General features: G+C 38.1%; 1 long non-coding RNA gene across 1 annotated transcript; it reads right to left on the bottom strand.

Annotated features, from left to right (window-relative positions):
• Positions 1 to 17,509: 17,509 nt before the first annotated feature.
• On the bottom strand, positions 17,510 to 43,839 carry LOC117662164 (uncharacterized). The gene is made up of 3 exons (XR_004590302.3): positions 43,678 to 43,839; positions 19,272 to 19,338; positions 17,510 to 18,977 (listed from the first exon to the last, which is right to left on the bottom strand). It is a non-coding gene; the product is annotated as an uncharacterized LOC117662164 (long non-coding RNA).
• Positions 43,840 to 72,089: the final 28,250 nt, after the last annotated feature.

Raw genomic sequence — 72,089 nt, 5'->3', positions numbered from 1 at the left:
ATTAGTATGCTAATTCAAAGCCTTTACTGAAAATGCAGTTCTGCTATTTAGTATAAAGAAGTAAAATTTAAAAGTCAGTTGGGCCAATCTCCATCCCTATTCTAGGAACAACAAGGACCAAATGGGCAAGATTTAGCTGTGTGTAAATATGAGGCATTGGAGTGTTGGTCCAAATCTATCCTAGCTTGATAGTCTTCCAATAGAGCCATCTGTGAATTGGGCAATTGGATTGGTAGCTTCAACAGCATCTCATGCTGTGCAGCCAAATGTCATTTTGCAAAGGTTGGCATTGATGCTATTAGATGCCATAGTTTCTCAATTAAAGGGAGGGCAACTATGTGACTTTCATTCAAATATGTTTCTGCATACTTTGATGAAAAAACTTGGGTCATGCTCATGGATGAATAAAGAACTCATTGGAATGATGATATCTGGTTTCTGTGTTAAATCAGCTTTAATATTTATATCAACGGGTTCTATACCAGTGGTCAGCAACCTGCGGCTCTGGAGTCGCATGTGGCTCTTTCACCTTTCTGCTGCGGCTCCCTGTCACTCAAAATATGCGTCACAACGACCAACGTGCAACATCCACCGGCACACAATTTTTTGAGCTTTTCAATCCCCAGTAGGCAAACCATGGATAAATCCAAGAAAAGAAAAGTTTCAGAAGAAAACAGAACATTTAATTCAACTACATATGCTAGTTTTGTGGCCGCTCAAGAAATAGTCAGGCATGGGAAGGTTTTTGTGGCTCCCGGTGTTTTCTTTTCTGTGGGAAACGGTCCAAATGGCTCTTTGAGTGTTTAAGGTTGCAGACCCCTGTTCTATACCTTTCTCTTCTTGACCACGTTAAAGGGTGGCAGAGTTTCTGTTTCTGCCATACATGAAGTTTTTGAGGTAGCAGCTGGGATGGGAGAAAAAGTTGAGAAGAAACTGGCATGAATTGTTTGCTGAGATCAGTGGGGCCCAATACTTCTCTGACAAACACTGGGAAAAAAAGGCTTCTCTGTTATCGATACTATATGCTAGTGTTTCATTACCCAAATAAACATTGAGATGTATGTGGGAGATTACTTGCTTTATGTCTCCTTCGAGTATTTTCAGGATAGTAGCCTTTTCCTTTTGAGGAAAATTGAGCAAAAGCATTTATCACCAGATTTGGGTTTGTTTTGTTTGTGAAATTGTTACAGCTGAGAATGTTAAGTGTTCTGTGACTGGAACTCATCTGTTACTGTTCAAAGCTATCTTATTGAATGGAGATTAGTTATCAGGAATTGTCTTTATTTATGGCTGCAATTTTGGGCATAATAAAGGTGTGACATTCAAGTCAAGAAAAGTATGACTGGGATAGATGGGAAAAAGAGTAAGATAGTTCTTCCATTTAAATAGCACAAGTGGGATGGTTAAAGCACAGTTCTACAGCTGCCAGGAGAGGCAGTGAGCCAACCTATTCTTTCAAGATTGGAATGGGCAGGATTTGGCTCAGACCAACAGTAGTTGCTTTGTGGGAAATCCATCTGTGCATGTTAATTCAGTTGTTTCTCATAATAGGAGAAATTTGCTTCATTTGAAAGAATTTAGGCGGATGTACCACCTAAGGTAGAAGTATTCCACTTGCTGACTGAAAGAAGCATTTCAGCTTCTCCATGTTGTTGAAAGAAACATCCTTCTAGGTTCTGCTCCAAGTGGGGAAACAGGCACTGGAAACATGGAGACTGCTTGGAAAGATGGTTTAATGGCTCGTTTCCGATCCATGCCATTTAAAATGGGCATCCGCCTGGCGTCCCAGGCCTCGAGCACTTCTTCCAATTGGGGTTCCTGCCACCCGCGAACTACCACTACCCATGACCCTGTCTTTTCGCCTGAAGGATCACTTCGGCTTAGCTGGGTGGCCCGCCTCAAGTTTGCAGAGAAAAAGCTCTGGGAAGGACTTCGATTCCCTTACGAAGTACAGGCCCCTTCCGTAGGGAACTCGCCAAAGTTTTCAGATCCAAAAAGGGGATCCGGGAGGACCTGCTGACCCCAGCAGTGAGTACTGGCCCCTCCTCACACTATCTCCGTGTCTGGGCTGGACACACCGGGATTCCCTTTTACAATTTATTCCCCCCCTTCACACGCTTGGCTTTCGCTCGGCTTCCATTCCTTTTAAACACAAAGTTCCACATTTGGTGACCCCCCCTTGCTTTCTCTATCCTACCGGTCATGGCTCAGTGGAGCTAGCAGTAGGCAGAGGTGTGGCTAGAGGTCACTCAAAGAGGTGAAATCAGACTGTTTTCCAGATGGAATCCCACACACACACTTCCTCCTTCCCTAACAGAAGGTTCTGTGCTCTGGCAAAACCCCCATGCTCTCCAGACTGTTAGTCTTTCTGTGGTTAGGAAATGCACAGAGGAAGCAAGATCCAGCTGTACTTGGGAGAAGGGCCTTCACTCACACACATGCAGGCATACACACATTTCCCATGTTTTTCCCCATGCTTTAAAAAATATGCACAGAAATATATTGGAACACTATGTAACAGATTAATAGAGTTGAGAGGGACCTTATAGGTCATCTAGTCAACTTCCCGCTCAAGCAGGAGACCCTACACCATTTCTGACAAATGGCAGTCCAATCTTTTCTTGAAAGTCTCAAGTGCTAAAGTTCCCACAATTTCCGAAGGCAAGCTGTTCCATTGGATGATTATTCTCACTGTCAGAAAGTTCCTCCTCATTTCTAGGTTGAATCTCTCCTTGATCAGTTCCCATCTATTATTCCTTGTCTGGCCTTCAGGTGCTTTAGACAACAGCTTGATCCCCTCCTCTCTGTGGCATCCCCTCAAGTATTGGATAACAGCTATCATGTCTCCCCTGTCCTTCTCTTCACTAGACTAGCCATGCCCAGTTCATGTAACCATTCTTCATATGTTTTAGTCTCCAGTCCCCTAATCATCCTGGTTGCTCTCCTTTACACTTTTTCTAGAATCTCAACATCTTTTTTTATAGTGTGGTGACCAAAACTGGATGCAGTACTCTGGGTGTGGTCTTAGTAGGGCTTTATAGAGTGGTATTAGTACCTCACTTGATCTTGATTGTATCCCTATGTTAATGCAATTTAGGATTGTGTTGGCTTTTTTAGCTGCCGCTGCACACTGCTGGCTCATATTTAGCTGATTGTCCACTAAGACTCCAAGATCCCTCTCACAAGCACTGCTATTAAGCCTGGTTTCCCCCAGTTTATATGTGTGCTTTTGGTTTTTCTTACCTAAGTGTAAGATATTACTTTGTTCAAGTCTGTCAAGATCCATCTGGATCTTGACCTATTTTCTAGGGTGTAGGCTATTCCTGCCAGCTTAGTATCATCTGCAAATTTGGTGAGTTCCCCTTCTATTCCCTCAACTAAGTCATTTATGAAGATATTGAAGAGTACTGGGCCTAAGACGGAACCTTGTGGCATCCCACTTCTTACTTCTCTCCATGTAGACTTAGACCCACTAAGGACTACTCATTGAGTACGGTTTGTCAACCAGTTGCGAATCCATCTGGTGGTGAAGCTATCTATCTCACTTTTTTCTAGCTTACAAAGAAGTAGGTTGTGGTCTACTTTGTCGAATGCCTTGCTTAAGTCTAAGTATATTATGTCCACAGTATTTTGCTGGTCTACTAATTTAGTCACTATGTTGAAGAATGAAATAAGAATGAATGGTTTGGCATGATCTGTTTTTAACAAACCTATGCTGACTGCTAGTTATTACTTTACTCGTTTCTAGGTGTTGGCAGATCTGTTTTTTAATTAATGTAGTTAACTGCCTAAATTCTGGGTGTCGTGGAAAAGAAGGATGCTAGACATTTCCATTCTTTATATAAAAGAAGGAAAAATAACTGCTTGTTATTTCATAGAATGTTGAAAACTGGGTCAGGATGAGGGAATGAATTTATAAACTGGCAAATTTGAAGCTGGGCTGTTGCATTTTCTATAACCAGTTAATGTCTAGCTCTGGATGAGCAATTATTGGTTGGAGGTCCAGACCCTTAAATAGATACTGAAAATGTTTTTCTACTCTTCAGATGATGAGGACAAAATGGGGAAAATGTGGTTTAGATTTAAAGTGCTGGAAATAATTTGAGATGGAACAGAGAATGCAGTGTAAGAACTGTGAATTCTACCATGAATGTGGGCCATTTCTGGCAGGTGCTCACTAAATATTTCCTGAAGAATCTTTAAGAACTTAGGCTCCCCCCAGCCGTTTTTCTTATATTTTTAAAAATACTTCCAGTTAGGAAACTCACCCAGAAACATAATTACCTTCCTTTGGTTCTGCTATCTAAATCCATGATATCTTTAACCTTTATATCCTTCTTTGAATGTCCTCCTCTATTTATGGCAACGTTTTACATACCCATTATTCTCTTGAGTGTGTTTTTATTTAAGATGTAGTTTTCCAAAAGATGCTCAGGAAGGAAAAAAGAGTCAAGGTCATTGTTCTTTCCTTTTTTAAAATTTACTTTTATACTGTCTCATAAGGATTGTAGTGATAGTAAATAACATCTATGTCTGTGGATGGGTGGATGAAACATGTTACCTAATAGAGCTATGCAACTTAAAAAATTATTCAAAACAATGTTTTACAGTTCATGTAAATGCAGCTCCTCCCTGATATTTATTATAAAAAGTCCATATTTTTTCAGGGTTTATGCATGAGCCTGAAAAAGGTTGATACTGCTTTAGGAGCTGACTCATTAAAGCTAATGTGACTTTTTAAGGATCTGCAACTTTTTTCAGATACTTCTAAAAATAATTTCAAAATTCCATTTACCAAGAACCTAGCAAGATCCCAATACCTCTTTTCTAGAATCTTGTACTACTTGCAGATTTTGTTTAGAAGTTGGGGACAACTCAACCTCAAGGTTTTAAACCAGTTGTAGAATATTAGCAGTTCTATTCTGAAGTTTCTTGTTCCTTTTTTCTCCAATCACTCTAATTGTGACTGGTGGACAAAACAGGTTTCACTTTTTTTTTTTCCAAAGAGAAGAAAAAAGTTTGATAGATATGGTGAGGGATGCTTACTCTTACTTTAGTTAAGAGATAAGGATCTCATTTTGCAATAATCTCTTTAGCAATCTTCAGCCTTTTTGGCTTCCCATAAAGAAGAACCAGAGGTGGATTTCAGCAGATTCTGACCAGTTCTGGAGAACCAGTAGTGGAAATTTTGAGTAGTTCGGAGAACTGGTAATACCACCTCTGACTGGCCCCACCCTATCTATTCTCTGTCTCCTGAGTCCTAGCTGATCGGGAGGAAATGAGGATCTTGCAGTAACCTGGAGTGGGGAGGGAATGGAGATTTTAAAGTATACTTCCCATGGAATGCCAACCAAGCCATGCCCACCAAGCCATGCCATGCCCACCAAGCCATGCCCAAAATTTGAATCCCACCACTGAGAAGAACCTACTATTATGGGTGTCTTTATCATTTCTAAAGACAAAAAACAAAACCCCAAACCCTGAAGATCTGAACTTACATAATTTCAACAAGTTATATCCCCATGCATATCTGCTGAATTTTATTCTATATATAGTTCACCTGTGAGACTACAACGGTCCATGTATATTACCTGTTTCTATGACTATATAGTTCAAACTTGCCAAGAATCAATTACCTGGACATTTAAATTTCAACCTTTGTGGCCAATGGTAAACTACTGAATCCAAATATTTGGAGCAAGGGCATCAGACTTCATTCCTTTGGTTTGTACTGTTCTTCTCCACTTTGGATTTAACATCATAATTTGCACCTTTATTTATTTGTTTAGATGGCCTTTGCTGAGTAGCTTATAATGTTGAGCTTCCTACATTGTTTCTTTATATTGTTGGTACTCTCTGCCTAGCAAAATCTTTATTTATTTGCATAATCAATATGATATACTGTATGGAAATACTCCTGTGTTTGATCAACATATCAGAATGAGATTTGTTTTCTTGTTTTTGTTGCTTGTTTTTCCAAATGGTTTGAATTAGCCTTTGTGACTCTTCAGGTGAGGCTGGAATCAATTTGCTACCTGAAAAGAAGACCTCACTGATGTGTTTATTTCTAACTCTTCTCTGCACAAAATTATACGGTATAAAATATGCTTTCGAATCCCCCAAATGGCTTATTGTATCTTGTGTACACAAATGCGTACACTCATGATAAACAGATTATTGCTTTGAAGGACAGGCGATTTCCATGAACCACTAAAAAGGAGTCATTATTGGTTTGTAATATTGCTGTGGATATGCTGAGACTACAGTAGTATGCTGTATTATCTTTTGTTGTTGCTAGTTTTAAAAATATGTTTCTTCTGGAAATGCATATACTCAAACTTTCTTAAGTCAACATAGTACTAGAACTAAATAGCTCACAGTATGGCCAGATTGCTCTAAATCGGATTACCGGATGGATTTTTGAGTAGCATTTGTTTGGCATTGTTTGTGAAAACTTGTATTCAGACCCATAAAAGTTGGTTAGGAATATTTGTCAGTTACTTATGAGGTAGCTGTTATTCTCTATTCTGCTCCTCCAATAGTGTGCAGAATAAAGCAGTGAAAGCATTGAGAATGAACCACTTCTGTAATTGCATAGGGATACTTTCCTTCCCAGAAATAGACTACGCATTGTTGTCTGGGAAATGGTTGCCAACTTTACCAACTAAACTTAAGTTTAGTTATCACAGCTATTAAGAAAAAGAAAGGAAATAAAAAAGGGGAAAAAGAAAAAGCATTAAATTCAACAATAATGTAACTCTGGCATAATTATTATTTTTGCCACGATATCAAATGGGATTCATAAAAATCTTTATTATTCCTAATGATAGTTTAAAGATACTCATTTTAAAATAACAATAATATAAACTAATGCCTTTGAGAAATATTATGTCCTCTGCTGTAACGCATTACATACTCAGGTGTGCATGTGTGTGTTATTGAACTAATGACCCTGAATATAATATTAGTCGGCACACATTACATATCTCATTTTATTTCAGACAGCCTTTCAATAGCAATCATAACTGCAAATACCCCTACAATAACCAGTTTGACTTAAATATCATTACTAGTACAAAGAAGGATGGATATATTTAATAAAAACTTTTCTGGCATCATGGTCTATATAACAAAATATCACTGAGACCGACTTCTGCCACCAATAGCCTCCCACCAGCCAGTTCGCTCCCATAGAGAGGGTCTCCTCAGGGTGCCATCGGCCAAGTTATGTCGGCTGGCGACACCCAGGGGAAGGGCCTTCTCTGTGGGAGCCCCAGCCCTGTGGAATGAACTGCCCCCAGAAATATGTAAGATCTCCGACCTCCGGGTATTTCTCTGTGCACTGAAGACCCTGTTGTTCCGCCAGGCCGGGCTATCAACATAATAATTTTAAATTGGGGTATTTTAAATTTCTGGGGTTTTAAATTAAGTTGAATTTATTTAATAATTTTAATTTTTTAATTGATGTTTGTCTTGTGTTTTTAAATAGGCTGTACACCGCCCTGAGTCCTTCGGGAGAAGGGCGGTATAGAAATAAAATTATACTTACACTTATACTATTCTCAAACAAAATAACATACTTGTTTTCAAACAAAAAACATATTTCAGGGAGAATTCTATTTCATATCACCCCAAAAGATGGTGCACTTATTTTTATCCTCTTTTGCATTTACATTATGTGGAGAATGAGCTATTATTGTTGTTGCTATTTTAATAGATATACACAATTATATTTTTCATACTGGCCTGATGACAGTTCGCTTATTTCATCATCTTTACTACCTGTACATTAGTTTTCCCAAAGGAATCAGGATTTCCTGCTCTGTTGCTTTTCATAAAAATCATAGGGTCGTAAAGAAAAGAACCATGTTGCCCAGTTTGTTCCTATTCCTCCAGCAAGCTTATTTTCTCTTTTTATACGTAAATTTTATTAAGAGTTTTAAAGAGAACATAAAAACTAACACGAGCTAATACAGAATAAAGAAAGCAAAAAAGAAAGAAAGGAAAAATAGAAAGACATTTCCAATTTCTTCTGCAGCAAATACAAATATGGTTACAAATTTATCTCTATGATTCAATAAACATTATTTTTTTCTATTAACCATTTTTTTAAAATCATCCAAGCCATAAGTCATAAGTACATTTTTTCTGTATCATGCAAAAAGTATAAAACGGATTTCTAGTCTGTCATAAATCTACATATTTCTTTTCTCTAATCAACTTAATTTAGCCATGTCTGCAAATTCCAACATCTTCACCAACCATTCTTCCAATGTGGGTAATGTCTAACCCATGGGTGTCAAACTCACCAGGTCACATTGCTGTCACGTGACATTTCATGATGTTTCTCCCATTCGCAGAGCTGGGGTGGGCGTGGCCTGTGCATGATGCATCCAGCCCATGGGCCACCAGTTTGACACCCTTGGTAACCTTTTTACATACCTTTGGACATACCTTACTGCAGTTATCATATATAAAAACAAAATTCCATGCCTTTTTTCCAGTAGCTTAGACATTAGTTTAAAACAGAAAACTCTGGTTTTAATTGTACTTTAATTTTTAAAATCTTCTAAATTAATGCATGCATTTGTATCTAAATTTTTTTAAAACAATTACCCATCCACCAAAAATGGTAGAATGTCTCTTCATGTTTTCACATTTGTGACAGAGATTCAAAGTACCTTTATGCATTCTAGTTTCTCTAGTAACAAATATGAATCATTTTGTAAAAATTCTCTTTAATATTAGAGAATATTAATGTAATATATATTTTAGTCTTTTCAGTCACATACTGTATATTCCCATTGTTCCATTTGTATATTGTATAAACACAATTTTAGACCACTTTATCATACATTCTTTCATTTGTTTTTATTATCTAATATTTTAACAACATTTTTAAGCATAACTTGCTAAACTTGATAGTTCTATTTCAACTCATTTTTATTTTGTTCAAAACCATATAATATTTTAATCAGTTTAAATCTTTCTGATATTGTACATAAGAAAACCATTGACCTTTCTGTTGTCAAATCTTTCCTTGAGAAGATTTCATTTTCACTGTGAGAAAATTCATCTTCACTTTGAGAAAATTCTAGTATACTATAGTATAACACCATTTATGTTGGCCTCCCTTGCACTGAAAGTATGGAATAAATATCATTTAGGTTGTACCCCAAAACAACAATATTTATTCCATACTTTAAGAATGCCTTGTCTACATAATGTTTCTTAAAATGTACATTAACCCTAAATTTTGTCATATCATAAATATCCATACTGTCCAAATCTCAGATCATGTCCTTTTAACTCCAATAACCTTCTATTTTTTAACAACATCCACTCTTTCATTGAAACTAGACAGAAGGCATCAAAATATAATTTTAAATCTGGTAGACCCAATTCCCCTCTATTCTTTGCATCTATATTAAATTTGTGTTTTTTCCCCCAGCATACAAATTTAGATATAGCCTTCTGCCACACTTTAAATGATGGTTTAGTTGTCAGAACACATATTGTCTGAAATAAAAATAATATTGTACCCAACAGTGACAATTCTAACTTACCTCATATTGACATACCTATTTCAAAATTTATAAAATTTTCTCCAAAATTAAAATTACTATTTGCATTGCCAGTTTCTGAATAGATTTAAAATACACAATTACAGAATTGTTTAAGAGGCATAATACCGTTTCATTTGCTGGGAATCCTGCTAATTTCATTCAACAGAACGATCCTCATGTTGAAACTGAGCCGTCTACTGATGATGAGGTTCAAAGCAACCCAACAGGACAATTTTATAAAGTACAACATGCTTTTCTGTATGCATATCAATGAAAGAGATTAGCTGAGTAGCTGCATTATTTTAGCCTAAATGTCACTAGGATTTACCAGATAAGAAATTCCTGGCTTGGTAGAGAAAAACATGTTTACACTAGATTGCTAATAAAAAAAAAAAATCTGTCTACATTTCCCAGAACCATATTAACCTTAAGAATTGGAAGAGGTCAGCTAACAATTAACATATAATGTTAACTGTCCTCAAGATGGAAAGATCTTCTAAAGGTTCTGTCATTACTGTAAATAGTTGTCATGCCTTCCATTTAGCTATTTTTCATATTTCTCTGTACACTAATAATACTGAACATAAAGGCTCATGAAGTGCTGTTTCTCATAGTAAAATGAATAGCGCCAATGCCATACCGAATGTTTAATAAATCAAGAGGAAAGTAAATCCTGAATTTACTAATCCTGAACAAGCTCCAACTTACCTGCCTAAGGCAAAGGGAATAGCATTTCTTATCTATAACTACATTTCTAGATGTCCTTAACACAACTCTACTAGTTTGATCCAGAATTTGTTTTGCAGGATCAAATAGCATTGGTCAGTGAACACAAACTGAATGAGAAGAGGAGAACCACCAGAAAACAGTGTCCTTTTGTGTTTAGGAGCTGTGGTGGTGCAGTAGTTAGAGGGCAGTACTGCAGGCTACTTCTGCTGATTACCGGCAGCCAGCAATTTGGCAGTTCGGGTCTCACCAGCTGAAGGTTGGCTCAGCCCTCCATCCTTCCAAGGTTGGTAAAATGAGGACTCAGTGGTGAAATCCTATTTTTTTTTACTACTGGTTCTGTGGGTGTGGCTTGGTGGGCATGGCAGGGGAAGGATACTGTAAAATCCCCATTCCCTCCCCACTCCTGGGGCAAGGATATTGCAAAATCTCCATTCCCACCCCACTCTGGGGCCAGCCAGAGGTGGTATTTGCCGGTTCTCTGAACTACTCAAAATTTCCACTACTGGTTCTCCAGAACCTGTCAGAACCTGCTGGATTTCACCCATGACCCAACTAGACAAATCAAGCTGAGATGCCCAAGACAAGATCTTGTGAGGTTGACTCAGCCTTCCATCCTTCTGAGGTCAGTAAAATGAGGTCCAGATTGTTGGGAAAAATATGCTCTGAAATCAACTGAAAAAGCTCTAAGCATATGCTTCCTCCAGAATGTCCTGGAAGATCAACCCAGCTACTCTCTCTATCACATTTTCTAATAAGAAAAGTTTGGAGACTGGATGTTTAATGGTCCAGGACCTTCGGTCTCCTTCTTAAGGGAAAGGGCTCCTTCAAGGCTGAGGCACCATCCCCTCACTAAAGTAGCCACTATCGCTACATGGACCCAGTCACATGTCATTTCCCAGGCAGCTTTACCATATCAAGTTTTCCCCAAAATCAGACCCAACTGGAAAATAAGCCCTAAGCATGATTTTTCAGGATGCTCATAATATAAGCCCTACCCCAAAATTAAGCCCCAGGTATGATGGTCAGCCATATGGACACATTTTAGTATTGTATTTCCCCCCCAAAATAACAGCTAACCAGAAAATAAGCCCTAATGTGTCTTATTTTCAGGAAAACATGGGTAGTAGGGACCTGGATATAATAAGCAGATGGCTAAGCTTACAAAATGGAGAACTCTGCTCATGTTCTAAGAAATCACATAATCAAAAACATTCCAAATAACAAGAGCAATAGCACTTAGACTTATATATCACTTCACAGTGCTTTACAGCCCTCTCTAAGCAGTTTACAGAGTCAGCATATTTTCCCCAACAATCTGGGTCCTCATTTTACCAACCTTGGAAGGATGGAAGGCTGAGTCAACCTCACAAGGTCTTGTCTTGGGCATCTCAGCTTGATTTGTGTAGTTGGAATCCAACTCTAAGTGAATTTGTGACTTTATTCTCAAGATTGTTCCTCAAATTGGCCCTGTGAATAGTCCTATAACCTATCTCTTCCCACAGGATCTTTGAATGGGTATCAGCAGCACTATAAAGTGGTGAAATGATATTTTGCCACCCTTATTACCACGATGTAATCCCTAATATAGGTTTTTATTTTTGCTCAGTCAGATTCACTCTTTCTGTTCCTGAAATATGCACCATGCCTCTCTTCCTATGCTTCATCTCCCAGAGTTCCTCAGAGAACCAAGATGTACCCTGGGATTGGCATAGGGTTAGAGACCACATGGGACAATTCGATCTAAGATCCATACTGCATGCCTATTCCAGGCTACAACTAGGATCTCAGACAAACTGCATTACCCCCTTGGGGAAAATCCCAAGTACTGTCTGGGATCCAATCAAGTCCACCAGTGTAGGCTTCATTGGGTTGGGCTAGGCTGATCTAACAGCTTTATCTTACTGTAGAGGGAGTGGTGGTGGCACCAGACAGCCAAAAAGCAGTCAGAAAATTATCTAACTATGGTAATGGACTGATGACAGTGGCCTCCAAAATCAGATCATGTCTCAATTATCCCAAGATACAAATCAAGTCTAATATGTGACTCCACAATATGGATTGGGACCACAATAATTTGGACAGGTGCATAGAGTTGTGTATGCTTTCGGCATTAATATAGTACTTTATTTAAAGAATGATGTGTTCATTTCTTCATACTGGAAACCATAGTCCCTTATTCTATACAATGCTTTCTTGGGATTTTGCAAATATATCTCCTCAATTACACCAAATGCATTTATGTCACCTAAATAACACTATGTGCCCAGATTATCTCATAGCACTTAGTGTCTATTTGACTGTCTGCCAAAGCACTTTGTTGAATCTATTCCAAAGTCTATTATCATATTATAACTTTTTGTGTGCATTTATTATGAGAAATACCATAAAAATCTGTTCCATTTACATAAGTAAATAGGCCTATTTTATTAAAATGTCTCTTGGTAAGGTTACCAAAAAAATGACAGTTCCAGGCAGGGATATTATTTATCCTGTAATAGTGGATTAATGGCAGCTTTTAAATATACAAAAACCCTGGCTATTCCTTTTTAACAGCTACTGGAATCACATATATAGCCCATGGAATTAATCATCAATTCAATATCCATCTGGTCCAATTCAACTTTCTAACTTTTTGTGTATGTCATATAACCCTGGGTTTGTTCAAGTTGGGTATCATATTCTAATATAAAATAGTTTTACTTTTAATGTGCTTGGATGTGCTGATACCATTTTTCAAAACATGTATGGCATAATCCAAAGTCTCTCAGTTTACCAAAGATTTTGGTGATCTTTGCTGATTTTTGTGATAAACCGTGTAGCTTCATGTAGTTCTTCATGTAACTTCAAATGAGTGGCAGCCTCCTCAGCCAATCATGACCCCAGAGTTTTGATCCATCCATTTTCACAATTTATAACTCAGTCATGCCTTGTATCTGAGGTGGCATCAGTCCAATGGAAAGAATCTCCTCTACCTATAACCTTAATGTTTAACAAATGGTTTGTTCTAGTCTCAAATGACAGGATCTCTTGATCTGGATCACTGACCCACACATTTCTGCAGATTTTTCCTTTAAATATGCATTGAGTTGTGCACCTGATCAGTGGTGCGATGCTGCCGGTTTTTAACAACCAGTTCGGTGATTGTGCTTGGTGGGCACAGTGTGGCTTGGTGGGCATGGCAGGGGAGGATACTGTAAAATCCCCATTCCCTCCCCACTCCTGGGGCAAGGATATTGCAAAATCTCCATTCCCACCCCACTCTGGGGCCAGCCAGAGGTGGTATTTGCCGGTTCTCTGAACTACTCAAAATTTCCACTACTGGTTCTCCAGAACCTGTCAGAACCTGCTGGATTTCACCCATGACCCAACTAGACAAATCAAGCTGAGATGCCCAAGACAAGATCTTGTGAGGTTGACTCAGCCTTCCATCCTTCTGAGGTCAGTAAAATGAGGTCCAGATTGTTGGGAAAAATATGCTCTGTAAACTCTGTAAACCGCTTAGAGAGGGCTGTGAAGCACTGTGAAGCGGTATATAAGTCTAAGTGCTAGTGTTAGTGCTATTAATCCCCAAAGGCAGTCCAAAAGGACACATGAGCAACATTATTAAAAGCCACCAGGAGTTCAAAGAGCACTAGGATGGACCAGAACCAGACCAGGGCTGACTACCAGCCCTGCCACAGGTAGTCAACAGATTTGACCAATGCTCTCTCTGTAGTAAATTCCAAGCTGAAATCAACTGAAAAAGCTCTAAGCATATGCTTCCTCCAGAATGTCCTGGAAGATCAACCCAGCTACTCTCTCTATCACATTTTCTAATAAGAAAAGTTTGGAGACTGGATGTTTAATGGTCCAGGACCTTCGGTCTCCTTCTTAAGGGAAAGGGCTCCTTCAAGGCTGAGGCACCATCCCCTCACTAAAGTAGCCACTATCGCTACATGGACCCAGTCACATGTCATTTCCCAGGCAGCTTTACCATATCATGTTTCCCCCAAAATCAGACCCAACTGGAAAATAAGCCCTAAGCATGATTTTTCAGGATGCTCATAATATAAGCCCTACCCCAAAATTAAGCCCCAGGTAAGATGGTCAGACATATGGACACATTTTAGTATTGTATTTCCCCCCCCAAAATAACAGCTAACCAGAAAATAAGCCCTAATGTGTCTTATTTTCAGGAAAACATGGGTAGTAGGGACCTGGATATAATAAGCAGATGGCTAAGCTTACAAAATGGAGAACTCTGCTCATGTTCTAAGAAATCACATAATCAAAAACACTCCAAATAACAAGAGCAATAGCACTTAGACTTATATATCACTTCACAGTGCTTTACAGCCCTCTCTAAGCAGTTTACAGAGTCAGCATATTTTCCCCAACAATCTGGGTCCTCATTTTACCAACCCCGGAAGGATGGAAGGCTGAGTCAACCTAACAAGGTCTTGTCTTGGGCATCTCAGCTTGATTTGTCTAGTTGGAATCTCCTCTACCTATAACCTTAATGTTTAACAAATGGTTTGTTCTAGTCTCAAATGACAGGATCTCTTGATCTGGATCACTGACCCACACATTTCTGCAGATTTTTCCTTTAAATATGCATTGAGTTGTGCACCTGATCAGTGGTGGGATGCTGCCGGTTTAATAACCAGTTCGGTGATTGTGCGCTTTGTGTGCACAGTTTTACAAATACTAACCTTCTTTGTTACCACTTGGGAGTAACACAGCTGAGGCACGGCAAGATAAAGGTAAATAAAATGCAAGGGCAGGTGGGTGGTCCAACCTGATCATTGGAGCCAATCGGTTCGCTCCCAGCTGATTGTCAGAGCTACCGGTTTGCCCGAACTGGTCTGAACTGGTAGAATCCCACCCCTGCACCTGATCCTCTGTCCATACACAGAGGCAAGAAGGGTGTGAAGTGAGTCATGGAGGATGTCTGTGGATGTTAAAAAAGAGCATGGATTGGAGAAGGCATGGGTGGGGCGGTGGAAGTCAGGATGGCTTGCAACCAGGAAAGGCGCATGGGATTCCTTCCCATTCTGTTCCTTGCTCATTCCTTGCTCTTCCCTTCCTTTCTCTTCCTTTCTCTTCCCAGCAGTGGCTGCTGCTGGGTGGGAGACGGAACAAGGGGAAACTGATTGGGAAATCATAAATGGAATATTGAAAACGAAGATTGTGTGACTGCAGCTGCAGCCCAGCAAGCCAGCAGTCACAATTTCCCCAAATTTCATTCTCTCAGGAGTTCTGAGTTCTGGATCTTGTACACATTGTATATGTTAGTCCATTTGGGATACCTTGCATCAGAAATTGTTTCTGCATGATACCCGATGTTTTACCCGATGTTTTACCCAATGAAAGGTCATGACAAGAATTTTTTTTTGTAAAAAGTTTTTTATTTTTTAAATGATAAGAATTTTAATAGTGTGTAGATTCAGAACAGTAATAACAATTGAAAACATTGTTATTTTTATCCTAAATAGTATAAGCATTGTCTTTGGCATTCTTGAATTGACTTTTTTCTGATTAATCCTTTGATATTAATATCTACAGACAATGTTAATATCTATTGTGTGAACAAAGCAGGTTTAGGGATCAAAGTGCTTGTGTGTTTGTGTGTTTGTGTTTGTGTTTGTGTGTGCATGTGTCCATTGTTATTGTATTGGCATAGAATTCTCAAATGTGGTTGACCATGAATATAGGATGGTGAATGCTGCTTGGAGGTAAATCATACTTGGTTCACTGTTATATTTTTGTGAACCATTTGAAGCATAAAATTTCTTAGATTGACTATGAAGATTGCTATTACAGTAGTGCATAAAGTAATAATTGCACCTACTTTATTCTGTGTCAGAAGTTCAACCTGTCCATTCTGGAAAGATTATTTATGTTTATCTGGCTTTTTGCTGTGTCAAATTAGGGACATTAGAGATTAAGTGTAGCAAGCAGGAACGCCTTGCTCTTCTCTCCTGTCTTCCTTCGTATAGCTTGCATTCCAAAACACCCAGCAATCTTCTCCATTTTCTTCTCTTCTCTTTCTTCTCCTGCTCTTTGTTGCTGCTGTGCTTTAGTTCAAGTGCAGGATAGCTACCCAACCCAACAAGGACTACCTGATCTTCACTGTGTCTTCCTACCTTGCCACTGCACCTTAGCCTACTTCCTGCCTTGCTACTAATGCCTAATGCCTCTGCCTACTAATGTGCTACCTACCCATTCTATATTTCCTTCTGAGATTTCTTTCCTTGCCATTGCTAATGCCAACTAGCTGCATCTGTCCTAACTCTGTCATCCTAGGGTGCTACTTCTTTTATACTATTCCCCCATTGCAAAGCACTTCTACTAGAATAAATGTGTTCCTGATCCATTTGTGAACAAATCACATGTTTCAGTCCAGTTATGGACTCTCCTGGACCAACAAGTATGGATAATTTCCTGATTTGTGCATGGAATGCTGACACATCCCTTATTCCTACAGTTAAGACGGCCCTATTTTCCTTGAGATGTTTTCAGGAAAGGTACGGTAGTTTAGCAATGAAATAAATAATTGAATTAATGTAATTTAGTTTAAGTCCAATCCACAGAAATACAATTTCTACCATCTCATACTGGTCAGACTAAGTATCAGGATCAGGTAAACTCTGACTAGGAAGGTTTATCAACTTTGCATAGCATCTGCTATGGAGAGATATCATTAGCAGTTGAGAAATCTGTTTACAAAAGCATGTGCTTTATCGATAGTTTTTAATAGTGGACCAGTTCTACATTTTCTATTTATTGAATATGCATGTTCTGCATATAAGGAGAATTTGTATAAGATGTTTTACAGGTGGCATTTACCCCGGCGAGAATAGCCAGAATGTTCAAGAATAAATCGGAGAAGTGTTGGAAGTGTCATCAGACTCTGGGTTCATATTACCATTTGTGGTGGACATGTGCAGAAGCTAAAAGATATTGGACTAAAATCCACACAAGGTTGGAAAAAATGACAAAGAAACACACTGATTTTAAACCAGAGATATTTTTATGGGGATTTTACCAGAAACATATAATAGAGAACTGAGATATTTAATTGTGAATGTTTTAATGGTGGCTAGAATTGTATTTGCTAAAAATTGGAAAGGAGAGAAGATACCTACTGATGAAGAAGTTATAAAGAAAATTTTGGAGTGTGCTGAAATGAGTAAATTGACATTTGAAATTAGAGAACAGGAAGACAAACAGTATTATTTGATATGGGATTTATTTTATCAATGGCTAGATAATAAAGCATGGAAATGAAATGAATGTAATAATAAAATGTATGAAGTGGGTTTTTATGGAAGATAAGCCACTGTTAAATGATTGGTAAATGAGAATAACAATACAAAGGGATATAATAAATTGTCAAATAAGAGTGTTTTGGATATGGGATTAAGCACAAAAGATCTGTAACTAATCAACACACTTTCTGTAATTGTAATGGATGATGGTTGTTTTATGTTTTGTTTAAAAATAAAAAAAAATTCAAAAGAAAAACATGCATGTCCTGAAAAGAACACTGTTACCCATAACTCAAAATTTCCCAAATATTGAATCATGTTTTCATTAGACAAATGAATGTGTTTGTTGGACAATTATCATCTTTATTAAGTAGGCTATGAAACTTCATGAAATTGATTTGGCAGAGATTCTAAATGTGAGCTATCTTTTCTAATTATGATCTGCAGCAAATTGGCACAGTATAATTCTTTGCCCTTATTCAAATCCCAGCTCTAAATAGGAATTATATTCATATGATATATGATGACTATAGATAGGAATGAGCCCAATGCAAATTGCTTTGGTTACAAAATGGTCTCATTTAAATAGAATATGTCTCTGTGAATGTAGAAATTTATGATGATTTTTAAAATAAGATTTGTCACAATTTTGCTATTGTCATCATGGACACCCATCACATAATGCACCTGCCAGTTAACTCCTTTGATACCAAAGGAAAAATAATTGGAGATTTACTAATTTTCTGTAGAATTCCTATGATTGTTAGCCTCATATAACATTATGCTATAAGTCAGGCAAGCAAACATGAATTGAATGCTGTCAGTACAGATTATGGAAATGTAAGTGAAAAGGGTAGAAGTTTGACATTTCCATTGGTCTTATTTCTTATTGCTTATTCATTCCCTGAAGAATACTTTTTCTTTTTCTTTTTTAATCAGAAAATATTCCCTATATCCCATAGCTTATGGTTTCTCTGAATGGAAGAAACACTAAAGTGTCTAACAATGAGTCCCATCTTGGCAATGTTACTTCTGTTTGCATTGTATTAGGTCTTCTGATTATGAAATGAACTGTTTTTGAATAAGTCATATTTAAAAATCACCCTTAGCAAAATTTCCCCAGAGCTTGACTCACAATACAAACCGTCTGCTCCAAATATTGCAAATGGGCTAAAGCCATATGGTTTGTTATGTGCCTTTGTTAGTAAAACATGGTTGATGGCATACCATGTAGATATCAGTTAAGTAGTTATTTAATTTAAGCATAGAGATAGACAAGAAAGATGTATAGAGTTTTTGATGCTAGAAAGAGCAGAGTCAGAGTATTTCTTCTGCAAAGAGGTTATATTCAAGATTTGAAAATGGTCCAAAATGTTGCCTTTGAGGAGAGTTCATGAAGCTCTACAACCTACATTCTGGTCCACCAAAAATCCTGGAAAAGAAGAAAGGCACAAGTGTACCATTAGAACTCCTGAAAGAAGACTGCATGTTTGATTTCCTTATGCTGATAAAAACAGCCCAGAACATTTTGTACGTTATAGCATGGCATAGATATTAGTCTCTTGTCACTTCCCTATTGCTTTTACAATAGACTGCAATACAATACAATAAAGAGCCAGTATGGTCTAGTATTTAAGACACCAGGCTAGAAAGTTCAAGTCCCGCCTTAGCCATGAAAGCCAATTGGCTGAACTTGGATCACACAATCTTTCTCAGCCCAACTCACCTCACAGGGTTGTTTGGGAAAATAGGTGGAAGAAGATGTTTTGGATATGCTTGCCACTTTGAGTTATCTGTAAAAATAATAAAGGTGAGATATAAATAAATAAATCCATAACCTAAGTAGCTAACTAACTAAACTAATTAACTAATTATTAAGATATTAGTTAAACTAATATCTTCAGTACAGATCTATCTAGGTGCTTCTTTGTGTGTAAAATCTACACTATAAGAACAGAGTGCTGTATGCAGATCTTTAAGATTTCCTCACCAAAACTCAGAGAAATATTTTGTTTTGCTTTTCAAAAAACAAATTAAGTCTTATAACATGTATTGTATGCTAAAACTTATAGAAAGTTTAATATGCCAATGTTGAGTAAGAAACCCCCATTACTTAAGCAGCAGGCTCAACATTTCAGCTTCCTTTCCCCATCTTGTGAGGTTTTCATCACTGCCAGACTCCCTGCGTTCTTGGAATAAAGGAAGTTAACAGTTAACAGTAACAGAGTTGGAAGGGACCTTGGAAGTTATCTAGTCCAATCCCCTGCTCACACAAGATACTAGTTTGAATCTACTAGGGATTCGAACCACCAAACTTTCTGATCAACAAGCTCAGTGTCTTAGCCAGTGAGCCACCATATCTCCTGATTACAAGAAAGCTGCTCAAAATTGAAGAATGGCAGTGTGGAGAAGCATGCTTTCTCTGCCATCTTTATTAATATTATTAATATTGTCAACTCCTTTTAAGATGATCGTTTTTGCAGAGGAGACAACTCTACCTGTGAAAAGTCTATTTCAAAACCCTGGAAATTGAATACTTTAAAATAAAAACTGAAGAAGGTAACAAGTACATGAAGGATAAAGATGAATCAGTATATCCTGTATAGTCAGTATATTCACAAGGAGTGAATATTGTAATACTGGACTGACTTTTGATGGAGCTGACATCATTGAGACATCACCAAGGCAACATCCCTTCATTTAACTCATCATCTTCTCACATCATCTTTCACTTGAATCTTGATCCAGCCTTTTCTTTAAACATGAATAAGCTAATTTACTGCTGCCTCTGTAATTAGTGCTTCCAAAGTGCAAGGGATATTAATATATCTATATAACAAGTAGCAAAAAAACTGTCAAACTTCAAAGCAACCTGGCAAAAGCCAGGCGAACAACAAAATATTATAGAGGCTTTGCAAAAAGTATTTTGTTAGTCTGTGTGGGAAGCAAAATGCTGAACAGATAATCCTTTGGTATTATCAGAACCTCTCAGTTTTTTTTTTATGAGTAACAACTAGAAGCAGATGGACTTATATTCATAATGTTATAGTTCTAGAATTGATGTATCAAAGAAAGAGGGAATGGGCACCTGTTCAGGGCATTGTATGTGTTTGTTATGTGGGTAATAAATTAGGATTCACGACACTTGCATCCAATTACCATCAGAATTAGTTTCTCAGCACAGATTTGCCACTCACTAGTCTACAGCCTGGTTGATTTTACAGCAAGGTTAATTTGCAGCAGGGAAGGGATTAGTGAGCATAAACAGTATTTAGCACTTTTCTCCACATACATAACACAACAAATGAAATGCAGCAAATATTAGAGGGATAAGACTAATAAAATGCTTCACCTTTTACTTAGTGGCACTAAATAGGTGGAAGGAGGGAGGCAGAAAACCAAACTATATTCAGAAAAGTCCCTTTTAACGTAGATATGTGGATATATTCTCTATGTAAAATATTGTTTGCTTGATATAAATGCAAATGAGAGAGCCAGTTCTGGAATGAAACAGCAGCTGACAAGATTAGACAGGGTTCATGGTGGGAGAATTATGCAGAATGCTTACCAACTCCCAAATTCATATCCATCTGGTGTGCAAGAGAGATAACCCTTATGTTTGTGGATATTATTTTATGTAAATGAGCAATGCTGGATAGTAATTCAAGGAGACATTTGATTAACACATATTCTTGGAAACAAATTGTTCCATTATAATCTATGTTCTTAAATTTACAATATTTTAAGCTAATATTTAGGCATTTTTTAAAATTGCAGATAAATATGTAGACCTTTTCCACTTGAAGAGAAAACAATCTGATAGTTTTTATTCCCTTGCATCTTCCCTTTATGAAGAAAAAAAGGTACACAGGTCAGCAGATGCACAAACTGATTTGTTTTTTTAAAAAAAGAATGTGCATTTATTAAGGAGGCTCAGGGCAACACATATAACACAATTATTTATTTATTTATTTATTTATTTATTTATTTATTTATTTATTTATTTATTTATTTATTTATTTATTTATTTTTAAATTTGTATACCGCCCTTCTCCCTGAGGACTCAGGGCGGTGAACAGCCAAGTAAAAACATAAACTACAAACATTAAAATACAATTAAAAAGATATATATAAATTTGGCCCCATGATTAAAAACAATAACAGACAAATAAAAACATTTTAAAAAGTGTTAGGTCAGCCCGGCTTGCTGGAAAAAGAAGGTTTTAAGGGCACGGCGGAAGGCACCGAGGTCTTGGATTCTCCTTATCTCTGGGGGCAGCTGATTCCAGAGGGTAGGTGCCCCCACAGAGAAGGCCCTCCCCCTGGGGGTCACCAGCCTACATTGTTTGGCTGATGGCACCCCGAGGAGGCCCTCTCTGTGGGGGCGCACAGGTCGATGGGAGGCCGTCGGTAATAGCAGGCGGTCTCAAAGATAACTAGGTCCTATGCCATGGAGCGCTTTAAAGGTGATAACCAACACCTTGAAGTGCACCCGGAAGACCACTGGGAGCCAGTGCAGCTCACGCAGGAGAGGTATTGTATGGGAGTGCCATGCAGCTCCCGTAACTACCCGTGCGGCCGCATGGACCAGTTGGACCAGTTGGAGCCTCCTGGTGCTCTTCAAGGGAAGCCCCATGTAGAGAGCCTTGCAGTAGTCCAGGCGAGAGGTGATGAGGGCATGAGTGACTGTGCACAGGGAATCCCAATCAAGAAAGGGCCGCAACTGGCGAATCAGGCGAACCTGACAGAAGGTCCCCCTGGCTACAGCTGTCAGATGTTCCTCCAAAGACAGCTGCGTATCCAGGAGGACTCCCAGATTGCGCGCCTTCTCCGTGGGGGTCAAAGATTCGCCCCCGATTGTCAGTGATGGAGTCAACTGACTATATCGGGATGCCGGGAACCACAGCCACTCAGTCTTGGAAGGATTGAGCTTGAGACTGTTCCTCCCCATCCAGATCCGCACAGCCTCCAGGCACTGGGACATAACTTCAAGGGCATCGTTGGGGTGGCCTGGGGTGGAGATGTACATCTGGGTGTCATCAGCGTACTGATGGTACTTCACCCCAAAGCCACGGATGATCTCGCCCAGCGGCTTCACATAAATGTTGAACAGAAGGGGCGAGAGGACCGACCCCTGAGGCACTCCACATATAAGAGGCCTCGAGGTCGACCTTTGCCCCCTTGCCAACACGAACTGCGACCGGTCTGAGAGAAAGGAGGAGAACCACCGTAACACGGTGCCCCCCCATCCCCAACTCTTCCAACCGGTGCAGCATGATATCATGGTCGATGGTATCAAAAGCCGCTGAGAGGTCTAACAGGGCCAGAACAGAGGAGCAACCCCTGTCCCAAGCCCTCCAGAGATCATCTACCAACGCGACCAATGCCGTTTCCATGCTGTGCCCGGGCCTGAAACCCGACTGGAATGGATCTAGATAAGACGTTTCCTCCAGGTACTGTGAAAACTGTCGTGCGACCACACTCTCGACAACCTTCGCCACAAAGCGAAGGTTGGAGATGGGACGATAGTTGGCTAATACTGCCGGGTCCAGGGAAGGCTTCTTGAGGAGAGGCCTCACCACCGCTTCTTTCAAGGCCATGGGGAAGTAACCCTCACTCAACGAAGCGTTAATAATTCTCTGGAGCCAGCCTCATGTAACCTCCCGGGAAGCCAGTACTAACCAGGAGGGACACGGATCCAGTAAACATGTGGCCGCACTAAGTCTCCCCAGAATCCTGTCCACGTCATCAGGGGTCACAGAGTCAAACTCTTCCCAGGTAACGTTCTCAAGACTATTCCTCACCACCCTGCCCGAATCTACCCAGTCAGAGTCCAAATCCCCCCGGATCTGAGCAATTTTGTCATACAGATATTGTCCGAAATCCTTGGCCCTGCCTTCCAATTAAAACCCAACAATTAGAATTGTTGTTATTAGTTGCAAAGTCATGTCCAACCCATCACGACCCCATGGACAATGTTCTTCCAGGTCTTCCTGTCCTCTACCATCCTCTGGAGTTCATTTAAGCTCACGCCTACTGCTTCAGTGACTCCATCCAATCACCTTGTTCTCTGCCATCCCCTTCTTCTTTCGCTCTCAATCTTTCCCAGCATTAGGCTCTTCTCCAGCAAGTCCTTCCTTCTCATTAGGTGGCCAAAGTATTTGAGTTTTATCTTCAGGATCTGGCCTTCTAAAGAGCAGTCAGGGTTGATTTCCTCTAAAACTGACCAATTTGATCGCCTTGCAGTCCAAGGGACTCGCAGGAATCTTCTCCAGCACCATAGTTCAAAGGCCTCAATTCTTTGGTGCTCAGCCTTTCTTATGGTCCAACTTTCACAGCCATACAATTCAACTGGGAAACCCACTTATTAATATGAACAAAATATGCCAGATAGGAGAGATCCTATCTGGCATATTTTGTTCATATTACTAAGTGGATTTAAAGTAAAAAACATATTAATTGAGATGCAAAAATCCTGAAATACTTCTGTCATTCCTGGACACACAAATCTTTAAGGATAAGAATGGGACAAAATATACTTTAAAGAATAATAGTGTAGGATGTCTTCCCTCAAAGCCAAGCCCTGTGTTTGAAGTCTATACTCTATTATAAGCCTGTGAGGAAAAAATATACTTTAATATTTTCAATATAATGGGAAAGAAGCATGTAAGTTGGTACCACTGTGTGTCACCTTCCCCTGAAGCTGTTACTGACTTGTAACATTTTCATGTGACAAATACTTGAACAAAAAAATATTTTCCTTATTTTTAACAATATACATTTATAAAATTTAATTAGTTCACCAACTCATTTTAATTTGCTCCCAGAACATCATTCAAAAACAACAATTTTGAACAAGATAAACTGTGGGTACAAATTGTCTATAAAAGCAGTACATATTTTGCATTTATTCTATTTGGATGATTTAAAATTATTTGGAAGAACAAAGGATGAACTAGCTTTCTTACGTCAAAGCAAAAAAGAATTTAGTAAAGATATTGGAATGCAATTTAGCATTGATAAGCATGCAACCATAGTCATAAAGACAGGGAAAATTCTTGGAGATAACTGAATACATCTTAACAATGAAGATTTGATAAAGGCAATAGTACCAGAAGAAGGTTTCAAATATTTGGAAAATAAGAAATTTATTACACAGTCAAGTCAAGAAAATACTTCTACCAAATATATCAAAAATGTTTTGAAATGAAGTCAGGAAAGATGCGGAAATAAAAGGTTTGAGAACATGGAAAGAAGAGTACAAATTGCAAGCCTTCGCTGACGACGTGGTATTTATAATGGAGCAACCGGAAATAACAGGAACCAAACTTCTAGCGAAGATAGAGGAATATGGAAGAGTCGCAGGGCTTAAAATTAACAAACAAAAAACTAAAGTATTAACAAAGAATTTGACAAAGGTACAGGAGACAAAACTAGAAGACAAATTAGGAATACAAATTGTAAAGAGAATAAAGTATCTAGGAATCTGGCTTACTGCTAAAGCAATAACAATTAGAGAAGACAATTATAACAAATTAATGAAACAAATTAGAAAAGACCTGGAAACATGGAACAAATTACAACTGTCATTTCTAGGGAAAATTGCATCCATAAAAATGAATATACTGCCTAGATTACTCTACCTTTTTCAAGTAACCCCAATCTGGCCAGGAAAGAACTTTTTTAAGGACCTTAATAAAATAATAACAAAATTTATCTGGAATGGGAAAAGGGCCAGAATCAAAATAAAGTGTATGCAAGATATTCGGGAAAAAGGAGGTTTAGGCCTACCGGACTGGGAGTTATATTATAAAGCAGCGTCGCTAAACTGGATAAGGGACTGGATAGACCTTAAGAATAAAAGAATGCTATCACTAGAGGGCTTTGAATTACAACGCGGATGGCATGCCTTTTTGTGGGAGGGAAAGGACAAGCACCACGGATATTTCCAGCAACATATTATCAGAGAATCATTGTACAAATCATGGCAAGAGATTAGAAAACATTATACCAAGATTCCATGATGGCTATCGACAATGGAAGCACTAATATATCCCAATGCCATGGATATAGAGAAAATGAGGACTTATAAAGAACTACTGAACAGTGAAGGAGAATTACAAACAAGACAAGAATTACAAAATCAGGGTATAAACATTGATTGGTGGCCATACATGCAAATAGAATCAAGATACAAAACTGATCGGGCACAATTCGGATTCCAAAATGAACCAAATGAATTGGATAAAATATTACAAAGTACAGATGAGAAAATGATTACCAAAATTTATAAGTACCTACTAAAATACAAATTAGAAGAGGAGGTTGTTAAAGAGAATATGATAATATGGGCCAAAAATATAGGATATACTATTGAATTGGATAAGTGGGAGAATTTGTGGAAGATAAATTATAAGATGACATTGTCTATACCCTACAAGGAAAACCTTTACAAAATGTTCTACCGATGGCACCTCCCACCGGCGCGCCTAGCCAAGATGTTCCCAAATACATCTCTGATGTGCTGGAAATGTAAATCACAGAAAGGGACATATTATCATCTCTGGTGGCTATGCCGAAGGGCAAAACAATACTGGCAACAAATTAAAACAATGATTGAAGAAATCACGAAACAAAAACTGGAAATGAGGCCGGAAACCTTTTTATTGGGAATAATCACAGCACAATATACCAAAGAAATAAAATATCTGATCATCCATATCCTCACAGCAGCACGTATACTCTTTGCCCAACATTGGAAATCTGAACAGTTACCCACAGAAGACAAAATAATAGCTAAAATTACAGAATGTGCAGAATTGGATAAGCTAACAAAAGAAATACAAGAGAAAGATGATACTGATTACTATTTAGTATGGCAAAGATGGTACAGCTGGCTGGAGGCAAAAATAGGAATATAAAGATGATTTTCGACTATTCAATAGAAATGCATAGAAGTAAATAAGGAGTCAACTATATATGTACATATATAACCAAGTAAATAGGTGACTGTAGATATTGATACAAATAGAAATATGAAAAATAACCCACCGTTGTAGTATCTTCTAAGAGTCAGTCATTGGACTGAATTGATGTGTGTTCGTTTTGTATGTTGTTTCAATGTATTTATGTTGGTTTTGTTTTTTCTTTTTATTATTAATAAAAGTTATAAAAAAAAAAAGCAACATCACTTGGGTTATGATTGTTGATTTTTCTAATTAAAAACATGTGTACAACAGATGACAAAGAACAATTTGCTTTTGTTAAATTATTGCAATATATACTGAGGCAACTCACGATTTAACTGTAACTCTTTATTGCTTCACCATGTAACTGTAACTGTAATGGCTCAGCTAGAAAATGGCAGTTGACAGCTCTTATATATGAACAGCTCAACCGCTCCAGCCAATGGCTAACAAAGAATCTCCCGTGCGCATGACGTCATCGGTTTCATCCAATCACAACACTACAACTATAACTAAACCCTGCTAGACATAACACCCCTCCCCTCCTGGATCACGCAAGTGTAATCATTAAGGTACGCCGGGCGCCTGCGTGTTCGTCCGGACCGTCGTAGTTCAGGTTCGATAACAGGTGCAGCTGATTCCGGCATGGATGGAGAAGAGAACGGTACAATTGATGGAGTGTTCCCTGGAACAGACTTCCCAGCCTCGGACTCGACCTCAGGTAAGTTGAGCCACTGCTGGCTCCTCGCGGCGCCCCACGTTAAGTTTTCATTTGCTTGTGAACTTAGCATTGGACCTGGCACGGAACTTAGCGGTGTTGTAGGTGATGGACTCACGACCTCTGCCGGGTTTTTTTCTAACACACGTTTCCGTAACTGGTCCACATGTCTCCGCCAGGTTCTGCCATCAACGAGCAGGACCCTGTAAGAACAGGGACCCGTTACTTGTATAATCTGTGCCGGCAACCAACGGGTGTCGCCCCCATAGTTTCGTGCAAAAACCTGGTCCCCTTCTTTAAACACCCTAGGTGGCAAATAGCCTGTTGTAGGCCGATCTGAGTTGTATAAAGGATGCAGACGGTCAAGTGTTGTTCGTAAACGACAGCCCATCAGCATCTCAGCAGGACTTTGATTAGTGCTTGAACAAGATGTTGTGTGCTGGGAAAGCAAATATGTGGAAACCCTTTCTTGCCACCCCCGTGGTCCTAGTCTTGCCAGCGGTTCTTTAGTTGACCTCACAGCCCTTTCTGCCAAACCATTACTAGAGGGACAATAAGGGGCAATCTGGGCATGGCAGATTCCTAAACTGGCCAGGAACATTTGAAATGGGGCGGATGTCAGTTGTGGGCTATTATCGGACACCAGAACATCCGGAAGGCCATGTGTAGCAAATAATTTATTTAAAACACGTATGACGGCCTCTGATGTGATGGATGGCATTATTTCCACCTCGACCCACTTTGAATACGCGTCCACCACAATAAGTAACTGGCGGCCCATAAAGGGGCCAGCAAAATCCAGATGGACCCGCGACCATGGAGCCCTCGGGAATTCCCACTCCCTGGGAGGAACAGATAGTGCTGCTGGCCTCGACAGCTGACAAGTTTGGCATTTTGCTACCCAATCTGTTATATCCTGGTCGATCCCTGGCCACCACACATAACTTCGGCTAAGCTCCTTCGTCCTGATGATACCAGGGTGGGCTTCGTGCAAACACTCCAAAATAGAGTTACGCAATTTGGGGGGAATAACGGCCCTATGACCCCACAAAAGGCAACCCCGGAGGACAGAAAGTTCGTGTTGCCTGAGCCGGAACGGCTTGAACTGCTCAGCCACTTATCCCAATGGCCACCCCCTTGCCACCCAGTCGAGCACCTGCACTAACAAAGGGTCAACTGCCGAGTGGGCGGCAACGTCGGTTGCAGATAAGGGAATGGGCAGCTCCTCTACAAGGAGGACAGAAGAGGTTGGTGCAGGGTCCTCCACAGGCAAGGGCAACGGACAGCGGCTCAATGCATCAGCATGTGCGATCTCCTTACCTGGGCGGTATCTTAAGGTGTAATTATAAGCCACTAAAAACTCAGTCCAACGGGACATCCTGGGGGAAAGTATCAAAGGAGCCTGACGGTCCCCAGCTAAGAGCCCCAGAAGAGGCTTATGGTCAGTGACCAAATCAAAATGGCAGCCATAAATATAATCATGGAACTTCTTTACAGAAGCCACTGTGGCTAGGGCCTCCCTGTCTAATTGACTATACTTGCGTTCTGTGGAGGAAAGAGTATGGGAATAATAGGCAATAGGTGCTTCTATTCCATTTGGAAACCTATGGCTAAGGATGGCACCGATGCCAAAAGGGGATGCATCCGCTGTTATTACCAGAGGAAGGTGAGAACTATATTGTACCAGGACAGCAGAGGATGTTAGAAGGTCTTGGACAGCCCGGAAAGAACAGTTTTCAGCCTCGCCCCAGGACCATGGCGTATCTTTGTCCAATAAATGGTGAAGAGGGTCTGCCAAGGTGGCTTTATGGGGTAAAAATATGCTATAAAAATTGAGGAGCCCCAGAAATGCTTGCAGGTCAGCTTTGCACGTTGGAACGGCAGCATTTTTTATAGCTGCCACCTTTGAGGGAGTAGGGTGGATACCTGTGGCGTCAATTAAATACCCCAAAAATTCAACCTGTGGCACACCAATAAAACATTTAGATTTCTTCAATTTTAGGCCGGCCTTCCTGAAGCGTAGAAGGACGGCCCTAACACGGCCAACGAGCTCATCCCGTGAAGATGCGGAGATGAGCACGTCATCAAAATATGGGACTACCCCGGGAAGTCCTTGTAGGAGGCGCTCCATTAAATTTTGAAATAACCCCGGGGCTATGCTAATACCGAATTGAAGCCGTTTGCACTTAAAAGCTCCCCGGTGGGTTACAATCGTTTGGGCCTCAGCTGAGGCCTCATCCACCAGAAGCTGCTGATATGCTTGAGCTAGATCAAGCTTAGCAAAAATGGAGCCTGAACCCAGGGAGTGGAGCAAGTGTTGGACTACCGGAACAGGATAGGGGTTGGCTTGTAATGCCCAGTTCAACGTACTTTTAAAATCCGCGCAGATGCGGACCGACCCGTCCGGCTTGATAGGAATGACTATTGGGGTCTCCCACCAGGAATGGTCAGTGGGTTCTAAAACTCCCTGGGCAATCAACTTATCTAACTCGGCTTCTACTTTTGGACGGAAGGCCAAAGGTACTCTCTGGGGTTTGAGCCTAATAGGGGCAACGTTCGGGTCTAAGTTCAGTGAAATTGGGGAACCCACATATTTACCCAGAGCATCGTTGAACACATCTTTGAATTCGCTAGCCAACATATCGAAATCGCTCTCTGAGGTTGTTGAGTGGATGCCTGTGATGGCAAGGCCAAGGGATCCAAACCAATCTAAACCTAACAGACTGGGAAGGGAGCCATTCATTACGATTAAGGGGAGGCGGCCAGTGAAACTATCATATTCAACTAGGAAACGACCGTGCCCAATAATTGGAATCCGGTTTCCCTGATAATCTCTAAGTTTAACAGGGCTGGGGTGAAGCTGATTTTTCTGCAGGCTAGGCATCATTTCTTTGATGGTGGTCCAGGAGACAATAGATTTAGATGAGCCGGTGTCGACTTCCATCCTGCAAGGAACACCTTCGATCTTCACAGTCAGGAAAAGCTTGTTTGAACGTGTAGTGGAGTCACGGTGGGTCGTTATTTCAGTGACCTGCCGGCCGCGGAATATCGCAAAACAATCTTCACTGTTGACTGCAGCACCTTTTGGTTGAAACGTAGATTGCCTCTGGCGACCCGAGTGGCAGACAAGTGCGAGGTGGCCAAGTTTGCCGCAATGTCGACATGTCACTGAACGGAACCGGCAAGTTGCTCGGGGGTGCTGATCGCCGCAGCTGAGGCAGGAGGATGGAGGAGGTTTTTTTCCGGTTGGCCGCCCACCTTTTTCAGTAAACGTCTTAATACGACTGACCTCCAGCTCTTCTTCATCGTCTTCGGAAACAACCGCCTCACTATGGACAGCCGTGGCTTGATTAGCAGAGGAATGGCACTTACAGATGTCCACGGCGGATTTATCTGACATCTCCACCGCCTGGGCCTCTTCCATGGCCATTTGAAGATCTAGGGTTTTTTTCGCTAACAAACGCCTCTGTAAGTTTATGTCGTGTACCCCACAAACCAACTGTTCGACCAAAGCGTCATCTAAATCCTGAAACTCGCAGTCGAGGGCGGCTGTACGCAGACGGGCAACATAACGGTTGACAGGCTCCCCTTCCTCTTGCAGTATTTGCCTTAAATTAAACCTATGGGCTATACGAGATGGAGTTGGAGCGTAGTGAGCCCTCAATTTCTGCCTCAAAACTTCCCAGGAAGTAGTATGCACAGGCTGGGGAGCGAGTAACGCTTGGGCAGTAGCAAATACTTCAGGGCCACAAGCATTTAAAAAATGAGCCCTTTTCTTACTGCTTGAGAGGTCAGTAAAATCGTTGGCTTCTAAAAAACATTCAAACCGCTCTTCATATGCATCCCACGTCTCAGCGGCAGCGTTGTATGGGGCGAAAGTTGGAGGAGCCATTTCATGGATTGGTGGTTTGTGTATTGGGTGACTCACACTCTCTGAATGTTGATTCTGCTCTCAATTCGCCTCAGGAACATCCCATCCTTGTCGCCAGTGTTAAATTGTTGCAATATATACTGAGGCAACTCACGATTGTAACTGTAACTCTTTATTGCTTCACCATGTAACTGTAACTGTAACGGCTCAGCTAGAAAATGGCAGTTGACAGCTCTTATATATGAACAGCTCAACCGCTCCAGCCAATGGCTAACAAAGAATCTCCCGTGCGCATGACGTCATCGGTTTCATCCAATCACAACACTACAACTATAACTAAACCCTGCTAGACATAACAGCTTTAAAAGAAAGACTAGTGATAGCTCATGTAGTTCAATAAAAGACTAAATGTTTATTCACCGCTCATGAAATCTATTTTGATTTTTAAAAGTTTAGCAATGAAAATTCACAATCAAGTAAGGTTATAACAAGCTGCATGAATTTAAACTGACGCTTTGCACTGCAGAAAAGATTCCGCACATTTCTAGTTATTATTCCTAGTTAACATATACTATGATTTACCAGTCTTCTATTTTAGGCAATTAAATAAAATCTAATTGCCTTGAAATTAAATTCCTTAGACAATGCAATTAAAGTGACATCAATTGCTATTATTATCTACTTTGTAATTATTTTTTATTCATCTTGCTTCAGCTGTTCCTTTATGAACTTATTACTTGTAATAATTTGTAATAATTCTTTTGGCCCTCATTGAAAATGTTGTTTCCATTCATGTTTTCCCTTTCTCCTCCATCATCTCCATCATTCTCTATATTCCTTGTTACCATGCCTTGCTATTCTAAATGCCATTTCCTCTTTCTGTGTTGACACATCTGCTGTGATAATCATTCTTTCTACCAGGGAGACATCCATTTTTGGATCTGTAGAAATGAATAGCATATAAATAGGAACACATTAAAAAACAACAACAGACAAGACTAAAATGTGATATTTTTTTTCTTGATTGAAACATTTAGAATTATGTGGCTGAAAGGGCCATTTAGTTCATCAAATCCAATCCTCTGCTCAGTGCAGAAATCAGGGGTGAAATGCTCCTGGTTCGGACCGGATCAGCCAATCCGTTAGCGATGGAGGCGGGTAGTTTGGAGAACCGGTAGCAAAAATCCCTGGCCCCCCACCCATGCCCACCCAATCACCCAGTCGCCCACTTGCCTGCTTGGCCGCTTGCTGCTTCTTTCTGGCTTGCTCGCTTTTCAGGCCTTGCTTTGCCTGCTGTAATCCCTGCAATCAATTGCATCAGCTAGCAACTGAATTTGCCTTCCTGGTGCCTTCAATTGGGTAAGTAACTGGACGTTTTTTTTGGGGGGGGAGCTTTAAAAAAAATAGTTAATTGGATTTTTTTTAGGAGTTTTTTTTTTTTAGACATAGCAATTTAAAATTAAGGAAGTTTTAAATTTAGCTGCTTTTATCTAAAAATATAAATAAAATAAAATAATAAAATAAAATATTTGTACAGCTTTCTGAGATTTGGTGTATTTCTGTAGTGTGTCACTCTAACTACACAAACACACACAATCTCACAAAGCTGTATGTGGCATTTTGTGTGGAAAAAGTGTGAAAGTTGGTTTTTGAGTTTTTTGTGGCTGTGTGAAGTTCCTGCTTGTTGCACCGGCCATTTTGGGTCAAGCGCAGCTGCTTTTACATTGTGTGTGAGTCAGTTGTGTTGTGTTGTGTTGTGTGTGTGTGTAAAGTATGAAAGTTGATTTTTGATACCGCTTATTTTTTTGTCTACTTTGTTTATTATTTTTGTTATTATTATTGGCCACACCCACCAATTAAGCCACACCGACAGAACCGGTAGGGAAAATTTTTAGATTTCACCCTGGCAGAAATCCAGTTAAAACATCTATGAAATAATCTTTTTTCAATATTATAACATTGTTGGATTACAGATTTAGAACACAGTATTTGAAATACAGTGGCCAAGAGATATAGAATATACTTTTAGTATGAAAGAAAGAAAATTTGTATTGCTGAATATTGTTTGCACAAAGTAAAATTTAGAAAATAATATATAATATATAAAAATGAATAATAGAAGTATTCTGGATTATGATTTTGGTGCAAGAAGCAACCAGTCTTCTGGGACTATTCTGCAGGGATTTATTTATTTAGTTATTTATTTGTATTTGCACACATAAGAAGGTCTTGAATCAAGTTGGAAAAAGGAAGAGTTAAATCTTCCATACTTAAGTAACAAGCATTTCTTAGGATTTTTTAAAATTTTCCCACCGGGACATGGATAATTGATGTTAATTCATTGGTTGTGATAAGAATTGGCTAACCATCTTGTCATCCAAGCTGACCTCATGGCTAAAAGTGAATGACTGGCCCAAAGTCACATAGCCGGTTTTCTTTTTGTATTATTGTTACTCTTTGGATGTCATTCCTAGTACGCAGATTGGTGTAAGTTACACAAAGTGTAAGTAAACAAACAAATGATTATTTCTGAAATCAGAAGAATATTGCATATGGAAATGCATTCTTGTACATATTTACTGTTCAGAATATATATTTGCACATATAAATTTAAATTCTAAATTTATTTATATACAGTTCTGTCAATTTCCATTTATTGTCCTCTGAGATATGATATAATTGTACTTATAGTATATTTAGAAGATGTTTTTAATATTTTGCCATTCTTAATTCTCATTCTTCATCCTGCGAATTTGGGATAAATTATTAAATTTAATTTCTGTGAAGTAAGTTACAGTAACGAACAATCTAAAAGTTATGTTTCACTCAGGGTTTTATTTATTCCTGAATTGGATGGGTATTTCTATGTAGCTTTCTTACAACAAATTTATGGAAATATAGATTTCACTTTCTCAAAATTCTCTAGGGAAATTATTCAGTTCATTCTACACTGCTGTTCTATGATTCATTCACATAATAGCACAATAGAAGTAATGATGCATGAAATTCTTCAGATGCTAAAATAATGCCATATTAATTATTGTTATAGCAAATAATAAACAATCTGGATTCAAATGAATTATATGATTCCATAAAGATTTGAGATTACCTAATATACATCATGCCCTCCCAGTGTTAATCATACAGTAATTTAAATTCACTTGCAGATTACCAGAGGTCATGGTAAAAAATTATTATGCAAATAACTTGTGCACTATTTCTTGTTTTTTAAAAAAGGTATTTTACAGAAAACTTGCACAACTGATATAGACTTACATGAGCCCTGTTTATTTTTCTTCTTTAGTATATAGAAATGAGCAGATTTACCAGTGAAATTATTCTAATCACGGGTAGTTGCTTCTTATGAAAATGTAGACATAAACTTTATTCTGGCTCGATTTGTCATGTTTAAAAATGGAAGGATATCAATTATATTTTAATTTTTCACTTTTCCTAATTTCACTTTGATGCTTAATAAATATAAGCTTATTTTTAAGACTGCATTGAAGCAGATTTCTGGATCTTGTGGGTTGGACTGAGCACAATCAACATTTATTCTGTAGAAATAAATTATCTTGAATGTTATAAAGAAACATTTTAAACTAAATGGGCTAAAGAAACAATATGTACTACTAATCTTTAGGACAGCTAGGAATCATCAAAATCAGCTTTTGCTTATCATAACATATTCATTCTCTGAAAGTTCTGTCATTTTCACCATCGACAGCTGCCATCCATTTTATTTTGGTATTTGTGAATTGTTTGTAACTGAAAAATTGGCATGTAGATAGGAGAAAATAGCATTTTGTTGACTGACAATTGCATTTAACAGTGTTTTTGGAGAAGGATTAAATGATGCAATACATTTCTGGTCTGGTCAACCACATGGACTGGACCTGGCCATTTTGTTTTGTTTTGTATTTTAGGGGAAGAATATTGAGAATTTCTAATTTAAGTATGCCTAGGGCTTCTTTTAGTGACTAAAGGTTTATGGTTTCCTGCTCAAAGTGAAGGGAAACTGTGCTGCCAATTTTTTTATCGGTGATCAGATAAATCAATGCTTTCCAAACTTAATGGGATAAGAAGATCTTATGCTTTCCCATCCATATCTTAGCTCTTATAGGCATGGTTTTAACACTGCTTTTAATATTTTAATGTCACTTCATTTAATCTTTTAATTATTTTTACTTGTTTTTTATAATTTGTTAGCCAACCAGAGTCACCTTGTAAAGCATAGAAATTTAAAATAAAATAAAATAAAATAAAATAAAATAAAATAAAATACCTGGATAAATTATCCAAAAATGGGTAGCAGTGTTATTTCTTTCGGTAATGACACACAAACTCATTATTTATTTATTTTATTTTATTTTATTGAATTTCTATACCGTCCTACTCCCAAAGGACTCAGGGCGGTGCACAGCCATGAAATAAAATACATAGATATACAAAATTTAAAATCAAATAAAATGAATTAAATAAATTTGGCTGAATTAATACCCATAATTTAAGATACCCATATTTTAAAATACATTAAAAATTTAAAATTTACACTTAAAAGGGAGAAGATTTAGGCGAGGCCAGCTTGATGAAATAAAAGCGTCTTCAACTCGCGGCGGAAGGTGCGCAGATCCGGAATCCTCCGTATCTCTGGGGGGAGCTCATTCCAGATCGTCGGTGCCCCCACAGAGAAGGCTCTCCCCCTAGGGGCCGACAGCCGACATTGTTTGGCCGACGGCACCTGGAGGAGCCCCTCTCTGTGGGAGCGTACTGGTTGGTGGGAGGCTGTTGATGGTAGTAGGTGGTCCCGTAAGTAACCAGGTCCTAAGCCATGGAGCGCTTTAAAGGTGGTAACCAGAACCTTGAAGCGCACCCGGAAGACCACCGGGAGCCAGTGCAGCTCGCGCAGGAGAGGTGTTACATGGGAGCTCCATGTTGCTCCCATAACCACCCGCGCGGCCGCACTCTGTGCCAGTTGGAGCCTCCGGGTGCACCTCAAGGGGAGCCCCATGTAGAGAGCATTACAATATTCCAGACGAGAGGTGACAAGGGCATGAGTGACTGTGCGTAACGAGTCCCGATCTAGAAAGGGACGCAACTGGCGAATCAGGCGAACCTGATGAAAAATCCTCCCGGTCACAGCCGTCAAGTGCTCTTCTAAAGACAGCCGTGAGTCCAGGAGGACGCCCAAGTTACGAGCCCTTTCCGTGGGGGCCAATGATTCGCCCCCAATAGCCAGCGATGGCTCCAGCTGACTATATCGGGACGTTGGAAACCACAGCCACTCGGTCTTGGATGGGTTGAGCCTGAGCCCGTTTCTCCCCATCCAGATCCGTACGGCCTCCAGGCACTGGGACATCACTTCAAGGGCATCGTTGGGGTGGTCCGGGGTGGAGATGTACAGCTGGGTGTCGTCAGCATACAGATGGTACTTCACCCCGAAACCACGGATGATCTCGCCCAGCGGCTTTACATAAATGTTGAACAGAAGGGGCGAGAGAACCGATCCCTGTGGCACCCCACATATAAGGGGCCTCGGGGTCGATCTCTGCCCCCCTGTCAACACAGACTGCGACCGGTCAGAGAGAAAGGAGGAGAACCACCGTAAAACGGTGCCTCCCACCCCCAACCCTTCCAGCCGGTGCAGCATGATACCATGGTCGATGGTATCAAAAGCCGCTGAGAGGTCTAACAGGACCAGGACAGAGGAACAACCCCTGTCCCGAGCCCTCCAGAGATCATCAACCAACGCGACCAATGCCGTTTCCGTGCTGTACCCAGGCCTGAAGCCCGACTGGAACGGATCTAGATACGATGCTTCATCCAGGTACTGGGGTAGCTGTCGCGCAACCACACTCTCAACAACCTTCGCAACGAAGCAAAGGTTGGAGACTGGACGATAATTAGCCAATACTGCCGGGTCCAGGGAAGGCTTCTTGAGGAGAGGCCTTACCACCGCCTCTTTCAAGGCGGCGGGAAAGGCGCCCTCACCCAATGAAGCATTTATAATCCCCTGGAGCCAGCCTCGCGTCACCTCCCGGGAAGCCAGCACTAACCAGGAGGGACACGGGTCCAACAAATATGTGGTCGCGTTCAATCTACCCAGAATCCTGTCCACGTCATCTGGGGTCACAGGATCAAACTCATCCCAGATAACAGTCTCAAGACCTGTCTCCGTTACCCTCGCTGGATCTATCCCGTCAGAGTCCAGACCTGCCCGAATCTGAGTGATTTTGTCATACAGATACTGAACAAAATCCTCGGCTCTTCCCTCCAAGGGGTCCTCCCGCGCTTCCTGGTGGAGCAGGGAGCGGGTCACCCTAAACAGGGTGGCCGGGCGATTATCTGATGACACAATAAGAGCAGTAAAATGAGTACATTTTGCTGCTTTTATCGCCACTAGGTAACTCCTAATATAAGATCTTATTATCCATCACAATAGATATTTACATTAACATAAAGATTACTAAATATCTCCCCAAGTATTCCTATTAGGACAAAATTTAATGAAATTTCCAGTGGTAATTTATTGAAATGATATAAAGATTATTTAATAGGGTTTTTATAATACAAGTAGTCCTTGATTTAGGATTCTCATTGAGAAATGGAGTATTACTGGTCAGGCTTTCCAATAAAGTAATTAAGAAACAATTAATAAGCATCTCATGTTAAATACATCAAGTTTTTCATACTTCAATGTCTTGTTGACATCATGTTTGATTGATTGAATGATTAACAAAAATCTGTACTCCACAATACTCACTAAATTCTTTAAAATAGCAATAGCACTTAGACTTACATATCGCTTCACAGTGCTTTACAGCCCTCTCTTAGCGGTTTACAGAGTCAGCATATTTTCCCCAACAATCTGGGTCCTCATTTTACTGACCTGGGAAGGATGGAAGGCTGAGTCAACCTTGAGCCTGGTGAGATTCGATCTGCCAAACTGCTGGCAGCCAGTGAACAGCAGAAGTAGCCTGCAGTATTGCACTCTAACCACTGCGTCACCACGGCTCTTAAAATCAATTTCTTCTCCCCAAACCATATTCACAAATGTATGAATATTAAACCAAAATACAATGATGGTGATACCAGACCATATCAAAACTGTAAGTGGCCCCTTCAGAATTTTATACTAGCAGCAAAATAAATTTGTCAGCCAATCCTTTCCAAGCTATTTGAATTTTGAAGTTACTGCACCTCTATATATTGCTTGGCACTAATATATACTTGACCTATCCATCTTTTATGCAAAGCTGTTTACCATACTAAAGAATAATGGTTTTTGTTGACTGGAGGATGGGTGGAATACATACCCTGTTTCCCCCAAAATAAGACATCCCCTGATAATAAGCCCAATCAGGCTTTTGAGTGCATGGCAATAAGGCCAAGCGCTTATTTCAGGGTTCAATAAAATATAAGACAGGGTTTTATTTTCAGGGAAACACGGTATTAAACCGATTGTGGAAAAAGTACATAATAGGAAGGATGGCTATTTCATCAAACTTAATGAATTCTTTATGATTTGTATTTTCTTTTTACAAGAATTTGTTCTCCAAATAATGTGGCATAAGATATTATATCTATTTCTCCTGTACTCCCAACTTCTGCATTGTTTTTAAAATAAAATCATAGCAAGTATGGTTGTAATGTAAACTTCCAAGTTTTCAAGAAGAAAAAAGTGAGTTTTGGGAGCTATACAATGACTTGTCTCTTGGAAGCAGAATTCAGGATATAGAAAAAGCATAAGTAGCAAGCAGATCAAGTAAAGAGGAATGCAATGTAAACTTTTCACAATCAGACTGTCTCAAACAAATTCTTTTGTCTTAAAAACAGGTTATTGCCTGCTACAAAAACAATGATATAATAATATTTCAAAAGTGTTTTGTGAAGAAGAATATGTAATAACCTTCTGGTGGTGCTCAATACTACGTTTTCGATAAGATGGATGTATAAAAAGTCATGCTAGTGTAACGTTAAAAATGAAACAATACTGTACAATGGTCTTGTAGTCATTCTGCAGACAGATAATTCAGTGCATTCATTATATATAAAACGCTTTTCATTTATTTTCTGCATGTACAACGTCATGGTGAAGCCAGAAATCTTAAGGCAAATAAGCAGAGATTATGGATGCTTTGGAATGCCAGAACTTTCCAGAGAGTTGGTTAAAGTCTGTTCACAGAAGACCAAAAGGAACGGGAATGGAGTATGATTAAGCAGCTACCAATCAAAAGTGCTCCTCTTTGAAAGAGATTGGAAATTTAGAATCACGATAAATAGATAAGAGAGAGAGAGTGATAGGTAGGAAGAAAGTTATGAAGAGGGCAGGCCAGACGACAAAGAAGGACAAAGCACCACAACCCCTTGGTAATTTATTCATCATCAGTTTCTTTGTTCATGGTTTTTTCTATTGTTTTTAATTTTAAAAAAATCTTTTAATTGTCACAAAAGATTTCTCAAAGCCATATCTTCTTTTATATGGCTATGACATAAAATTCAGAAAGTTAATATGCTCCCTAATATCTCAGTAAATATGAACACGTTACATCTAGAATACAGTAAAGGAATTACACAGGTAATTCACTAAATGCTTTGTTGCCAATCATTGCACAATTACATTAATAGCACTAAAGGGCCAGTACTATTTAGCTAACTTATAAACAGGTATGTACAACACAAGATGTGGATTGTCTGTTCCTTTTATGTATCTATGAAAGTAGTGGACAGCCTGCTCTTCATATTTAAATCTTAACATTACATTCATGGCAGGCTTGTTTCCCCTCAATATATATTTCTCAATATATGTTGCTTCAATGCTGTACTCCTAATATACTCTGGTAAATGGATTTTGGATAGCCATCTGTGAGGATTATGGATATTGTAACTTCAACTCATCTGATGGAAATGATGAGAATTGTAGCCTAACACTGGCAGGATAGCAACCTGGGTAAGGGGGGGGGGAATGTGGGGGGAGGGGAGAAGTCCAATTCCTTGTTGTGGTATTTATTATTATAGTGTTAGCACGAACATTGTTTACACCCTTAGGATTCAAAAAGGGATCCATGGGAGAGATGTTATAGGAAGGGATATTTTCTCTAACCTAAGAAAAATTAATTAGGGGCTGACTTGCACAATCCATAGTCTTTAACCTTATTTTTCTACTTCTAGGTACTGATACATTTCACAATACAGTTTCAATGCAATGCAATGCAATAAAGTTTTCTTTTTATAAGCCCAAAAAGTTTACTGTATTAAACATAGAAACAAAGAAAACAGATGTCATATAAAGTGATATTTCTTCTTTCTCCCTCCGTAATGCTTTTCCTCATTCTACAGATAATGATGATTGTGTGTGTAAGAGACACAGAGACAGAGACACAGAGACACAGACACACCCACACCCAGAGAGAGAGAGAGAGAGAGAGAGAGAGAGAGAGAGAGAGAGAGAGAGAGAGAGAGAGAGAAATTTTGCTGTCAACAAGCTGCCACATGGGTATTTATTTATTCACATATTAAAACCCTGGAAGTTTCCACAGACCACATAGTAAACCAGTAAGCTTCAGACTGTGTAGAATAGAGGAGGAGAATTTTTAGGCTCCCAGGAATGATGTTAATATTCTATATACTGTAGATATCACTGGTTGGTTCATTTCCTGTCTTTTTAGCAACACTTCTGATTAATGGCATCTTGTCACATACATGTTGCATAGAGATTTTATGTGAGAACTGAAAATTACATTGGAAGAAATCAAGGGTGATGAGAGAAGATGCTTTAATAAATCAGCTTTTTTCATTTTTTTCATCTGCTCCCCTTTAGATACATAAAGTTAATTTGTCAAAGAGTCTAATCAATGTTTTACTATTCTGAAAAAGTCAATGAGGAGCAACAAGCCCATCTTCTATGTGATCCATTCCTTCTGCTTGCTACAGCATATTCTTTTCGTTGTCATTCCACTCTACTGACATATACTACATATAGTTCTTTATAGTTGTTAAAACTATTTGGACTAAAAAAAGATTATAAAGTGTAGGTTCTTAAAATTAGCAAGTAACTTTGAATCACATATAATATCTGCATAGTGTTCTGGAAAAGAAATGTTCCAACCATCATTGTTTAAAAAGTACAGATATCAAAGAATCTTATGAGATAGCTGTATTAACCCCAGCAATTTATATTGTCAGAGTGTGCACAGTGTGATTATGTGAGACAACCCAGGAGCAAATACAGCATATAGAGGTTTGTAATAATAGATAGTGGTTTATCTTTACAAAAAATATACATACATGTAGTAGGCAAAGGTCAAACAATCAATCAGCAGCTACAGCACAGAAGCACACACAGAGAGAGATATATGCCCAAACAGGGCCTTTCTTATAATACAGTCTCTTAAAGTGGTAACAACCAAATAACTCTGCTGACTCATTACTACTATTGCATCACCATTACAGCATTACAGCAGCTGGTCAGTTGTTAAATCATCATTACCCTGACATATATATCTGCAACTCTCTATTTTCCTGACTTCTCTAGATATGCAAAAATTAAATTTAATACTCTGAAGGTTTATGTTCTATCACTGAGCTATAGCTGGGGAACAGTAAGGAGTACTTCTTCTGGGAAGGTTTTCTTTTCATCCAGGTTAGATTAAAAACTATGTTACTTCACATAACAACTGAAATATTGAAGCAAGACAGAAGTAAACAGTAAACTTTTCCTTAATTTATTCCATACGAAAACAAAGATTGTGGTTGTGAGAGATCTTCTATAGATAGAACTTTAATAGGACTAGTAGTGGTATTCACTACCGGTTTGGGAATGAGCATGCGCACCACCTCTGCGCATGCGCAGAGCGAATGTGATGACATCCGGGTGGGCGGGCGGAGCCTCCCACTGCCGCCCAAACCGGGTAGAACCGGTAGAATCCCACCACTGAATAGGACCCAGGAAAAAATATCCTTTGTCACCTTATACATTAAGTTTCTTCTAAATTCCTTCTCACCTAATTAGGCCCTCTTCTTACTCCTAATGTGTATTAGGGGAGCAATGGCTGTTCCCATTCTCTGGATCCACACTATCTAGCATTGCTGGCAACTGGTTTAAAGCTATAGTGGTTTTTTTCACTCTTGTTCTTTTTCTGCGGTGCAATAGCAGTGCAAAGAGAAGTTTGGGTTGATAGTTCATCTGGAAGATTGGATAAAATATTATGCCTTGTTTTGATCCTAATGGCATTTTCAGGAAATGTAAGTGGTTATAATATTTAAATCATAAATAATCACAAAACAATACTAATATCAGGAAAAAGTTTTACTTAAATCCTCAGTTGGAGATAGGGAGATTGTTCCAACACTAAGATGAACAAACTAACTTAGGTTGAATGAAATTAAGAAAAGGCCATCTAATTAGAAAAAAATATCAATTACATTTTGCAATTGAATATTTAAAGCACTATTGTTTTTTGTGTTCTAAATCTATTTGTAAGGCATATAAACAAATCTACAAATCTATTTGTAAGGCATATAAACATGTATAAATGAAGATGTGAATCTGACTAGCTATTCTGATATGCTTTGGAAGCAAAATGGTTGTTTTAAATATATGTAATTAATAACATATTACATAGTTACATACATAAATCATAGGTAGAAGTATATTAGAATACTGGTATCACTTGAAATGTATTTTACACAATTAATCCTAAATTTTATGGAAATGCAGTAAGCAAGAAATATATGAGTGAATCATGCAGGTATTTACAGAGGACATGAAGCATCAAATAACACTAAGGGAAACATATTTAAAGATCATTAATAAGCGCTGGGGGTATCATGGACTTGAGAAAATTAAACCTGCTGGCCAAGCACATATTCTTTTTTTAGGTAAAATACAGTCACTGTGTTACTATGGAAACCACTTGTTAGCCAATTATTTCTGGATTATAGTGACATTTTGAGAATGATCTTGTGATAAAGATCAAGTGATAAAGAGATGGATGCAGACTTTCTTCTCTCTTCCAGCAATAATGAAATTCAGCAGTATTTCTAACCAGATCAAAACCCTACAGAAATACAGAGAAAGACTCTGAAAACTGGATTTTAGAACTGTAACACTGCTGAGAGATTTCTCATAAATCTGATGGAAGCAATTGGAGTACAGATATTGCAACATGGGAATTAACTTATTGTGGCTTCTATCTAAACAGAAAAAAGTACATGGGAATTATCTTCTTGTGGACTTCTATCTAAGCAGGCAAAAAGTGCTGAAGTAATGCAACTTTTCACCTGTAAAAAGTGACATTAACAAACCTAGCTCCTCATAAACATAGCACACAGATAGCTAAAGCAGCTTAAAAACCCACTTGTCAAGTTACCCAACTGGTCACAGGGTGATGATGTTCCCCATAACTGTGTCCTGTCAGTTGGGCTTCTTCTGAATAGATGTTTAGCAATCTTTTTTTTAAAAAAGAAAAATCTGTGCATAAATGTAAATAGATGACAGGTTCCAGCTATAAAAGAAGGATGTAGGTTGAAGCAGAAGGAAGTGAATAATAATAAAAACAACAAGCGCTATCCCTACCTTCTACTGCAAGGCGATGACAGTGCTGACAATGAGTTCTGTTCTGTCCTCATAGCCTGCAGCACTTGGAAACAGCTTGTAAGCATGGAACAAGAATGGCAGTAGGCAGAATGGATCTGGCTTCTCAGAGTAAAAATAGCCAAAAGTATGGCCAAGCACACTCTGCCGGCAAAAACAGCAGAAGGCCTCTAATTAGAAAGTTATTTTAACAGTTCAGGGAAGGTGTTCTGCCTTTCCCCACACAGTTTGCAAAGCATCTCCTCTGATTGCTTCTCATAACCCTGCAAAATTATATTCACATCGAAGACTGATGCGAGTCATAAACATTTGGCACTGAACTTCTAATTTTAACATTTGAACTACCCAGGCCCTAAATTTCAACTATTAACATTACTAAAATTCAGAAGCTTGATCTAAATATTGTAACTGGTAACCACTGCAATGGAGGAAGGGAGCTGTAGGCTAGCTGGTGATTTAAGATATCCTACAGCCAGGGGTGGGCTGCTGGGGGTTTGCACGGGTTTGGGAGAACCTCTAGCTAAGATTCTGTGCAGTTTGGAGAACCCCCAAATCCCACTTCTGGCTGGGCCCACCAATCCCACCCCGCCCATCCCACGTGGCCTGTTTTGGATGCAGGTAAGTGCAGGGCGTGCACGGAGGCTCAGGGAGGGTGAAAAATGGGCCTACCAGAAGTTCAGGAAGGCTGAAAACCCAGAAGGACTCCGGAGCCTGGGGAGGCTGTTTTCGCCATCCCAGAAGCTCGAGGAATGCCTTCAAAGGGAGGGCAAAAATGCCCCCACCATGGTTCAGGAGGCTGATTAAGCCACGCCCACCATGGCCACATCCACCCAGCAACCGGGCAGAGAGCCCCTTGCTAAAATTTTTGAAGCCCGCCCCTGCCTACAACACTCCATCCTGATGGGCATGAAGTGTTTTGAGACTGGAATGTGATCCAGAAGTTTGTTTTCTCTCTAGTCATTCTTGCTTGCAATTCCCCAGAGGAGCACCAATTAAAGGAGCGGGTTTGCATTATGCAGGTCTGAAGGCAAATTCACCCATCATATTCAAAGTTATTGTTTCGAAAGTTTCTAGTAGCTTAGAATTAGTTAATGAACAATTTTTCTAGGTGATGAGCAAGTGACATTAACAAACCTAGTGTCCTTTAAAAGGCACTGACTGTAGTTGCGAAGAAGATGGCTATTCCCAGTGTCTCCCGGTGCACAAACCATGGGAGACTACTGTCATGCAGTCTTCACACAAGAAGCAGCCATGCAGTACATACAGTATGTGAACAATCTCCCTTCCTCTCTTTGTCCAGAGACGTACTGAATTTCTCTTCATTCTTTGCCTCAGTTGTCAACTCTGTTTTTGCAAAGATGTCCTCAGTCTGTCATTCCTCCCAAGGAAGTTCCCTGGCAGGCTTACGTTAAGTATCTGCCACCACCATTAAAAGTCTGTCACAAAGTTCAGAATTACAGTGTTGGAATACAAATCTCTGCTTGGGAATTCATTCAAAAGTCTCTCCACCTTCATTTTGGAAACATCTAGGGCAGTGATGACTAACCTTTTTGCCATTGTGTGCCAAAAGCTGGGGGAGTGCGGGGTGGTCATGCATGTGCATGCCCACACTCATAATTCTATGCACCCTGCCCCCCCGCATGCGTGCACGACCTCCCCATGCTCCCCCCGCTTTTGGCAAGTGATGGCACAGTGGGCCTGGTAGGCCCGTTTTTTGCCCTCCCCAGGCTCCAGAGGCTTTCTAGGAGCCTGGGGAGGGCAAAAACAGCCTTCCCCACCTCCCCAGAGGCCCTCCGGAGCCAGAAACAGCCCGTTTGCTGACTTCCATTGGGCCCAGAAGGCCCAAAAACCAGCTGGCCAGCGCACACACGCATGCTGGAGCTGAGCTAGGGCAATGCTCATGTGCCCACCAATATGGCTCTGTGTGCCACCTGTGGCACACGTGCCATAAGTTTGCCATCACAGATCTAGGGAAAAAGAAATCCCACCTAATTAAATAATTAATTCAACTGCTAAGTTGTTCTTAATGTTCAGAAAACTTTCCCAGAATTTAACAGAATCTGTCTTTCTGGAATCTAAATCCATTAGTACATGCCCGGTCCTCAGGAATGACATGCATTTGGGGAGCTAATATATCTTTTCCTCTCTTAACTGTTTTAGTTATTTTCCTTTCCTTAATCTCCACTGTCTATTCCCCTGTTTACTTCTCCTGTTTAATCACTCAGTGAATTTACACAAAACTATCTAGGTGGGCTGCAAAAAAGATAGGAAGGGACATTTTCCATATGTAATATATTTAGCACGCAAGATTAATTTGGGACTATATCCCTTAGCAGCTCCATTGGCATCATATTACATTTTCATGTAATTTTATGTAATTCTCAGTGCTGGGTTAAAATAAGAAAAAAATAGCACTGTTACTGGTGTCAACTATTACCCACTCTGTCCTGAAAAAGTTACATATGATTGCCTCCCACAGTAACTTACAAATATTTTAATTATCATGTGATCTTTTTAGTGACAAATTCTATCAAGCATTTTTTCCCCCAGAAAATTCTTGACTTGCTTTTTTCTTCCTCCTAGTGGAGGCACGCACAAGAGAATAAACTATTTTTAGCTTAAAATAATCAATAGGAAAGAGATCTCCTTTTAACCCTTAAACAAGGAGCAGGCTTAATAAGAGAGAAAGAGGGATTATGGAGGAAATTCCTAATACTCTATCTACATCTCATTGCCTTTTGCAGTTACTAGATTATGAGGTTCAGAAAATCAGTCAATGCAATTAAAGTCTCTAACAGCAGGAACATATGAAATATCCATTTAGTTCAAGAATTCTTGCTTTTAAGATAAGGTGACCAGATTTTAACATTGGTAAAGAGGGACATTGTGGGCGTGGCTTATTTTGTGGGCATGGCTAGCTGGTCATGTGACTGGGTGGGCGTGGCTAGCTGGTCATGTGACCGGGTGGCCATGGCTATGTGTATAGGGTAAGGTGAACAGATTTTAACATTGGTAAGAGGGACACCATTGTGGGCGTGGCTTATTGTGTGGGCGTGGCTTGGAGGCCATGTGACTGGGTGGGCGTGGCTAGCTGGTCATGTGACCGGGTGGCCGTGGCTATGTGTATAGGGACTACTCAGAGGGCTGGAAAGTCATTTCTGACAGGTCCTCACACTTTTGACTGGTCCTCACACTTATGACCATCCTCACATTTATGCCCGTGCAGCATTCTTAACAACCATGTCACTCATTTCACAACTGCTTCTCTTCACCATGATGACAAGATAGGGCAAAAATGTAAAATGTGAGGACAGTCGTAAGTTCGAGGACTGGTCAAAAGTGCGAGGACCAGTCAAAAATAACTTTTTCAGCCCTCTGAGTAGTCCATATGCACAAAAGGACTAACCAGAGGGCTGAAAAAAGTCATTTCTGACAGGTCCTCGCACTTTTGACTGGTCCTCACACTTATGACCATCCTCACATTTATGCCCGTGCAGCATTCTTAACAACCATGTCACTCATTTCACAACTGCTTCTCTTCACCATGATGACAAGATAGGGCAAAAATGTAAAATGTGAGGACAGTCGTAAGTTCGAGGACTGGTCAAAAGTGCGAGGACCAGTCAAAAATAACTTTTTCAGCCCTCTGAGTAGTCCATATGCACAAAAGGACTAACCAGAGGGCTGAAAAAAGTCATTTCTGACAGGTCCTCGCACTTTTGACTGGTCCTCACACTTATGACCATCCTCACATTTATGCCCGTGCAGCATTCTTAACAACCATGTCACTCATTTCACAACTGCTTTTCTTCACCATGATGACAAGATAGGGCAAAAATGTAAAATGTGAGGACAGTCGTAAGTTCGAGGACTGGTCAAAAGTGCGAGGACCAGTCAAAAATAACTTTTTCAGCCCTCTGAGTAGTCCATATGCACAAAAGGACTAACCAGAGGGCTGAAAAAAGTCATTTCTGACAGGTCCTCGCACTTTTGACTGGTCCTCACACTTATGACCATCCTCACATTTATGCCCGTGCAGCATTCTTAACAACCATGTCACTCATTTCACAACTGCTTTTCTTCACCATGATGACAAGATAGGGCAAAAATGTAAAATGTGAGGACAGACGTAAGTTCGAGGACTGGTCAAAAGTGCGAGGACCAGTCAAAAATAACTTTCAGCCCTCTGAGTAGTCCATATGCATAAAAGGATACAGTAATTGAGAGGGATGAAGGAAGGGAAGGGAAATTAGAGTAGGAGTGACAGTTAAGAGAGGGAGGAAGAGAGGAGGAGAAGGAGAAAGGAAGAGGAAGTAGGGAGGAGAAGAAGAGGGGGGGAAGAGAAAGTAAGAAGGAAAGAAAAGAGAGGTGGTAGGTTTGAGGAGAAAGATTGCTGTACAATAAAAAAGATGAAAGGGAAGAAAGCCAACCCCAAACAAATATAAAGATATTAAGATAAAGAATGAATTGTTAAACTTTAAAGAATAAAAGAGAACAAATATGAATAAATAGCAATAATTAGAAACACACATACATACAATGTATTTTCTTTGAACAGAATATTTGGCTGGTTCACAAATTTAAACAGTGTTTAGTCATTTCAATTAAATTTACAATTTCTATATTTCCTTTTTGCCATATTTATTCCTCATCTATTTTTTAAAAAAAACAATATTACCCTTCATCCTCATCTCTAATCTTAATCAAATTCAATTTTTCTCTTCTATTCTATTTTATACCCCTTCCCATTGTCATTTATTTTTATATCCATCCTCACATTGGTTAATTATGTAATTATGTAATACAGTTGTTTAATACAAATTCAACATTTTAATATAAATCAATTAGTTATATAACTATCTTTTTTGTATATTAATCAATATGAACATGAATATTCCAATTATTTCCATGCAATCCAATTTCTTACAAATCAATTAATTATACTTACCAATAATAATAAACCAAATAATTTCCCCCATATATTCCTCCAAACCACAACTTAACCATTTCTGCTTTCAACACAGTATACAATTAATAATATCTCAATTATTACAATTCCCTAGTTAAAAAGAGCTTTTTTTTCTTTTGTGTTTTAAAATCTTGAACTCTCCTCTTTTGCCCTAAATAATTTTCCATTGTTTGCACTTACCTTTTTTGGTGAGGAAAAGGAAAATAAATCTGCTGCCTAATTTTCCAACGTTGCAAGCAAACCGCAAAGCCAACAGCCTGTTTTACTTCCAGTTTCGTTTTGAGCTTGGTTTGCACAAAGAGGAAAAAAAAACTGAGCAATTTAGCAAGAGCAGAGCCCTGTGCAAATCAACTGAGAGGGGGAAGCCGAGCTAATTAACGTAGGGCGGCCCTTTGAAGCCCCGCGGCAAGAGTTTAAACAGGTTTTTTCCCTCTAGCCATCAGCGGGGATTCAGGAGGCAGCCGGGAACCAGGAGGCAGAATGAAAAATCGGGACTTTTTTAAAACGCCGCGGGACGCGGGACAAATTGCTCAAAAGCGGGACTGTCCCGCCAAAAGCGGGACGTCTGGTCACCTTATTTTAAGACAAAGTAAAAAAATAAATGTAGTCAAGCTTCAGAGTTCACAAAAGAGGATTTGAATACATTTAGAGCAATAAGTAGTATACCATAGTAAGAAAAGTTAACAGATAGAATTTGGTGAGAAGAGAAAAAAATAATAACACAAGCACAATTACAAATAATTCCAAAATACCTTAGATCTGTAAACAACATGAAACCAGTACTTTTGTCAGCATAGATTTGTCAAAATAAACCATGAAAGAATATTTTCCTTAATTTTTTTTTTAAAATTTGATTTATATGCCGCCCTTCTCCTTTTTTTTTAATTGATGGTCGGAATGTAGTAAGTTAATACCATGAGTTCAGACGGATATTAGTTATGATATTTTGATATTGACAAAATACTTTATGACATGCTAATTTCAAGTGCATTAGGTTGACTCATACAGTAAATGAATACATTCATAATCATACCCTAAGAATGCTCACCACTCATCCCTAAACAAATTACAGAGAGAAATGTAATTATAGTGTAATATGTGCTACCAGAATCAATCCAGGGTCCTTTAGTTCAATATTTATTAATGATTGACTAGGTAGAAGAAATGCATATTGGACTTTTAGATTGCATATACATTTGTGTGAGATAATTGATATCCTAGAAGTCAGAAATAAAATTCAGACCTGTTTACATAAATGATCAGAATTGGCTGAATGGTACAGGATGATATTAAGGAATGTGTTGACCAGCTGGCCTCTATTCTTATATCTTCAATCTTTCACTGCATCAGGCCGTGTTTCCATCATGTTTTAAGACTGCAATCATTGTACCAGCCCCCCAAAAATCTATAATTACATGCCTTAATGATTACTGTCCAATTACTCTCATTTCTATTATGATGAAGTGTTTTGAGAGATTGGTAAAGGATTATATTGTTTCATGCCTTTCCCCTACATCTCACTTATTACAGTTTGGTTATTAGAAGAACCACTCTATAGATGATGCACTTTCTTGTGTGCGTCATCTTAGTTTGGCACACCTGGAGGAGAAAAACACTCATGCATGAATGCTGTTTGTTGATTTTAGTTTGGCATTTTAACACCATCATTCCTCAGCATTTGGTGAACAAACTGGGCCTATTAGGTTTTAATACTTCTTTATGTAACTGGACCCTATTGATAGTTCCCAGTTTGTGCAAGTTGGAAAAAAAGTTTCCAATTCCATCTCCTTGAGTACAGGACTGTGTCTTGAGTCTACTACTGTTCACCTTGATGACCTATGACTGCTGTGCCAAGGATCCATATTGTGACGTATGTGGATGATATGCAGCAGTGGAGCTTATCCGGGATGACAGTGAAGATTCTTATAGGGAGGAGGTGAAGGCTTTGGTGGACTGGTGCAATAAAAATAACCTGGTTTTGAATGTTAACAAAACATAGGAGATCATTGTTGATTTTAGAAGGAGCCGGCATAGTCATACTCCTCTCAGTATCAAGGCTACAGCTGTGGAGGTGGTCAACAGTATTAAGTATCTGGGGGTACAAATAACTAACAATCTGACTTGGTCTCTTCATATGTTATCATATGTTTAGTGAAGCGTGCAAATAAGTGTTTGCATTTCTTGTGTCTGATAAGGAGAGCATATTTTTCTCCTTCTGTCCTGCTCACTTTTTACAGAGGCATGATTGAGAGCATTTTAACAAACTGCATCACTGTTTGGCTTGGTGGCAACAGTGCCTCAGATAGAAAGTCCATACAGAGAGTGGTAAGGACAGCTGAGAAGATTATAGCGAGCTCACTTCCCATTATATGCTTATAAGCACTATGTGCTTAGAGCATTGTTAAAGACATCACACATAAAGCATTGTTAGAGATACCACAAATCCACTTCATGGTCTGTTTCTCTTGTTCCCTTCTGGGAGGAGGTTTCAGAGTATCTATAAAAGGATTACTAGATTCTGTAACAGCTTTTTTCGTGTTGTAAACTTGCAGGAATCTTTTTTTTTCACCATGTATATGCATACATTCGAACTAGACTGTGATGTTTCTCTATGTCATATACTGTATGTGTGTTTATGTGATTATATGCGTAATGGTTCTCTTTTGAGAAATGAATGTAATGAAATTTCATTTTAATGTACGCTGATTAGTGTACATTTAAAATCACAATAACATTTCTATTCTGTTCTGTTCTGTTCTATTCTTCTTGATACTTGATACTAATACTTGCTCTTTGCTCCTTGATCTTGAAGTCTGCCTCAATAATAGTATAATTTACACTCTATTTTGCTTCAAAGTACTACTGTGTCCCCAAATTGAAATGGAGCCTTGAAAAAGATGATTTTGGGAGCAGGAGATTAACAGTTTGTCTGTGACAATAAATTAGTTTAAAGTAATTGAACAGGGATGTGATAGCGTGCTTTAAGCGCCTAAAAAAAATCTACAAACAAGAAGAAGAGTCATTCTCTTTTATGACACTGTGTCAAGATTTTGTTAGAAGCATGAGAGTCTCAAGCAGAAATGTGAAGAATACAGATGTGTATTCAGTCATTAATAACTGAGCATGAGAAGTAGAAGGTCAGAACAGAGAGGCAGGTTGATGTAATAGATAAGATTCTGGCCTAGAAACAGGAAACTGCAAATTCTAGTCTCACCCTAGGCACGGAATCAGCTGAATGACCATGGACCACTCATTCTCAGCCCAACTCACTTCTCAGTATTACAGTTTTAAGGAAAAGAGAACAAGAAGGAAGGAATGTTAGGTATATTCGCCATCTTGAATTATTCGGGATTAAAAAAATATTTAAAATTGTCCTGTTACGTAGGACAATTGGGAAAAGAGAGCACTGATGTAAACCGGAGATAAAAGTTCTTTACTACCTTCAAAATTGCAGTTATGCAATTATTCTAGTTATGCACAATTTCCTACTTACACAGAAGAATGCATACTTTTATTTTTGCCCATACTATTACTAAAAAAATGAAACTCAATGGTGTGATTTGTAGAACTTAATGTTTTGATACACAGGTAAATTGCTTAAATGAGCACTGACAACTTACATTTGAATGTAGCCAGATTGTAATATTGATTTTCTTTGGGGAATCATGATTTCAATATCTAATTAAGCATGTAAATCTGCCTAGATTAGAAAAGTGTTAGCCTGGTTCTTATCTTTACTTTCATTAAATTATCATAGTAAGATCAGAAAAAAACAGAAGTTCAATATTGATATTCATTAATCACTTTAGACTGCAAAACAGCTAATGATCAAATGTGAAACATTAGTACAATTATAATAACAATTTTCATGCTGCTGAAGTAAATATTATTACTCATTTTATTACTATAGATGCAGACTTTTATATTATAGTTTTATTAACTTTGTGAATTGTGTATCTTAATATAATCTTAATAATAAAACAGATTTAATTAACTTACACATGCTGATATTTCTTCAAGTACTTTAAAGTAAATTTTGGAATCAGAATTCCAGCATTCTTTGATGCAATTTTATTACATAATAATAAATAAATATATAAATATTGTACAATTTGTATATTTACTGTGATTTCAAATGTGTAAAACTAATCAAATATAATTATAATCCATTAGATTTACTTCCTTAAAAGCATTAATTCAACAGATTTAATTACACAATATTTCTCAGTGTTTATTCTTTATACTCTCATAATATATTTTTCCTCTTTAGGAAATATTTTCAGAAACCTATAATAACTATATTATGTTATAGTTGTATATTGTATTTACATATATATATGTAAATACATATGTAAAAAAAAAAAAGAAAGAACAAAATAAATATTTGACCGTTACAAGGAGGAGTCATAAAATGAGGGTGTGGCTAACTGATGAGGCCTTATAAGGCCGAAATAGATCTATCTTAGTCTCCCTTAAGTCTTACAGCAGACAGCATAATACTGCTTAAATGTCTGATAAAGCCTAGAAAATAGTGATTTGGAATGTCACTTAACTATGGCTATACAAACATCTTGATTTACGTAGGAAAAACCCTGGCTAGAACAGTAATGCACATATAGACCTATGAAAAAAAAAGAACAAAATAAATATTTGACTGTTACAGGGAGGAGTCATAAAATGAGAGTGTGGCTAATTGATGAGGCCTTATAAGGCCGAAATAGATCTATCTTAGTTTCCCTTAAGTCTTACAGCAAACAGCATAATACTGCTTAAATGTCTGATAAAGCCTAGAAAATAGTGATTTGGGATGTCACTTAACTATGGCTATACAAACATCTTGATTTACGTAGGAAAAACCCTGGCTAGAACAGTAATGCACATATAGATCTACGAAAAAGAAAAAAAGAAGAAATATATATATATATTTAATTATAATTATATATATATATATATATATATATATATGTTTTCTGAGGTTTTCGCGGGTGTTTGTATGTAGGTCTTTGGTTATTCGGGTTTTCTCCCACGTAAAATTGGAAGTGTCTTGAGACTTTGTCGAAACGTCGCCAAGACACTTCCAATTTTACGTGGGAGAAAATCCAAATAACCAAAGACCTACATATATATACATATACATACATGTGATCTCCAGAACAAAATGCTTAGCTGACGAACAACACCTAAAAACCGAACTACACACCCTCACTAACTTACTAACATCCAATGGATTCCAAAGAAATAAGATTACCAACCTAATCCAAAAAGAAACCCCCACTAAAATCCAAGACAGTGAACAAGAAAACGGCAAAGCCCTCCTCCCATACATAAAAGGCACCACAGACAGAATCAGCAAGATCCTCCACAAACACAACATCAAGACAGCATTCTGCACAAACCGAAAAATATCCACCATCCTAAGAAACCCCAAAGACAAAATTGAGTTAGAAAATCAAGGAGTATATGAAATCCCATGCACCGCCTGCCCCACCCCATACATCGGACAAACCAACAGAAGAATAAGTGCATGCATTGAAGAACACAAGAACTCAGTCAGAAAAGAGGAACCAACTTCTTCCCTGGTCCAACATCTCAAAGCCACAGGACATGATATTGACTTTAAAAAGACCAGAACTATCGCCAAAACTGAACACTTTAACAACAGAATAATCAGAGAAGCCATCGAGATAGAAAAACGTCCACACAGCATGAATAAACGAGATGATACCTCCCGAAGCCAAACAACAGCAACACAGCTCACCAGCTCAAATCCCCCTGCTACTCAGACTGACCCGAGCACAACCAAGCCCCCACCTAAACAGAACACACACCCAGCCAATCAAAGCACAGCCAACCCCCCATCCAATCAGAGCACAGCCAAACCCCCAACCAATCAGAACACACCTCTGCCCAATCAGAACACAGCCAAGCTCCCACCCAATCAGTTCACACCCCCACTGGCAGTTAAAAGGAAGAAACAGCTGCGATCACACACATTGCTCCTAGAAGCACGAAGCCGAGAACACCAGCCTGAAGATGACGAATGAGACTTCGTCGAAACGTTGCCAAGAAACTTCCAATTTTACGCGGGAGAAAACCCGAATAACCAAAGACCTACATATACATACACACACATATATATATGCTAAATATATATAGCAGTTAAAAGGAAGAAACAGCTGCGATCTCACATTGCTCCTAGAAGCACGAAGCCGAAAACAGTCTGAAGATGACGAATGAGACTTCGTCGAAACGTCGCCAAGACACTTCCAATTTTACGCAGGAGAAAACCCGAATAACCAAAGACCTACAGATATATATATATATATATATATATATATATATATATATATATATGCTAAATATATGCTAAATATATGCTAAATATATGCTATATTTTGTTGTTGTTAGTTGCGAAGTCATGTCCGACCCATCGCAACCCCATGGACAACGTTCCTCTACCATCCCCCGGAGTCCATTTACGCTCACTGCTCAGTGACTCCATCCAGCCACCTCATTCTCTGCCGTCCTCTTCTTCTTTTGCCCTCAGTCTTTCCCATATGCTATATATATAATGGCATAATTGCTAATATATTTTATAGCTATAATTATTAATTTTTTAAATTTGGCAATATTTTTAACAAATTTTAACATTTGACAATAAAGAGTTTAATAGATCATGTTGTAATCCAAGTTATTCTTTATAATATTATGTAGTTTCTGCTGTTAATTTTACCTAACTATTCCAAAATATGTCAATGGATAAATAAAATACTGTAGTTTATAATTTTCTTATTCTTTGAACTGGAAAGAAAGCTATAAATTGATGTGGGTTTTTTTCATTTTTTTTACAATGCATTACGATGGAAGAATAATTAATTATATTGAATTTGCATATATTTGTTTTTGCTAGTGGTGTTATGAAAAGACAAAACATAAAATAGTTCCAAAAGCTTCACTTGCTTTATAACCAGTGTTTTATTGGGTTTGTAGAGAGGACCATCTGCACATGAAATAAATAGAAGCATGACATCAAATTTATATCAATTTTTTAAAATGTTTTTCTTTCTGCAAGGAAAACATAGATTGAGAAAAGATTATTTTTTGTTATAAAGATTTGTCAAACAAATAAAAGAGAAAGAAGGCAACTTACTTTAAAAATAGGATCATAGCAAGCTGGGTGCTATGTACGTATTGAAAATTATTATTGCAATCTACATAGAAATTGGATAATATGTTTTGCAAACAGTTTCTGTTCTCACTCAGCAGGCCAAAATCTGCATGTAAAATTATTACTGTTCCTCCAGGCCATCACATGTAAATAAGAATATGTTGTTTTTTTTAATCTGTGAAAGCATTTTTAAAACTTGTTTAGAATTAAGACATTAGGTATTTCTGAGGAAATAATGTTAACACTCACCATAAACATAAAACAAACTGATCTGAAGTGGGAAAAATGCATCTTCCAAACAAAATGGAGGCTGTACTATATTATTCTGCCATGGCCAAGGTTATACCCAGTTCCATACTGACCTTTCTGCCCTCAGACAAAGCCTCCTGCAATCTCATTTAAACCAAAGAATAGAAATCTCCTCACCAGCTCACTGTACAACTGAATGGCATTCGAAACAAGGGAATTGAAACAAAGATAAACCCAACTTTCCATTCTCACTCAGATACCCAAGTATTCTATCTCCTTTCCCCAGCTCTGCTGTCCTCCTGAAAGGTCAGTTTTGCCTGATAATAGAAATAAACCCAGGTAAAGGGACAAAGACTTGCCTAAATTCTGCAAAAGTAGGATCTCGCATTTTGTAATCTTCAACTTTTATCAAAATCTTTGCTGTCCCATTATTCAGGATCCCTCTTTCTTGTAAAATAAGCACTCAGGGATCTTTGCAATAAACGTGTTAGTGTTGGATTCTGTATTTCTTATTTTTCCACAATGAAACTTTATAAGTAGCAAATTATCTCAAATAAAGTGAACTGACTGTTGAGACTAGAGAAAGGTTTTCTTGCATCATGGTTTTTGTTTAAGCAAGATTCACAAATTATACTGCTTCAAGAAGTTTCACTGTTAATATAGCAAGAGTATATTTTGACATCATTATAGTCTATATATTCTCCCCCAAACACATTTGAATATACATATTTTGGAACAGAGAAGGGATATCATAATCATTTTCTGATACCATGAAAAGTGAAGAGATTTCATTTCATTTCTGAAAGAGCAAAAGTGAAAATGTAAAGCCTATTCTTATATATCACTGTCTTATGCATGAGGTCATATTATGTGAGAATTGTGTTTATCTATGAATGTCTAATATGAAATTGATTGAGATCAAGAACTTCAAATGCAGACTGCTTGCATAAATAACTTTGCTCAGAATATGATTGTCCTCTACATATTAAGTCTTGTTTCCAAGCTTTAGCAATATCCTAAAAAGGTTTACATAGAGTGTCCATAAATCAAGTCGGAATACTGAAATGGATCATGAACTATACACCATTCCATAATTGTTCATAAGTTATATAAGGGGAAAATCAGACCTGCCCCAACTTGTCCTTTAGTCAAGAAAGACATTAAACTCCATTTTTGGTGAAAGGTATACTTTACTAAAAGCTGAGTGTTTTACAGTATAGCAAAGCCAGAACTGAAGTTCATGTGCCAAGTTGACTTTACCCATCCAGTTTCTCCCCAGTTCCTCCCCTTTGTTAGTCTCTTATTATCCAATTATATTTCAATAAATTGCTTTGGGAACTGTATTTTCAATGCCAGCCTAGTTGGTGAGCTGTTGCTTTCCATTCCCAGTGCTTTGACCTTGAGATGGTGTCTCTGAAAGGTACCATGAGTAATTAGCCTTTCCCTCTCCCAATTGGCTCCCTCCCCTCATAGTTCATGGCAGATTGACAGCTAGTGAATGTGAAGCCCAAGCGTATGATGGCAGTTTTCACACAAGGTATACCCTTTATATTCCAGTGAGAGATGAGATGCTATTAGTCGAAGGGATGAGAAACAGACAGTCTATACTAGACTAGTCCAGAGGTCAATGAGTCACAAAACACAAACTAGATTTATTTGGACTCAATGAAGACTGCTACTAAAATTGCTCCAGCAAAGCATTAATCACTTGATTTGACATATTTTGTCAGTCATTTATCCTTCCTTATGAAGAGATAGCTGAATGTCTATGGTCTTGATTTTGCGGGGTCTGATTTTGCAAAGCTTCATTTCCACTAGCAAGCTGAACAGGAAGAGGATGTGCTTGGGAGTTTAATTGAAGAGAGAAAAAAGATAGTAGAGGGATAGGAGAAAAAGGAAAGAGTACTATTTAATTGCTGCTGACTATTTCTGATTGTATTCTGTTTCGTGCTGATTCACTTGAAAGAATAGTGATCGGGCCAAAGGCAAAGAAGGAAAGATTAGATAAGATTAGAAAGAAGATTGGAAAATTTTCTACCTGACACAAGATATGATTATGTAGGAATCAAGAAATTCCCAGAAGATTCAGCCAAGTAACAAGGTTGGTCAGATAAAAGACTGTGACACAAAGGGTGTTGATAAGAGCTCTTATTCTTTAAGGCTGTGAAATAGATTCCAGAACTTCTCTGTTGATGTGCTTTGTAGATCCCTGGATGAAGGACAGGTAGCAAAAAACTTCGAGCGTGAGGAAATAACTCTACAAACTGCTTTTGTACTGAAAAAAGTAGAGCAATCAATATTTTGTCAGCAGGGCAGCTACCAAGAGTCAATAGGAGAAATCCTTCTTGGAGGATCGGATGGCGAAGGTGATGGAGTTTGGCCAAATTGACATCTTTGATCAGAGAAAATATATTATCTATGTTTAATGCAAGCTAGAAATCCCTTACAGTTTTTGTGGGTAACACAAAAATAATGAATTTATGATCCATGAGTTCTAAAATAAATTATAGAAAAAGTGAAAGTTATGGTGTAAGCATGGATACGCTGAAGACCAGAAAATTCACATTATAAAAGTATTAAGGGATCTTGTGGATTACATTCTACAGATTCTTTCTCTGTTCTTTGAGAAACCATGAAGAGAGATAATATCAGAGGAATGAACTAATGAAGCTGGAAGGGTCCTTGTATGTCTTCTAATCTAGACTTTAGATTTTAAAATCTAAAAATTCTAAAATGTCTGAAGCTTGGAGAAGGATAAATGTTCCTATACTGAAAAGATGGAAAATAGAATTCCCAAGTAAGTACTAACAGATTAGTTTGAAATGAGTAGTGGACAAAATTCTGGAATAAATTATTAAATAGTTGGTTTGTAACCATTTAGAAAGTAATGGATTGCTTGGCAGGAGATAGCAGCATTGCTGAGAATAAATTATGCCATATCAATTTTTTAGTTTAGTTGGTTAGGGAATGGACTGGAAAAAGTTTTCCTTCAGCAAAATATTTGGCAAATCTTCTATGAGAGTTTTGTAGAAAATATGACAAAATGTAAGCTGAAGTATGCTATCATTACATAGATGCTGCTAAAACAACTGTGCCAATGATTGTATATCAATGTTTGCATATCAAAGTATGGGAAAGTGACAGCTGGCAAACCACAGTATACTGTAAACTACCAGTATACAGTATACTGGTGAGCTATAAAAATACATGATTTTTAAATTTCAATATGAAGCCAAGAGTGGGGTGGGTGGGTGAGGAAGAATAGCAAACAGGTCAGAGGATATTTCAGGATCAAAAGAAATCATTTCCCTAAGGAAAAAACATACACTATACCCATATTTAATGAACAGCAACACTGATATAAAATTCCAGAGAAAAAGCTGAATAGTAATTTTGACAGGACCCAAAACAGGGGTGAAATGTAAAATTTGTTACTACCGGTTCTGTGGGCGTGGCTTGGTGCGGGGGGGGGTTGTAATGTGACTGGGTGGGCGTGGACAACTTTTTTTTTTAATTTTAACTTTTCAAAACATTTTTTCTGCAAATGCAAAAAAATGCTTTGAAAAGCCTCTGCCGATCAGGAACACAGCTGGGATCGTCAGAGCCTTTTCAAAGCATTTTTTTAACCACCTCTTCTGCTGAAGAAGTTGCAGAAAAAATGCTTTAAAAGTCTCTCTGATGATCCCAGCTGAGTTGCCTGATCATTTTAAAAAATGCTTTGAAAAGTCTCTCTGAAGATCGGGCAACTCAGCTGGGACCGTCAGAGAGACTTTTAAAGCATTTTTTTCTGCAACCTCTTCTGGGGAAGAGGTGGTTAAAAAAATGCTTTGAAAAGGTTCTGACGATCCCAGCTGACCCACACGATCACCAGAGGCTTTTTAAAAAACTTTTAAAAGCATTTTTTCGGCGGAAGAAGTTGTAGAGAAAATGTTTTTAAAAGAAAAAACAAAGCCTCTGATGATCGTGCGGCTCAACTAGGCATGGGGGGGGGGGGCAGAGATTTTTGCTACCGGTTCTCCAAACCACCTGCCACCATTGCTACCGGATCAGGCAATCCGGTCCGAACTGGGAGCATTTCACCCCTGACCCAAAACATCTGTTTTCAGTTCCCTAATTGTTACATTGTTGTAAAGCATCTGTGGTATCCTCTGGACACCTTAATGTGATGGTGAGAAAGGTAATGAAGTGAAATACTAAATGGTAATGAAAATAAATATTATACAAGCCTACAAAAAAAAAATTCTTATATTTGATATATTGTAATATAATCAAATGCTGGTGGTTACCGTTAAAGCCTTTCATGACTTCAGGCTGGGCTACTTATGGGATCATCACTCCCTAATGATGTCTACCCATCCTGTTAGAACCAGCAGGAGAGGCTGGTCTTCTGGGTCCCATCCTTAAGAGAATGTCATCAGACAGGACCAAGGAGGATACACTTTTTGTGCAGCGGTACAGATCTTCTCATCATGTCTCCAGTCCAGAAAGAAGACCCTCCACAAGGTACTAAAAAGCTGGCTTTGCCATCGTTTCCCTTGGTCCCTGATAGTGTAAGTGAATTTCAGAATTTTATGAGCATCCTGCACTTTTAACCTTCTTTTATAAAAAAATTGTAAATCCTCTAAAGAGAGTTCACTGGAAGTTTAAGATTTTAAGATACGTTCTATATCTGTCCATTGATGGTTGACTGCCTAATTAAATATTGAAAAATTCTCTCAAAAGAATTGTTTCTTAGTATTATGATTATTCTCTGGATTGTCGGATTTCCTATTTGAATATGGAAAAAATATAACATAGTATCTTTTTTATATGAAATTATTCTAGAAAAATAGAGTTTGGAGTTTTGGGGAAGATGTTTTGTCTTTTAAAAAGAGTTCATCTTCATTGCAAAGTAATAAATTTCATAATAAACAGCTCTATAAAAAAAGAAGCCGTAACATAATATCGCAATATCTGGCAAAGACTCTTCTGCAAATGCTAATATATAAATAATGAAGAACATAATTTCAATATTATGGTGAGATTGGGAGATCAGCAGAAAGCACTGGGCCTCCAGAACAAATACATAATTTATATATGCACATAAATTTTACACACACACACACACACACACACACACACAAAGAAACACATGATGGAGGAATAGTTGGAAGAATTTGAATCATCCCCTAATTTTTTTTTTCCTAGATCACATCTTGCTTCAAATAGGAGACTTGCCTCAATTCAAAAATTGGAACTTTAGCTTATAGAGACAGATTTGTTCCATAATTGTTTCGTACGCTGATGCATATATTCTGCTTGGTATATCCTGACTATTTAAAAACAATAAAAATATCAAGATATGTGCAATTTTTGTATGAGGAGGTGAGTCATAAAAATCCATATTAAACAATACTGGAAGAGTAAAACTGAACCTGAATAGAAACAATGAATTGTAGTCTATCAACTTTCCAATCTGCTTTTCTTTTTCTAATATTTTTCTAATATAGATTAACAAAGAAATCTTTCAGACAAGAGGGTCAATTTCTTGGAGCTGTTTTGAGATAAATTTTCCAGAGTCTTTCCGCTTCATCCCAACACACACCATTTTTTCTCCTTTAAATATAGTTATTAATATTACAATATTTTCTTAATGATAATACATGTATCCCTTCTTGTTCGTTATTTTGACACAATAATGCTTTGTATTTATTCTGATAAATAATTCAGCTAGTTAAGTATCTATAAGCTATACATGATCTATTTTTAAGACTTCTTTCTCACACTATCTGTTTTGGAGAAATTTTCACAACTATATACGATTTAGCATATCATCAAGAGCATAAATACTAGAAAATTAGGAATAATTTCAAAAGAAGCTCCTGTACATTTCCCAGTCTTGTCTAATATAACGGACATTTAACTTCAGCCTAATATGTAAATGTGTAATGATGTTTAAAATGGTGATAATATCTCTATATAGTTTTTCCCTTTGAAAATTATGTATTATTTGCTTTTAAAATCTTTTTGTGGTGAAGTATTTATTGCTAAATATAAAATATATTTTGGTAATTTAAATGCTAATCTCTTTCCCAGGAAGCATGTAAAATTAGATTAAATGGTGGACTTTAATATCTTTTCCCAGCAAGTGATAGAATAGGAGATGCTATTAGAGATTTTATGTATGTTTCTTCTGACGGAGAATATCAATTGCAGAACAAGCCTGTATAACTTGTACCTTGCTGAGGTCCATGCAAATCTTACAAAAGCATTGATTAACTTCCTATCTTGGACAAACCAAAAGTCACCACACATAAATCACAGATAATGCTCATCTTTCACATGTGCTCAGTCTTCTATTATAATATGTGTGCTATTAATTCTGGAAATTCTAAAATTTATTTAGCAACATTGATTTGTGTTCTTCTACCCAAAGACCTGTGGAGTGGAGATTCAAGACAATAAATACAGTCATACAGCTAGGAGACCACAACTTTATTTACGGTAAGTTGTATAAATTACAATAACATAGAATAATAGAGTTGGAGGTCATCTAGTCCAACCTTCTGCTCAAGCAGGAGACTCTATATCATTTCAGACAAATGGCTGTCTAATCTCTTCGTGAAACCTTCCAGTGTTTCACAACTTCTGAAAGCAAGCTGTTCCTCTGGTTAATTATTCTTACTGCTAGAACTAAGTTTCTCCTTAGTTCTGGGTTGTTCTCTCCTTGATTAGTTTCCATCAATTGTTTCTTGTTTTACCTTCAGGTGTTCTGGAAAATCTTTGGGGCAGCCCTTCAAATAATTTAAAAAGTAAGTTATACCAAAACAACCTTTCTTCTGACAGAAACTCCAAAAAGCCTGCAGACAGGTCCATTTCTAATGCCATCTGGAACATAATATCTTCCCTCTGAGATTGATGCTTAAGTTCCCAATATCATCCTGACTTTACTTGGCTAAATACTTTTTAATAAGTGAAGAAATAATCTAACACTAGGAAATCCTTGCTAAGAACATTCCATGAGAGGTGTTTTGGCAACTATCTAGTCATCCTTCCTTTTGAACAGTTATGCGTATTTTAATTACAGTGATAAGACTGATATAAACAACATAAATCTAGGACAATGTATTCCCTGGACCAAGCTAGTTTTATTTAGCTGCTGCATGGGCTTTTAGTATAAAAAAATAAAAGATGCATACAAATTTGGTTCTAAAGGGAATCTAGGAGTTAGGCAGTGTAATAGACTCACATCAAAGAGGAGAAGATGTTCTTCATATGTAATGGAAGTTTGTGTCTATGGGGGAAGGGGTGGATAATTATAGAAAAAGTGATGATTTTTCCAGTAGAAGAGTTAGACGGGATGGAGGTTGATACTTTGATCCTTCAAGTTGATACCTTGAAGGGTCAAGATGGACTTACATCCACAAGCCATCTGGTTTTCTGTCTGCTAAAGAAAACCAGATGGCAAACTGGCATAGGCAGAATTACTAGCAATAAGAATTGTATTCTAACTGTTTTCTGTCTCCTAGATGATCATCTTTTTTAAGCCTGCCATGTATTTTGGATTGAGTAGCAAAGTCATAAAGATATTTAACTGTGTTGCATCATGATTAATGAATTCTCAGTGTCTCCTCCTCCTCCTCCTCCTCCTCCTCCTCCTCCTCCTCCTCCTCCTCCTCCTCCTCCTCCTCCTCCTAATGTATTTCTGCTAGTGTAGGGTCCTCTTAATGAATTCTCAGTGTGTTGGGTATAAAAGTTTTACAAACCAGGCCCCTGGCATGGACATGCCATGGCAGAACATTGCATACAGACCTGGTGTCTGTCCCAGGAAGCAATGCATATTTACTATTGTAAACGTTTACCTTTAATAAAGCTTGTGATATTCTCAATAGGTTTCAGCTCATCTTTCTTGGAAATTTCTCATGGATATTGGCCTCTGGAGTGATTTACATTTGCATTTGCATGAGGGGAAGCAGATAGCCAGTGATGGGTGCCTCATGGTTAGTAAAAGATAAGATTATTAAAGGGTAATCAAAAGAAATACAGAAAGCAAAGGAAAGCCAATAACACAATGTGAGGTGATACAGATTAATGCAGGCTTTTTACCTTGCTGGAAGAAAGTAGATTACACTTTCTCACAATTTCTTCTGCGTGAAAACTACAGAGCTTTTGTGATATCAGAATACTTCATATCAATAAGAGTAGGAAAGCAAAATGGGTTCTCCATTGAGACTACTAAAAAAAAGAAAATATCTTAAATCTCTTTAATGTAACTTCAATATTTTATTTATAGTCATAACTTCATTGAGAGGGTTTCTTGAAAGAATATAGTCAGTAACCTGACAATAATTCAAGTAAATTTTGTTCTCCAAAAATTATTCTTATTTCCTTAACATATTTAACAAATTAACATATTTATACAACTAAGATGGAGGACCCTGGCTCCTTTTGTTTGTTTGTAGCAATGATTAATTCAATCTAGTATTACCATGGAGATGGTTCTATAAAATGAAAAATAAAATAAATCTAAGCATTTTTAAAAACTAAAATATATTGTCTTGTGGTTTATTGGGGTAAATTAGCTTCCATAGAATGATTTTTGTTGTATTGCCATATGTCAGAAGAATTATGTATTGAGTTTCTGCAAAAAAATTGTTGATAATAACCAGAAATGCTAGGGCATGCAGATCTTTTAAAAATGCTGCTTCAAGGTAGAACAGGGTCACAAGAATCTGGAATAAGACATTACTTAGAAAGAGTGCTTCATATGTGCTCCCATATGCTTCAAAGCAGGGGTCTCCAACCTTGGCAACTTTAAGCCTGGCAGACTTCACTCCCAGAATTCCCCAGCCAGCTGGCTGGGGAATTCTGGGAGTTGAAATCCGCCAGGCTTAAAGTTGCCAAGGTTGGAGACCCCTGCTCTAAAGTACCTATTTTTTTTTAACGATACAACCTTAAGTCACACTTATCTACCTTCAATTAAAACAAAGCACACTGAAAACAAAAATCAATCATCTTGTTGATTACCAACACACACTATAAGTCTAGTGCTTCAGACTAAAATCCATTAGTGTGGAAAGAGTAGGAATCAGCCAAGAGGCCCTACACCAGGGGTCAGTAACCCACGGTTCTGGAGCCGCATGTGGCTCTTTCATCCCTCTGCTGCAGCTCCTTCTTGCTGGTCGTCGGCTACACAATTGATAGGATTTTTGGTCAGGACAGGTAGAGGAAAAAGGATGCTGCACTAGGAGGAGACTCTATGGTGGGGGAATCGGACTTCTGGTCAGCAGAGGAAAAAGGACGCTGCGCTAAGAGGAGACTATGATGGGGGAACTGGACTTCTGGTCAGCTCCAGAAAAGGGGCTTCCGGTTAGGACCTTTGTGGCTCTTTGAGTGTTTAAGGTTGTCGACCCCTGCCCTACACAGCGACAAGCAGTCCAACTCTCTTTGGATAGCAGATAGTTTTATATAAGGGAAAGAATGTGTAGAAAAGAAAGTATTCTTGAGGACACCGCTTGAGGGAACAAAAGAAATATAAATTTTATCTAAGAAATGGTAATAGAAAAAACTAACATACTTAAATCTGTTGATAGTTAAGTGCCACTCATGTTCACTTTTTCATTGTGTAGGAAAGTAAAAGATCAGGACTGAACAGTCACAGTCAGAAGATAAAAAGAATTCAACTGAGCCTGTAAGAAATCATGAAAGGCCTAAAGTCTTACAGGATGTATGATACGTAGAGTTTTCAAAATAAGTATTTATTTTGAGAGGGGGAGAAAAATATTTACTTGATGTTGCGAAAAACTCATTACAGTTATGAATCTTACCTATCTTACTTCAGTTTTACATTAATATACTAGTTATATTATTGCTGCTAATCTTTAGCGTATATACATATTTTTGTTTTATTTTTGTAATAACTGACCTACTTATTAGAGTGAATAGCATGGGTAGGGATGCTATTTATTCAGAAAACTTTGCTTTTCCTAAATATAAATAATGGGAATGTGGCAGTAAGAAGATACATTTTCTAGGGACAGATATCTTATTTAATGGTGCAACTAAATATACTGGCCTTCATTATCTCTTTGTTTGCCGTATGAGTTCCTGCAGTTATGAAGCATATAACAAACTTGAGGATTAGCCCCACTTGTTACATGATTATTTATAGTCAGGTAAATAAAATAACCTTCTCAAGTTATGTGCATAATATACTTATGCGCTTCAAATTTTAGAGCTAATCCTAATGAATTGCTTATCTTGTAACGGAATTTCCCTTTTTCAATCAACTTACAGTTTTAGGACTTCTCAGACCTAGTAATTTCATATTTCCACTTCTGGATGGGTGTTTGCAGATATTCCAATACATCATTGTTGCTGCTTTGTCATGTTGTTGTTTGTGGCCAGTCTGTGTGATCTTCTTGCAGCAGCCAGCCAGGTAGTCCTCTGTATTTTTAACTTCTTTGCAGAAGAGGCTATTGCTTTCTGTTGCTGTCGTCTCAATTCTGGCTTTTCATGCTTTGTTGTTAAGGCTTTGTCTTGTGCAGCCAGAATTAACCCTGTCTGGATTATGTCAACTGAAATGTAGACCAACCCATTTTCTGGGTTTGTTCTAAAAAATGCAGTCTACTGGAACAGATCAATAGAACATCAGGATACATCATGTTGTGCTGGGTTCAAATTTCATTTTCAATTTCATGAGCACCCTAATTTTAATTACTATCAAGGATAAATAGTCATTCACCAGTTCCAGAATATGGAGGATTCTTGTCTCAAAACAGCAACTGGCTACTTAACAGAGTAACACCATCCATTTCCCCTTCTTTCTGCAAAAAACAACCAAACCTTGATAATTCGGAACTTAAAATTTTTTTTTCCTCAAAAGGAATTATTTTAGTTCTGTATTTTATACTGAAATATTAGTTCAGATAATTGGATCAATTATAAATTTTAATTATGCTATTTTTATTATCACCATTTTTCATTGCTTTATTTCATCAATATCAATCTATTTCCCTGGTTATAAATTTGGAGATATAAATGTAGGTTGCTTGAAAAGTTTGTCTGCTATGCTAGAGTGAATGTTAAATCCCTGGAGTATACATTATCTTCAGTTGATTCTAGCTAGAGGTGATAGTTTTCAAGAGCTATGTTTAAAGTTAATGAGAAGCTGCATAGTTAAAATCCTTGTGAATCTAAGTAAAGGATTTCTGTCTACTTGAATGCAATGCCATCAATTAGTTTTTTTAAAAAATAAATAATTCCTAGAACCACTTTATTTCTCTAATAGTGAGCAGATTAAGGCTAGGACAATTCCCAAAAAATCAGAAGACAGATTAAATTTAGCTAGCAAACTCTTACAGACATTTTGGAAGAAGGAAAAACTTAGGAACTGTGATTCAAATGTCTCATAAAATATGTAAGACCACATTATAATTTACAAAGCTAAAAGTTCTGAAGAAAGTATGTATATTTTATGTGAGAGAAATCGCGGACTCTTCAAAATGGAGTGATTTTAGGAACCATGAATATTCTTGAAAAAAATTGGTTTGATGTTTCATTTCTCTCTTTAAACCATGTCATTTCATTGCTGATACTATCTTTTCCAGAATTCTCCATTATTCTAGGGAATTCTTGAGGGGGAAAAATGCTGAATAGCTGAAAGTGCTTTTTCAAGAGGCAACTGAACTTTCTGATGTTTGTGAAAGCCAATCTTTTCTCTTATCCTTGCCCTAGAGAAAAAAAACAATCAAAACCATAGATCAGTTGAAATTTTAGATTGAGTTTATTGTGTTGATCCCTCTCTAACACTTAAATCTGCACATAAACTTTCAGCAGGAATACTGTATATAACGATGATCCCTAAACACAATGTGGGTTTTAAACTTTATGTTGTTAATTTATTGCTTTCACAAACTTAACCCCCCCCCCCAAAAAAAAATCTATGGCACTTTTGTACTGTCCGCCAACAATATTATTGTCTTTTAATGAAGAATGGCCTGAACTTCTATTTTATAGCAATGCTATAGCCTTGCATGTGTGTCAAATTCAACACAGCATTATACAAGTTCATCAATAGAAACTTCATCACCATTAACACAAAACTGGTACATCAGTCTTACATCGTGGACTATAAATAAAATTAAAATGTTTTACAAAATCTTTTACTGGATTTGGCAGAGACTTCAGGCAAAAGAAAAAAAACTGTGAAGCATTATTTTGTGCCAAAAACAGGGATTAGAAACAACATCACAGAAATGGTTCCAGTTGATTAAGTTGACCGTTTTTTCACGTTCAATAGCTCGGACTGCTACTTAGGAAGAAAATGAGATGGTCTCCTATAAAATGCAAATGTTCATAGAAACTTGTAGAAAGAAAAAATATTAGCATAATCATCAGACTTCTCCATCCCTTTTTATGACTGCACTAATTATGCAGTTGCAAGTTAATAAAAATATTGTTCCTATAGCAACTACAAAGTTTTAATTAGTGCAGCTGTACGTTCTTTCAGGATATTTAATTTGGGAATGAGAAGTTCCATCTTGCTTTTCTATAATAGAAAGTGTATCTGTTCAAAGAAGATACAAACTATATGCTGTAGTAAAAGGTCTATATTTGCCTGGAAGAAAATGCCAGAAGTTCATCAGAAATAATTTCTGAATACAACAAATACACCCATTCAGTTCCTTGCAACATTGCAGAAATTGGAAAATGCATGTTTACCTTTTATGACCCTATGCCTGAGGTGAACTTCCATGTAAATTGTTTGATACAAAATTTAGGAAACTGAAAAAATCTGCTTTAAAATGAATTATTCCCTTACATCTTTGCAGAAAGGAAAACCTGGTGTTAAAACATTTCAAAATTAGACCTGCCTTGTTCAGTAAACAATATTATGTCTATTTAAGTAGAAGAAAGTTACCCTGAGAATCAGTTTGGTGTAGTAGTTATGGTATCAGGCCAGAAACCATAAAAACTATGAGTTCTAGTTTCGCAAAGTCATCTTGGTGACTTTCTCTCAATTTTAGGAAGGAGGCGAGGGCAAACCACTTCTGAAAAACTTTGCCAAATACCACAGGGACTTGTTCAGGCAGATTCTGAGAAATAGACACAATTGAATAGGGGAGAAAGTTACACTGAATGACTGAAAGGAAATTGTCCCAATTAGTGGAAAATACTAAATTACAATTTATCTGATAGATTATAATTCAATTTCTTCTTTGGGATGATTTACAGAATTCTGCTTAATCCATGAAACTATAGATTGGGCCAAAACTACAAAGCTGGAGATGCATGTGTAAATATTCTAATATTTTCAGTCCTATTTTTTTTTAAAAAAATTGATTTATATGCCGCCCTTCTCCGGAGACTCAGGGCGGCTTACAATGCGTTAAGCAATAACGCATCAATTTTTAAATTGAGGATTCAAAATTTAAATGACAAAGTGGAGATTTTCCTCAGCATCTGCTGTTTGATACCTTCCAGATCTGTTGGAAATCCAGTTCTGAGAAATCCCATCTCTTTTGTTTTTTGTAAGTCTTGGTCAACCATTTTCATGTGCAACCTTACTAATTTAAATTGTCATTCCTTTTAAAGATACCATTAGCCAACTGGAGGAAAATAGGAATGCAATTTGTTTATCTGTTTGTTTTTAAGGACGGGATCCAATCACAGATACATTACATAGCATGTATTTAAAATCAGGAGTTTTAAAACTGTTTGCCTTAAATTTTAAATAATCAAATTCGTGTTGTTGGTCTGTTTAAAACTCCAGACTGGAGTTAAGGTAACTTCTTAAAATTACTATGTAACTGAGTGATCCTTTTCTTCTGACAGGTAGGCCACAGTCAGTAAGGATGGGATCTCACCATTCCTCTACTCTGATACTAAGCACAGGAGCCCCCCAGGGTTGTGTGCTAAGCCCTTTCCTTTATTCCTTGTACACGCATGACTGCACCCCATTGTATAACACCAACACAATTATTAAATTTGCGGATGACACAAATAAGAACAATGAGTCTGTTTACAGGAAGGAAGAACAAGGACTGACATTGTGGTGTAATGAAAATAATCTCACACTTAACACCACAAAAACTAAAGAACTTATAACTGATTTCAGGAGGAAGAGAGATGTACATCTACCATTGTACATAAATGGTGAGGAGGTGAAGAGGGTGGGTAGCTTTAAATTTCTGAGCATTTATAACTCGGAGGACCTTTCATGGGCTATGAATGCTAACATGCTTGTGAAGAAGGCACAGAAGAGGCTGTACTTCCTGAGAATGCTGAGGAAGAAAAATCTATCTCAGCATCTACTTCTGTCCTACTATCGCAGCACCATTGAGAGTGTCCTGACATACGGCATTCTTGCATGGTATGGGAGCAGCTCTGTAGTGGACAGAAAAGCTCTACAGAGAATCATTAAAACTGCCCAGAATATCATCGGACTCCAGCTACCAGCCCTGGACGACATCTTCGAATCTTGCTCTTTGAGAAAGTTGCATAACATTCTCAGAGACTCTTCCCATCCTGCTTACAATCTTTTTGGACTGTTGCCTTCTGGCAGAAGATACAGAACAATTAAAACTCAGACCACACATTTTCTGAATAGTTTTTATCCCAGAGCTATAATTGCACTCAACAATGAACTAAAGGGCCACCATCAGTGAGCTGTTGAACAGCATTACTTGGTCTGTTGTGCGGATGTTTGCGTGGTTTAGGGGTGGGGAATTTGTGATGGATGGGAGTGTGTTTGGGGATTGTTATGTGTGTTGGATCTGGTCTTTGGGTGTTAAGTGAATTTCATTATATGGGTATACTGTGTATACACGTACAATGACAATAAAGTTATTTATTATTTTATTTATTTTATTTTATGCATTAAGATAGGATTGAATAAATATATCGCGAAATGAAATCTAAGAAGGTGACATATAATAAACCAGTTTATTGGTTAAATCCATCTATGGTTATAAATTGAAGTGAAGACCTTTTGAACATAAAGCTAGGGTTCAACCATTGCACTGTTGTACAAAATGAACATATTCTTTTACTGTGTGATTGAAGTTCAATTTAAAATGAAATTGTTCCATTTGATTTTTTAAAATTCTTCTTTATAAGATTTTGGCTTGTTTAGAGGTATGTGTGACCTTTTTAATGAAAAAATCTTCCCCTAAATCTTCAATTTTTCAATCTTATAGAATGACAATGTAATTTCCAGTGTTAACTCAGCCGTGTGTGTGTGATGTGTATGTAAAAGACAGTCCTATTCAGTTTCAAAAAGAAGCATGACAGCGTCTATAGACTGAACTGTCAGCCCCTTTATTCTAGAGTATGTGGAGGGGTTGTATTGTAATTCAGATTATATTAAAAGAAAAACAGTTATTGGCAGGTGATGAATCATTTCCTGTGAAATAATGGAGTCCTATTTTCATATTGAAGGCTTGAGGACAAAACATTTCATGGAATTTAGCAGCATACACCTACTGATTTTAGCAATTAAGAAGTTATTTTACACATTAAAAGTCAGTATGAATTAGGAATTTATACATGTCCAGATAAATAAATACTGGACAGGTTTTGCATCTTTTTTTGGTTTGTGCATTATATCTGGTATGAGTGATAGCAGATCTTAGCTGCAAACATCCAAAACACTATGTGATCACAACAAAAAGAAATAAAATGGCCAGATCTGAAACTAGCTAGCCTGGAATACTTTCCAGCCATACTACTATTAGGTTCTAAAATAGTCAGTTTCAGCATGCATGCACAAAACTACTATGACACTTATCAAACTGTTGCTCCTCTGGCATATGCTGACAATACTTCAACCGGGCAACTTTAGCAAGAATTTTGGAGTCTCCGCAGAATGAATAGAAAGTAATATTTTGACATCTACTAAAAAAGTTCGAGGCTAGTGGACTTCAACACACATCCATTGCAGGCAATCCCACTATAGTTACCAAAGCCAATGAGTCTGGAAGATCAGGTGGTGGAGCAGAGGTGGGTTTCAGCAGATTCTGACCAGTT

The sequence above is a fragment of the Pantherophis guttatus genome, chromosome 8 (genome assembly GCF_059756535.1).
Source record: "Pantherophis guttatus breed Tessera chromosome 8, ASM5975653v1, whole genome shotgun sequence".
NCBI classification, from domain to species: Eukaryota; Metazoa; Chordata; class Lepidosauria; order Squamata; family Colubridae; genus Pantherophis; species Pantherophis guttatus.
The sequence above is the reverse complement of the archived record's forward strand: the minus strand, read 5'-3'. Positions and strand labels throughout refer to the sequence as shown.